The sequence below is a fragment of the Gossypium raimondii genome, chromosome 12 (genome assembly GCF_025698545.1).
Source record: "Gossypium raimondii isolate GPD5lz chromosome 12, ASM2569854v1, whole genome shotgun sequence".
Taxonomy (NCBI): Eukaryota; Viridiplantae; Streptophyta; class Magnoliopsida; order Malvales; family Malvaceae; genus Gossypium; species Gossypium raimondii.
The window spans coordinates 27,453,488-27,525,576 of NC_068576.1; the positions used below are offsets into that span (position 1 = coordinate 27,453,488).

The 72,089-nt window shown below is 34.0% G+C and overlaps 2 protein-coding genes and 1 pseudogene across 2 annotated transcripts; 2 read left to right on the forward strand and 1 right to left on the reverse strand.

The window, feature by feature from the left end:
- Nucleotides 1–26,648: 26,648 nt before the first annotated feature.
- LOC105762088 (uncharacterized) lies at nucleotides 26,649–28,395 on the forward strand. The gene is made up of 7 exons (XM_012580001.1): nucleotides 26,649–26,739; nucleotides 26,872–26,964; nucleotides 27,120–27,232; nucleotides 27,322–27,601; nucleotides 27,740–27,894; nucleotides 28,042–28,095; nucleotides 28,192–28,395. The coding sequence occupies exons 1-7, from the start codon at nucleotides 26,649–26,651 to the stop codon at nucleotides 28,393–28,395; spliced, it is 990 nt and encodes a 329-aa protein (XP_012435455.1).
- A 31,988-nt stretch (nucleotides 28,396–60,383) lies between these two features.
- Nucleotides 60,384–61,522, forward strand: LOC105763618 (protein EXORDIUM-like 4). The gene is made up of 2 exons (XM_012581888.2): nucleotides 60,384–60,921; nucleotides 61,001–61,522. Exons 1-2 carry the CDS (start codon nucleotides 60,384–60,386, stop codon nucleotides 61,426–61,428), a joined length of 966 nt encoding a protein of 321 aa, XP_012437342.1. The 3' UTR covers nucleotides 61,429–61,522.
- A 701-nt stretch (nucleotides 61,523–62,223) lies between these two features.
- LOC105763619 (WAT1-related protein At1g43650-like) lies at nucleotides 62,224–63,806 on the reverse strand (annotated as a pseudogene).
- Nucleotides 63,807–72,089: the final 8,283 nt, after the last annotated feature.

The window sequence follows — 72,089 nt, forward strand, 5'->3', positions numbered from 1 at the left end:
GGGTAAAATGACCGTAATGCACCTATAGGGTAAAATAACCGTAATGCCCCTATAGGGTAAAATAACTGTAATGCCCCTGTAGGGTAAAATGATTGTAATGCCCCTATAGGGTAAAATGACTATTTTGCCCCTTGGGGTAAAGATTGATTTGTCTGTGATGTAAATAAATGATTTGTCCAAGATGTAAATGACTGATTTGTTTGTGATTTAAATGACTGATTTTCCTGTGATTTGTATGACTGATTCCGTGCATGGCATTCTACATACACGACATACTGCATGGGGTAGGGATTCTGTTATGGAAGAAGTACTGTACTGGTGGCTCTGCCACAATCACTGTTACTGGTAGCTTGGCCACATATACTGTTACTGGCAGCTTTGCTACGATGCTATTGATGGCTTTCTGCAGATCATATTACCATTACTGGTGGCTATGTGCCGATCATATTACCATTACTGATGGTTGTCTGCCGATTATATTACTACTACTGATGGCTTTGTGCCGATCATACTACTATTACTGATGGTTGTGTGCCGATCATATTACTACTACTGATGGCTTTGTGCCAATCATATTACTGTACTTATGGCTTGTAGCCATTCTGTTTATAGCTTATAGCTATCCTGTTTATGGCTCTTAACCATTCTGGTTACTGGCAGCTTTGCTGCGATACTGGTTAGTGCCGCAACCGGTGCTACATAAGGAGTGTAGGGATGGGTGGGTTGATTTAATCCCCACAAGAGTGTAGGGTTGGACAGGAGACGGAGTGCAGGGTTGGTATGGGTATTTATGCACTACATACACTGATTCTGATATTGAGATAGGCTTAGTCCCAGATATATGTCATATGTGCCATTTGATATGGGTTTAGGCCCAACTGAAGCTGATGGGGGCTAAGGCCCAATTGCCACTGTTACCGTATTGGGCTAAGGCCCACACCGATACTGTTACTGTTAAGGGCTCAGGCCTAGACTATTTCTGTTTCTTTAATAAGTGGATTAAACACTGATTTTTTGTAAACTCACCCCGTTTTTAACCTTTCAGGTAATCCCTAGCGTTAGACGGTTCGAAGCTGCGAGAGACTCGGAGAGGGCCACACAACTGCACAAGTTTTATTCTGTTTTGCTCATTTACTTAAGCAATTTGGTTTTAATTTGGGCTGTAATAAGGCTTCTTTTAATTTTTGGTCTTTAATTTGGGATTTGATGTGATTGTGATTTATATCTGCTAGAACTAGAACACGATTTTCCAAAACAATAACTGTTTTTAAAACACTACGCTTTTACAACTTAATCTTTAAACATCACGTTTTTGTAAATCAGTTACCTTTAAATTAAGCTTCTGCAACAATAAGGTTTTGAAGGTAATGACTTTTTATTAAATTTCGATTGAAAATAAACAAACGCAAACTAAGGTTTTGTGCAAGTTTTAAATGGTAAGTAGTTGAAATTTCAAGAAGGGTTTTTAATGAAAACATAGTTTTCAAAAAACTCTTCAATGTGACACACCAGATTTGGGCCTAACTTCTAGGCCAGGTTTGGGGTGTTACATTGGTGATACTATAAAAAAAGGAAAATAACGGGAGTAAGTGTAAAGCTTAGTAAGTTTACAAGAAAATAAATAACAACATTTATCATAAATAATTATACTCATAATTTATCATCAAGTATCATGATCTTTACTTTCTTCTTTAGTTACTCTCTTACTTGTTTACTTACTTGCTTACTTAAATAAGTATGATTATAACTTACTCTTCCCTTGTTGAAATTTCTTTCTTAACTAATAACTGAGAGATTCTTAACTCTTATAACTCACCTGAATCTATTTATTATGCTTTTACCTGAACTTTCATGTAACATAGTCTGTTTACTAACCCGTTGAACTACTTGGAATACTAAGGATTCTCGGGTCTCCTGTCTGATAATAACACTCCAAAGCCATGTCCCAGACATGGTCTTACATGGGATGTTTCCTGTACTGCCAATACCATATCCCAGATATGGTCTTACATGGGAGTTCTCATACCGGTACCCATGCCATGTCCTAGACATAGTCTTACGGGGGACTTCTCATCTCGGTGCCAACGCCATGTCCCTGATATGGTCTTACATGGGACCTCTCATAACCTCAATAATGGCAATGCCATGTCCCAGACATGGTCTTACATGGGATCTCATTCCCTTAATGTCATGACATTTGTATCCGATACATTCCTAATGTTTCAACGGGACTTTTTAACTCTGATTCTCTATCATCTCATACTTGAATCAACATTAAATAATTTCATGAAATAAGTACATAATTTTTGGAAAATAACAAAATTAATAATAATTATTGAAATATTGCATTTATTTACCGTAAACTTACCTCGGTACAAAAATACGATCAAATCTAGCAACTTAGTCCTTAACCTTTTTCTTTCCCCGGTCTAACTTCAGATTTCGTTCTTCTTGATCTATAATAGAAAATTTAGCTTATTTAATACTCACATTCATCAAAATAGCCCTTGACTCAAACTTTGGAAAAATTATGATTTTACCCCTAAACTTTTACATATTTACACTTTTGCCCCAAAGCTCGAAAATTAAACTTCATCCCTTATTCTTATGTTTTATGACATGTTGAACATGTTTCCCTTCTATGGCGACATCAAATTCCCACTCTAACATTTACTTATGAACATTAGGTATTTTTACCGAATATGTCGTTTTACTTGTTTTTACTTAAAATCGCTTAGCAAAAGTTGTTTAATATAATCTCGAACTTCATATTCTACCATGAAACATCAAAATAAACACATTTCACCTATGGGTATTTTTCCAAATATGAACCGTAACATGAATCAATGGTAGAATAAGCTAAATCGAGCTACAAGGACTCCAAAAACGTAATAAATATTAAAAACGGGGCTTGGATGCACTTACTATGACCTTAAGAAAGTGAAGAAACCCTAGCTATGGAGACCTTGAAATTTTTGGCCCTTATGGAGAAGATGAGCACATTTTGCCATCTTTTCCCTTTTAATTCTTTTTATTACCAAATGAGTAAAATGCCCTTCATTAAAACTTTAGTTATTTTTATCTACGCATGCCCATTTTTGTCTATGAAAATCTAATGGTCTAATTCCATTTAAGGACATCTACTTCAACTATGCACTTCAATTAAATCCTTTACCATCTAAAACTCATATTTACCCACTTTTGCAATTAGACCATAATATGCAATTCAGACATGCAATCGCTGAAATTTCTTATTGGTATTCTGACACATGCATCCAATCAGTCGGTAAATCATAAAAATTAATCACAATAAAATTTTCTATCTCAAATTCGTGGTTTCACAACCACTATTCTATTTAGTTCCTATTTCAGGATGTTGCACTTCAAAACTGTCCCTGGGCCTCAGCGCCCCATATATCACAACACGAGTAAGTGAGTAGTCACAATTCTATGGCACGCCAACTATATCCAATAGTTTCATTAAGTCATAAGGCCAAAATAACCATAATGTTATCAAGTATTACTTACCGATTATCCGCAAGTATTCATTGCACAATCATATCATTAGCACATTATACACACTGTCACATAGCATGAATAACATAAGCCATAACTTTTCCCTCTTGCATCAACACACAACTGATCCCTGTATAGGAAGCATCAGTATAAACCACGAAATATTTTCCTGGTTCCAATTGAATAAAACACAGGTGCCTTCGTCAGCACTGTGTTAAGCTAATCAAAACTTTTCTACCTTTCATCAGTCCATTTGAACACCACACCCTTTTGAAGTAGTTTCGTTAAGGGTGCAGCAATGAGAGAAAACCCTTCAACAAATCTACGATAGTAACCAGTTATGCCTAATAAACTCTGAGCTTCAATAACACTGGCTTCCATTCTAAAATTGCCTCAATATTCTTTGGGTTCACACGAATCCCTTTTGCCAAAACCACATGACCTAAAAATGCCACTTCCTTAAGCCAAAATTCTCATTTACTCAACTTCGCAAACAACTGCTTATCTCGAATAACCTATAGAACCACCTTTAGGTTCTTGTTGTGATCCTCCTCAGAATGAGAATACACTAAAATGTCGTTTATGAAGACAACCATAAACTGATCCAAGTACGAGTGGAATACTCGATTCATCAAATCCATAAACATAGTAAGGGCATTAGTTAATCCAAATGGCATCACCAAAAACTCATAATGCCCATATCGAGTCCTAAAAGCAGTTTTCAACACATTGGACTCCTTCATTTTTAACTGATAATACCTAGATCCTAAATTAATCTTTAAGAACACCGTTGCACCTCTAAACTGATCAAACAAGTCATCAATTTAAGGCAAATGATACTTATTCTTAATAGTCCACTTATTCAATTGTCTATAGTCAATACACATTTGCATTGTACCATCCTTTTTCTTCACAAACAAAACTGGTGCACCCCATAGGGATACACTCAGTTGAATGAACCCTCTATCCAATAACTCTTGCAACTGAATCTTTAACTCCTTGAGCTCTTTTGGTACCATGCGATAGGGTGCAATGGACACCGGTACAATACCAGGATAAAACTCAATTCTGCACCCGTCAACTCTTTAGAAAACACGTTAGGAAAATCCCTATACGTTCAAATATCCTACACTCTCAACTACTTACTGATTAAATTCATCACATAAGCCAAATAAGCTTCACAACCCTTACCCATAAACTTTTTAGCCTTCATTGTTGAAAATATATTAGACATGAAACCTGATCTTTCACCCACAACAACAATTTCAAAACCATCACTATCTCTCAAGGTAATTCGTTTAGTCTCAAAATCTACCTTAGCCTTCTGCTTAGTTAACCAGTCCATGCCCAAAATAACATCAAACCCGTAAAATAGAAATTCCATAAGATTAATAGGGAAAACATGGTCTTGTATCGTAAGGGGACATCTACGGTAAACTTTATTTACAACAACAATCTCCAAAGGAACTAATTATAGTCATTCCCAAATCAATAGTCTCTACAGGAATCCTTAACTTACAAGTTAATTCACTCAAAATATAAGAATTTGTAGAACCAAAATCAACTAAGGCAAACAATGGGATAAATCGCAAAATGAAAGTAATTGCAAGAACATCAGTCAGATCTTACTCCTCAGGTTCCCTAACAGCATAAACCTGAGCAGGACAACTAGATTCAACCTGTGAGGCAGTAGTGTAAGCAACAATTTTCTGCCTAACCGGTCTCCCATTACCTTTACCATGACCTTGGCCTCTAGCAGGCGTAAAAACAGGTGCCGAACTCTGAGTCTGCGAAACCTATACTCTGTAACACCCATATCCCGTTTCCGTTGCCAGAATAGGATACTGAATGTTACTAGTCAAGCTGTAACAGTTAATACAATTTACATTCAATAATTACAGGTAATATTCAATATAAAAGAAATCATTCGGTTTCGAGTCTTAAATCGAGCTTTCGAAGCTCTGAAAATAGCTTAGAAGCAAATCTGGACTAATTTGAAACAAAATAAAAGTTTTAAGAAAAAGATACAAAAATGTGAAAATAGAGGTCACATAGTCGTAAGGCTAGGCTGTGTAACATTCAAGCAAGGGACACACGGTCGTGTCCCCACCTGTGTAACTCACTGAGTTGCCCCACATGGCCATGCGCTAGGCCGTGTAATTCACTAACTTGGAACACTAAGAAATTTCAAAATGACACACAGCTGTGTCATCAGGCCATGTGTGTCACATGACCGGGTGACAGCCAGTGTTCCAAGTCGTGTGAACCTAAAAATATACCTAAACCAAGCCATTTCAAGGCCAAATCTTGCATAACTAACCATTTCATTTTAGGAACACATTCAATGACTTTAAACATCATTCAAACACACCTAAACATGCCATTTCAAACATCCTAACTTACCTAACCAATGTGCCATCATTGACACCACAATGCATTTCATGACATTACACCTTCAAGTTGCATATACATGTTATAATTTACACATCAAAACATTAATTTCCATTTCATACCATAGTTAATCATAATGTCAATATTTTCATTCTTAATAAACAAGCCTATATTAGTAAAACATGCCTAATTCCATTTGTTTCCCAATCACACAACACAAGCTCAAATAAAACTTGCTCAAAACTAAGAACCAATATCATACATACAAAAGGGTCCTAATACATGACATATATACCAACTAAAATCAAACTCTACCAAAGATTTCCCGGATAGTGTGATTTCTTATGCTGATCCGATCTTCTGAGCCCTTGAAACGTAATCTACAAAATGAAACAAATACGGGTAAGCTTGAATAAAGCTTAGTAAGTTCATTTAATAAATAAGCCTTTCCAACCAAACATAGTAATCAATTTAAAATTAAGAAATGAAATTTCCGTAAATTGTAACTTTTGTCTGAGAAGTAACAATCTGTACAGTATTTCAGTATATTCAGTGAGGAATGCTCATTTGAGCATCTTTTAGTAGAATCAGTAGGTATGGCTCGATAGGGCATATGTTTCAGTAGATTCAATAGGCAATGCTCATCTGAGCTTCATTTAGTATATCGGTGGATATCGCTCGCTGAACTTCATTCGGTATATAATATAACATTCAATAATATCGTATTAAAAGAGAACATAAAGATTATTAGAAGCTTAAATAAATGCACAACTTACAGGATTGATTTGCAATAACAACTCATAATATCTCAATTAGTGATCGATGTCATTTCAATTCATTATTTCCATTTCCAATCATACACATCAATATAATCCAACATTATGCAATTAAGTTCATATAATATATATAAATGTACTAAAATTAAACCCAACGAACTTACAGACTAAACTGCAGCAATGGTAGAATATAAGGGCTACTTGGTAATTTTCTCTTTTCTTCGATTTTTCACTCGTTTAGGATCTAGCATGCAACCCAAAGCTCAATCGAAAGCTTCTCCGTTAAACTATGGTGGTTTTGGCTTTAAAAAAGATGAATTGAGAAGATGATAGTCATTTTGGCCTTTTGTTTTATTCAAATTTACTTAATTACAAAATTACCATTATAGCCTTAAAATTTTAATGAAATTTCTTGTTATTAGCAACCCAAACCGTCCATTATAATTATTAAAGGTTTCATTACCATTTAAATACCTTATCTTTCATTCTAATTAGCATCGATGCCTTTAATTTAATGGAATTCAACATTTGCAAGTTTTACGATTTAGTCATTTTCACTTAATTAACTATCTAAACGATAAAATTTCATAACCAAATTTCAACACGACATTAATTCAATTTTAAATAATTAATATTTACTATCTAAAACATTAGAGTTGTGGCCCGAAACCACCATTTTTAATCATACAAGAAAATAGATTAATTAGTAAATCCTCGTTAATTAGGAATTAATTGCAATTTACCACAATCTAGAGAATTCCTTATCATTTCTATTATTAGGTCATTTAAAGAGGGTCCAATTATACAATTTGTCCTTCAATTATATTAAATTCCAATTAAACAAACTTATTTACAAATTAGCCTTAAACTAATTAGGACTAAAAGAATAAATAATCCAAAAGCTAGTGGAATGATTGACATCCACCACCGCTTGGACTTTTTGATTATGGTCTAATCACCATTTTGGTCCCTTTAGTATTTTAAATCTATAGAGATTAACTTTTACCTCTTTTACAACTTAATCCTTTTACCTCAATTAAGCAATAAATCATCAAAATTATTAGGCCCAACTTCAATTCATATATAATATGACTTTGTAAATATTTAATAAAAATATTTATAACTTTATATTATGGAAACGAGGTCCTAATACCTCATTTTCAATAACCACTTAACTTTTGAACCCAATCACTTATACTAACTTTTAATTCAATTGTTTAAAATCATCAAATCAAAATGTAATATAAAAATTACTATTAGCTCGTATAATTTTAATACCAATTATATGAACTAACTCATTGAATTTGTGGTCCTGAAACCACTATTTTCGACACCACTGAGAAACGGGCTGTTACATACTCTATTTGGGCATTCCCTCAGAAAATGTTCTTTCGAACCACACTTATAACATTCACCTGTCATCTTACGACACTCTCTAAGATGTCTACGATAACAATGGGCATAAAGAGGCCATCCAGACCACCAGTCGAACCACCAGTGCTAGTAACAACATTACTCTGTTGTTTAGAATGACTCAGTCGAGACCTACGTCTCACACCCCTACCAGAGCTGTAATTACCATGCCTCCTCTTGGGCGGATGCCTAGAAGCATCATCGGAAGCTCAACCAAAGTCTCATCCACAGCCTTGGCTTTTTCCACATGCTTATCAAACAACTCTGCATTTTTGGCCACTAAATAAACCTAAATCAGACGATTGAGCCCAAAGTGTAACTTTTTACAATGATCCCTCTCAGTCAAAACCATCTCTAGAGCATATTGACTAAGGCACACAAACTCTGCCTCACAGTCAGCCATAGGTAAACTACCTTGCACAAGATCCAAATATTCCCGCTTACGAGCTTCCATATATTGCTCGCCTATGAACTTCCTCCTAAACACCTTTAATAAATAATCTCAAGTTAAACTATCAGCTATCGTACCTCTCTTAACTGTATTCCACCAATGATGCACCTCCCTATCAAGTAGGGACACGATATAACCCAACTTATCCTCGTCAGAATAGGATATCTACTTGGGGATCCATTCCACTCTTTCCAACCAATACTATGCTACGACTGGATCAGTTCCCTGAACCTCAGAAAACTCTTTACTGCCCAACGCCTGAGGACGTTCAAGCGGTAACCCATGATTTACAGGTGTAAGATTGACAGGTAGAGGAGCAAGGTTAGCACAAGTAATCCACTGAAACGCTCCAATTATCGATTCCATCAAAGGGCCTATGCTTTTGTTAGGTATTTTCACTCTACCCGGAGGCACAAGTGGTACGAAGTATGTACCATCCTCTTGAGCACTAGCTCTTACATTCACACACCTAGGAGGCATATCTAGTATTCTACCATACACAAACACATAAAAAAATAATAAATGGTGTGAGTGGCGGGGAAATGATCCAAGTTTTACTCCTGTAAGAAAGTTTTGGAATTAAAGGTCATGTGTTCCCATTCCTACCCCACATACATTACAATAAAGAGATATCACATGCATTTCAAGTAGCTAAAATAATTTTAATCTTTTGGTTCTTGCAACCCCACTACACACAAAATTCACCTAGGTCTGAGAGATATGGAACCTAAGCTCTGATACCACCAAATGGAACCTAAGCTCTGATACCACCAAATGTAACACCCCATACTCGTCCTAGACGCCAAACCAAATATCGAGATGCCATACCATCGTCTCACTACTAGTTCACCTAAACAACATGTTATTTCTCATGCATATTTTTTTCAATCAATAATAACATAGCATTATCATGAATTATAGCCATACGCTCACTTTTTGGTTGATAAACCATGCCAAGAATTCATAAAATATCATAACATAGGTATTAACCATGCATTAGGACCACTTACCAAATTTTCCCAAAAATGTTATGCAAGTATTGGTATTGCATCTATAGTATCAATAATTCCTTAAAGTAGTATCGATACCACCTGGTAAATCGATACCAAACTAGCATTTTGTTTCTCGTCAAATTTTAAAATGTCAGAAAATATTGATACCTTTCACAAGGTATCAGTAATTACACCCCAAATATCAATACTCAGGCCAGGGTATTGATACCAAATTGGTATTCTAACTTCTCGCACTTTTGAATATACAAAGATATCATTTTAAAAGCCTTAATATCGATACCTTTGCTAAATGTTACAAAAATTCAGCATATAAGAGAACTTAAATCATTCAAACTTAGTCCGTAAACATCATGCTTCATTCACTTGTCATATAAGCATCAAAATGCCTTAACAATAAACCAAACACCATGTCCAAGTTCACAAGCTCCCAAACATACACAATATGCAAATGATCGCAAATACGTCTTAACAAAACTGATACAAATGTCTACCACGTTGCATTTTTATTCCCTAGAACTAGAATAACCAAAACACCTACTACAATGAATAAAGAATGGCTTGGATCAATCTCTCGACGGCCACACCGTCCACACCAAGAATGCAACTACTTTACAAAGGATAAAATGGAGTAGGGGAGCTTAACAAGCTCTGTGAATGCCTTACAAGGATACAATGGAGTGGGGGAGCTTAACAAGCTCTGTGAATACCTAGAAAAACCACTATACAAACAAATCATCGTGTGTCAACCAAACAACACACAACATATTCCCAAATGTCATTAACTAAGTACCATAATTCGCATAATTGGTCATATTCCATGCATACTTTTACACATTATTTATACGAATGTTTAGGCATTTATATATTCTGACATGCATTAACCACATATAATCACAAATAATCACATATAATCACATCTAGTCACAATGTATGATAATTTGGCTCTTGAGTTTATAAAACATAAAGTGGACTTTATCACCACTCGTCGGATACACGGATCTTCAACACTCCACACATAGACTCGTAGAGTCAAACATATCCCATAATTGAAGCATATAGTTAACGCTCTCCAACACACCAAAAATACATATCGTAGTGAATGAAGCTTGGCTCACATTCCCTTATCTCTCTGAAACTATCCCTGGCATGCAAACTATATCCAACGGTTTCATTAAGTCACAAGGCCAAAATATCCATAATGTCATCAAGTATTACTTAGTGATTATCCACACGTATTCACCGCATAATCAAATCAGTAGAACATTATACAACTATCACATGGCATGAAAAACATACCCTTATATTTACCGTTACAACAGGCATCACAACATATTCATATTTCATCACATCATAATTCTCTTTATCACAATTCATAAACATATTTATCACATATTTAGCATAGGTAACAGGATACTAACTCTCGATTTCACGCAGTATTAGTCAACCATAAACTGATTCAAGTACAAATGGAAAACACAGTTCATCAAGTCCATGAACATAGTAGGGGCATTAGTTAAAGTAAACATGATGACCAAAAATTCATAATGCCCATACTGAGTCCTAAAAGTAGTTTTTAAGATGTCAGACACATTCACGTTCAACTGATAATACACTAACCTTAAGTCTACCTTAAAAAACACCGTGGCTCATCGGAACTATTCAAACAAGTAATCAATTTAACGCAAAGGATATTTATTTTCGATGCTCAACTTCTTCAACTGTGTATAGTCTATGCACAACCACAACGTACCATCCTTCTTCTTTACAAACAAAATAGGTGCACCCCACGAAGATACACTCGCTCGAATGAAACCTCAGTCAAACAACTCTTGCAACTGAATCTTTAGCTCCTTAAGCTCTTTTGGTGCCATGCGATAGGTCACAATAGACAATCGTGCGATACCAGAGAAGAGTTCAATACCGAACTCTACTTCGTGATCCAGCGACGAACTAGGTAATTCTTTCGAAAACATGTCAAGAAAATCCATAACAATATGGATATCCTAAACTCTGAATTCCTTGCTAACTGAGTTCATCACATAAGCTAGATAGGCTTCACAACCTTTCCCCATCATCTTCTTACCCTGGATAGTCGATATCACATTACACAAAAATCCAAGCCTCTCACCGACCACGACGATCTTTATCCCATCATTATTCCTCAGAGTAATCTATTTCGAAACAAAATCTACCTTATCCTTATGCTCAGTTAACCAACCCATACCAAGAATTACATTAAAACCATAAAAAGGTAATTTTATAAGGTCTACCGAAAAGACGTGCCTAATAGTACTAGAAAGAACATATGTTTTCTCCCTATTTATTGGTTAATTTTCTCTCTAGTTATCTTTGGCACATATTTTAGCATTTTTCAGCTCAGTAATTTACATTTTATAATTCAATGGATCTTAGCTTAGTTATCCTTAATTTTGTCATTTTTGGTACTAGTGTCGCTGCATGAGTGTTTTCAGATTGCGCCTAGAATTATCGCCGCACCTGATAGCAGTCCGGATAGGAACAAAAATGCGTGAGCTGTCAAGTTTGGTACAACTAACTTGTAGGTATAGAGACAACATGATTCTGATGAAAAGACACCTAGGCTATTTGAAAAGAGAAAAAGATATTCACATAAAAATAAGAACAGAAGGCTTTTTGAGGGGATCATCTTCTTCAACCTGTCCTTTGAAGCTCTCGGCTATGGCGACTTAAGTCTCCTACGAGTGAACCGACGTGAAAGGGATGCAAACCAGCTCTTGATGAGGAGCCTTAGTGTGAACAATAGGGAATAGAGAGATTCAAGTTGAGTTGGCTAGGAATAGTATTCTCCACTTGTTTCTTTTATTTTTCTTTTCTAAACAGCGGTGATTACTTTCTATTTCATGTTAGTATGGAAGTACACATGATTTTTGGGTTAAATGTTATTTTATTCTATCTTGCTTCTGCTGTTTAATCTTTGGGTTTGAATGTTTTTACCACGAAAGTGTTATTGCGGTCACTAACACTGGAAGGTGCAGTGACAATTCAAGCTAACAAGCATGACGATTAAAGTTGCTTGAGGATTAAAGGATTTTAATCCACTTGTTCTTAATAGTGTTCCACTGCCATCATCGGAAGGCATGGCTAACGTACATGTTTAAGTCTTTGATTAAATATAGAAGCTAAGCTTGGTAAGATATTCATTGCAATTTATTGCATCGACAATCACCTAACCTTTTATACCTTGTGCGCACTTAGCAATTTGTTGAATATTCATGTTGGGGATCCCAGTTTGTCATCATCATATTTTATATTGTTTTTTTAAGTTATTGCTTCGACACCTACTCTCACAATTTATCTTGTTTCTATTCATTTATTGCACTGACATTGATAGACAAAAGACAACCATCCTTGTGGGATTGATATAGGACAGACTCATATTTGTCTACTATACTTGCATCGATAATGTACACTTTCACATTATTGCTGTGACGTTAAACAGCCGATCAAGTTTTGGCCCCATTGTCGGGGATGTCGTTTGTTTGATTTTTGTTTTTATTTGTTTTTATTTCACAATATTTAGTTGTTATTGACTTGTTTTCTTTTTGTCCCTATTTTCACATTTTATTTTAGGTGTTGTATGACCCAAAGCTTGAGGCTTTGGCTAAGCTATTTACCTTGCATTTGTATAAATTTTTGTCCCATTTTTAATTATTTTTCTATTTTTGGGATCGTTCTAGCTTAATCTAGCTAGCCTGGGGACTAGTTTATGAAACTATTAGGGTTTTTCCATTATTGATGTACATGAAATTTGATGTTTGATGATAAAAATGGATAGTTGTTGTTAGATAAACAACTTTTTTAAAGAGATTTTAATGAAATTGTCAAATAGGGATTAAATTGAAAATTAGAAAATTATTCATGGTGAAATTATGAAATAAATGAAATATATGGCATGTTAGGGACCTATTTGATATTAAGCTATAGTGGGTTGTGATCGAATTTCATGAATTTCCATTTTTATGAGCTAGGGTCTAAATTGTAAAGAAATTAAAAGTACAAAGGCAAAATGGTAATTTTGCCAAAATATATTTTTGGGATAAATAGAATAAATTATATATAAATTGAGTTAAATCTATCCGTATAGATCAAGACAAACCTCATACGACTTTAGATCGGGGCAAAGAGAAAGTCTCAAATTAATCGCCTCAATATCGATGTATACTCATCGAGGTATGTTCGTGTAATTAAATTGTGTTTACATATTTTAATTGAATTATACATGTTTTGTGAAATGCCATACATATATATATAATGATTGCATATCCAATGACGTACGATGATTATTGAGCCCCGTTTGAACCTTAGGAATACGCAGGATACAAATGACATGTCATCAGAGTTTACATGATTTGGGTGTTGGTTCTAACATCCTACTAATGGCTGGGTCTGGCATGTATTGTGGATACTCCAGAGCTCGTGAGCAGCATCGTGTAGCTACGTTCTGACCCACAACTCTTAAGAGCATATCGATTTACAACTTAAGTGAGCATACATGTACATGATATGATGGATTACAATTATATGATTTACCACACTAGTGTGAGCTATCTCGGGTATCCAACGGTATTCTAAATGGTTCAATGGGAATTACACTGATACAGAATGGTGAAAGTTCGATATGAGCTAATACAGGGACATATGAGAATTACATTGAATTAGTACTACATGGCACATTGAGAATTGAAATGGATAATATATGTATAAGAGATATAATTATATGTTGTGTTCATTCTTGATTAATAATACATGTATATGAGATATAATTATATGTTGTGTTCATTCTTAATTACATAGCCTATGTTATATGATCAAATGGTTAACGTGTTTGGTGTACATGTTTAGGCTTTGGCCAAGTGTAGTTGGATTATGCCATGTTATCTTACCTATTATGTATTGAAATGGTAAGTTATGTTTTATGTTATACGAACTTACTAAGCTTATATGCTTACTCTATGTTATTTTACGTGTCTTATAGTAAATCGAAAGCTCGTTCGAGTTGGAAGCTTGTCGGAGATAAATCACACTATCCATTGGCTTTTTCAATACTTTCAGTGGTTAAATTTTGGTTATAATGGCATGTATAGGTATTTTGGCTAATGTTGGTCATGCGTTTTGGTTGTTGGAATGGCCATTTGGTTTGGTTTGTGATTTGGTACTTTGATGATGTTATGAGCTTAGTTTATGGCATGTAAATATTAGCCTTATAATGGTTGATGTTTCACTTAATATACTTGAATTTGGAAGATGAAATTATGGTTTGATTATGCATATTGTATAAGTCTTGAGATTTGTTGTGAATTGGTGCTTTGTTATGAAAGGCATATATGTCTATTAATGTTAGTGATTGAATGGCATTTTTGGTACCATTTGATAAGTTTTGGTATGTTTTGGTAAGTAAACTAAATGGCATGCATTGATGCAAATGTTCTTATAAGTTAGTTGCTCATTTTGACCAAATAGAGTACATGGTTATACATGTTTTCATGTTTTCATTTGAGGTGCCTAAGGGCATATTGGTTGTATATGATTATACCATATGTATGAAGCTAGAATATGTATGATTTTGGTGCCTGGTTATGGCTAGTATACATGTGCTTTTTTTGGTTGTACGTACATGTCTTGTTCGGTGAGAAAAATGGCTTGTAAAATGGCCTACTTTCGTCAACACGGGTAGAGACTAGAGGTGGTCATGGGCAGGGCCGGGCTGGGCCCAAACAAAATTTTAGGGCCATTTTCTAGGCCCGAGCCCAGCCCGACCCAAAATATGGGCCTAAAAATTTTTCCAAGCCTAGCCCGAAAGAAAATTACTAAGCCCGAGCCCGGCCCATATTAAATATATATATTTAATATATATAATATATAAATATTTGATTAAAAATAATATATATTTAATATATAATTCGGGCCAGGCCGGGCCTTGGCCAAAAAAGTTTTACTCGATACCCGGCCCATTTTCTAAACGGGCCTCATTTTTTGCCCAAACCCATATTTCGGGCCTATATTTTTACCCGAACCCTCTCATTTTTCAGGTGGGTCGTTAGGTCGGGTTGAGTAGCCCAACGCATGATCACCTCTAGTAGAGACACGGGCGTGTGCCTCAGCTGTGTGTGACATACGACCAAGCAACATGGCCACGTGTCACCTGTAGCTTTCAAAGGGTTGCAAGTCAGGCTGTTACACGACCTTACACATGGCCTGGCATATGGGCGTGTGGGGTTACTTCAAAGGGTACACGACCTGGCACACAGGCGTGTGGCTTGGCCGTGTGACCCAAGTCAGTGTGTTAAACGGGCACGGACATGGGCTAGGTGACGGTCGTGTGTCCCTACTTCAAATGCCCACACAGCTTAGCCACACGGCCATGACCCTTACATGTTGAAAATTTTCAATGTTTTCTGATAAATTCTCTGAGTTTTCGATTTAGTCTCAACTTGTTTCTAAAGCGTATTTAGGGCCTTGAGGGCTCGTATAAGGGACAATATGTATGTTTTGAATTTATTTTAATATGTTTATAGATATGATTTGAAAAGTTTGAAATTTATGTTCATTTGATTTGAAAACTCTGGTAATGCTTCGTAACCTTGTTTCAGCAATGGATATGGGTTAGGGGTGTTACATGAATAGTGCAAGACTCAAGGCTAATTGTTCATCCCTTTCCTTGTGTCTTTATTCTTCTCTTAAGTTGCTACTCTCTCCCTTTTCTCTGGAATTTTTCACTAGTTTTCCTAGAGAGAAAACTCCTCTCCAAATCTCCCTCAAAAAATCCTCCACTCTTTCTTTACTCTTTCCTGTTTTATAGGGCAGGTCCCCCCTCTTTCAGCACAAACTTTTCTCCCTCTTTTTTAGGTTGATTTATCTAGTACACGTCCAGCTGGCTGAGAGTGACAAGGACCAAGTGTTGCATCAACAGTTTCCTAGAATTTCCATGGCATTTGTGTTTGCAATCCATCTAACCTTTTTCCATGACAATATTTCACTTCCTTCATTCTCTTCCTCATTTTCTCCATCTTTTTTGCACCTATTGCATACAACAACCGATTCCCTTCTTCGAAACAACAAAAGTAACATGAAATTACATTTAAAGCACAATCCAAGTGTTACTATGCAATGTTCTAAAAATAACCTAAAAATGCTAAATATATCTACTTAAGAACAGGAATTTAATCAAACTTAAAGGTTTGAAATATAACTCTTTTCAAGGGTTATCAGCATCTCATTTCGGTTCATAATTTCACAATAACACAAGCACATATCTTACAAGATAAACATGAGTATAAGAAAGCTTACACTCAGAATTTAGAGTAGAGGTTTAGGCTACCACTAAATTCCCAAATAACACATTGAATTGTGTCCACAAGCAGTTAATCTAAACACTCACCACTACGCTTTTACCGAAATGCCGAAAGCTCAAACTAGGCTTTCCTAGCTTGTAGATGGTCCTAGTAAATCCAGAACTTCAATAAAATAATTCACACACAATACTTTTAAAAGTCAGCTAATAACTTATTACAAACAATAAAAAACATAAGCCTAAGCTATGTTCCCATGTAACTGAAACCTTTAACATAGCAAGCTTCACATTTGAATATCTCGGTCTGTACTCAATCTTTTCACCTAAAACCAATTACGTTCATATTTTAATTCACCTATCACTAATCCCCAACCTTTAAACTACACTAAAATACTCAGTTCATAGTATTGACTTTTTTAACATGTTTATTATTATTTTTCGACAACTCATTAAAACCTAAGAAATCCTTAATGATACTTCAAAACAAGTTTAGAAACCTTTTAATCATATCAAAACCTATTGATTAACACTTTGAAATCACATTTTTACTAAAAAATTCAAAATTCACCATTAACGGCTTTATTTTCAGCTTATGATGAAAACATGCGATTTAACGACTTAAAATTCAGTTTCAAATGTCTAATGACAGTAAAAACTAATAAGAAACTAAATGGTTGTCTTTGATGGAAGAATAAATGAGTTTTTAACACAAATTCAAGAAACCCACAAATGGAGAATATGAAGAAATTAATGATATTTTAAGATGTTTTCTTGAAGATTTATGGAGGTTAATACTTGGAGAATGATGGAAATCAAGAAGACTATGTTCGTGAATCAAAATTGAGTTCTTTGAGTTTGTGAAAGCAAGGAACGACAACATTAAGGAGAAAAGAGAAAACTATCTTGAAAATAAGCTGTAGGTTGGGGGTGTTTAGGTTCAATTTTAAAATTTGGTAAAACTGTAGTATAAATGCTCACAATTTTGACCCTGTTACAAATCAATCCTTTTTTTAAAATTAAATGTCTTTAAAAATCGTTTGCAAAAATTGATTTGATTTTCTAAAAACCATAGTCGAAAACATTACTGATAAACCATGGCACAAAATTTTGAACACTCTAAGGCTAAAATTTCTAAAATATCCCTAAAACTCTTGGGCCCCATTTTGGGGTGTTACATTTGGCGATTAGGTGAAAGCGCGAACGGTGAGTGTTTTGAATCGTTGCTTGTAGACAGGATTCTTAGTGTTAAATGGGAGCTTAGGAGTAGCTAAACCCCTACTCTAACTTTCGAGTGTAAGTTTTCTTATTCCTCTCGTTACTTTCGTGTGATATGTGATTATACAATATGGATTATGTTTTATGTTGTGTTAGTGTAATATGAGATTATGCTTGAGATGGGTATTGTGGAATATTTGTTAATTGTGGGGCATGTTAAACGTGTCAAATGACAGTGATAATGTAATATCCCTAAATCGGGTCTAGTAGTTTCGGGTATTTTTTTAGTTTTCGGGTGTGAAATTAGGAATTTATAGAGTTTCTAGTAATTTTTAATTTAATTTAGTAGGTTAATTTAATCTAGAATCGATTAAACAATAATCTAGAAAATAAAAAATATTTTCAAAAATTAATTTTAAATATTTTAAATAATTATTAGTGAAAATAAACAATCTCGGTTGAAATAGAATTTTAAAATATTTTTATTGGGGATAATTTGAGTAAAATTAAAATATTAATTAAACAGGATTTAATTGTAAAATGAGGGAAAAATTAGAGTAATTATACGAAAAAAAACCTTAAATTTTTGAATTTTGGAGGGAAAGGATTAAATGGTAAAGTAAGGGAAGTGTGGGAGTGGCTATTAGGCAAATTTCCCAATTTTTAATTATTTGGTGGGTGGTTTCTATTTTAAAACTGATGTTCCTAGCCCACTTTCACACATTTTACATCAGATTAGAAAGCTTTAAAATTTGTTTTCTTTGTATGATTTTAAAGATATATCATCAGAGAATAGATCCAACCAATTTCCTTCTCAAAATACTCTATCAATTCACCCGAAATTATTCTCAAAATTAGCAAAAAATATTCTGAAATTTCTCAAGTTTCTTGAATCAAGATTTTCAATCAATGAATTTAGAGCAAATCAAAGGTAATCTTCAATCCTCAACTTGTTTTTATGATGATTAGAAACATTTTACATGATTTGAAAGTCAATTAAATGATTTTTATCAATGTCATCTTCTTCCAAGAACACATGGTTCTTTAATGGCGGATCTTGAATTTTGAGAAGAAATCCACAAACCAATGGATGTTCCAACTCAAAATAGATCTATTAAAAGGTTTTTGATCTTATTTATCAAGATTAAACATGATTTGTGAGGTAATTTAAAGAAATTCAAATTTCATCATCTTCATGAATCGAATTTCCAAAATTTTGTGAAATTGATTTAAAGATGAAATTGATGCTTAGTATAAGTGTATTTGGTTTAGTATTGATGATTGAAAGTGTTTAAAAGGTCTGGAGAGATCGATTTTTTGAGGAATCGAGTTTTTAACTTGATGTTACTAATCTGGTAAGGTATCTTTGTGAGAGGATTTTGATTAGTATAGTTAATTAAAATTCATTTTTATTACAACATTGGAATGGTAGTAATGTCTACTTTATCTCTGTTGAAGCATTGAATCTTGAAGAGGACCGAACTAACCAAAATTGAAGCTTGGATTTGCTTGGTTGATCACTAGTTTGTAGTGGAATAAATTGTGTGGTGAGTGTTTCTAAGGGCAATTTGGTAAATTGACCCTTACTTATGTTTAATTAGTAGCTTAATTGATTATTTCAATTGATTAATTATGGTTGAATGGCTGATTTGTGCAAAATTGATATTATATGTACAAGAGTTGAATTTTTATTGAATAATGGTACGTAAGCATTTAGGTGGTTTTGTGCAATTTAATTAGGTTAATCATATTGATGATTAAAACATGTTTACTGGAGTTTTTGATCATGACATACTGGTATTACAATTGGTAATTGAACATTGGAAAATGGCAAATGAAATACTTGATTTAATTGGATGTTAAATGGCTATGTTACATGTTACACATAAGCATTTTGTCACAATAAATTGAGCACAATAATGACTAATTTATATGCTATGTTTGACTGAATATATTGGCAACATGCATGGTGGATAGTTGGCATGCCATAGGATTTGAGAGTACTCACCTTTATTTGTGACATTATGAGCATATGACTCTAGGTGGACTGAATTGTTTGGAGTAGATAAGTGAGTGTTGAGCATCAGTCTCCACTCATTGGGTTATTTGAGGCCCTATAACAGAACGTGTGCTTCGACCTGCTCAACTCAGTGGATTGTATTTGATATTTGTGGGAGTTCAGAGATCCGTTTATCTAATGTATGATCATCCGACTAAGCCATGAGAAGTGTATGCCAATATATTTATGTGTGATTATTGTTATATCATTCAATATTTGTAAGCCATGAATAATTGATTATTGATATTGATAAAACATATGGAAATTAAAATGACATGTTTCTTTATTGTGGCTGATAATTGGTAATTGATTGGATGTGATTCAAGCATGATTCAGATGTTGATTTACTAGTCGTTTTAATTAACATTAACTGAGCCTTTTAAAGCTCACACCCTCATAATTCGTGTAGATAATCATCGGTCTTGAGGAGCTGAGGAGCCGAGCAAGAGAGTTCCAAGAGATTTAGGCTTGGTAGAGACTGTGTTACACGTTTTAGAGAGTGTAATCAGACATTGTGGAACTCTCAGGAATTAGTTTAATTTTGGTTGTAATTGGACATTGGACATTGGACATTTTATTTTCGATGGTTTTATTAATTTTGAGGCATGTTTGAGTTCAATTGTTGAATGATTTATAGTGTATTGTTGCTTGATAACACGATGTGTGAGGCATGAAATTTGTACTAACAATTGTTTAAATGAAGCTTCCATGGAGTGGATTACTAGTGACTAAGGTACACCACTTGTTTGATTTTTCAGTATTTGTTATGTATGAAATCGATTGCTTAATTCTATATAATTGAGGCTTAATTGATGTCAATAAATTCAATTGAAGGTGTATGTATATGTATGATAATTAATCGCAGTTAAATCAAGTTTAATTGGCCATTAAAATATGAAAAATTGGGTTTTAAAATGAGTTTTTCACAAAAATAGGTGCAGTGGTTTGCATACAAGCATGTGAGGGGTTGATTTTTTCTTGTTAAATTTGTATTCTAATTTGTTTAAGTTACAATTTAGTCCTGAAAATTGATTAGTCTAATTAGAACCTTAGATGATAAGGAAACTTGGTAAAATTTTAGGATTAGACTCGTAATGGGTAAAATTTGATAGGAACACACTTAATTAATAATTCAGAATAGGTCTTGATAGTTTGTATTTGTTACAATTTAGTCCCTAGTCATAAAACTTGAATTAGGTATAGGAAACAAACTCAAATTAAGCTAAAATTTTTTTGGCTTGTATAATTTGACTAAAAGAAGGTCGGTAAACACTTAGATCTAAAATCGGGTTAGTTTTACAATAGGTGGTAAAATGACGAAAATGCCTTTACGTTAAATTACGTATGAAAAGTTTAAAATTGGCTCATAGGTTGCTTCCGCATTAATAAATAACTAATAATTAGATAAGATTGAGGTGTTATAAGGTTGGGGTGTGTCTTGGGTGGTCATTAGCCGGAGAGTCACTTAGGTGGCTAATGTAATGCTTCAAATTCTGGTCAGTCCGTCCCAGTAGGGTTTGGGGTGTCACAGATAATGTTGTGTTAATGATGTAAATGTGTAGTGAAAGTGTGAAGAAAGCAGTAAGAATACATATATGTTATTGTGGATATTTTGGCCTTGTTATCTTTTGAGACCGTTGAATATAGTTGGCATGCCATAAGATTATGTCAACACTCACCCTTTGTGTTGTGATTTGGGGCACTAAGCTCAGACAATTTCAGAGAGATAAAGGAATATGAGCTGAGCTCCATTCACCGAGATATGTTGGTGTGTTGGAGTGTGTTAGCTAAATGTTACGCTTTTGAGATATGTTCGACTCATCGAGTCATTGGTGTGTTGGAGATCTGTGTATTGAATGTGTGGTAATAAAGCCCACTTTTATTTTTCATAGCTCAAGTGTCAATTTATCATTGAATGTAATATTATGAAATATGATGTACTCCTTTTTATTATGTAATTGCAAAGTTAGAAGAGTTGGTAATCGATGCATGAATATTTTAATATGTTACTTTAGTCAAATGTGTACGTAATACCTGTTTTAAATGTTTTCATTTAACGCATCTAATCATGTTTATTTGGTCTTTTCGATCATTCATTGAGCTTGTTGAAGCTTACCCACTCTTTCTAAACATTGCAGATAGGTAGCATTACGATGTGACCGGTGTGAAATTCCAAGAAAGTGATCCAAGTTAGGCTTTAGATTTTCAGCAGGTGAAGCTCATATTATTCTTTGGAGTGTGAGAATAAGGCAATGTGGTAGACATTTTTGGTTGATTACTATTATGTCTTAAGTAGTTGATATGATCTTAGACTCTTAGGAATTGATATTATGTTATTGGGTTAATTTGGCCTGAAATTATTGAAGATGCTTTGAACTTCAATTATGGATATTAATTATTTTGAATGTTGAGGTTATAGAAGCATGTTGAAGTGGTGTAATTTTGTTTGTGTTAAATGCCCTATTTTGTTGTAATTTTTGCTGATTTGTACAAAGGAATCAATATTCCGGGAATATGTATCAATACCTTTATGTTAAAATGAATGTGCAAGAAATAGTAGCTCCTTTTGGTATCGATACCAATTCTCGAGTATTGATACTCGTGGTTAAAAATATAGATACTTTTGCAATGTATTGATAAGATGTTTGGTTCTGAATTTTGTAGAGAAATGGAATGCTGGAAAGGTACCGATTTTCCAAATTGTATCAATACCTATTACGACAAATATCGATACAAGTGAGTAGGTATCGATACCTATGGTAAAATGTTTGTTATGCATGAAATTGGTTGCCTAATTCTATATTATTGAGACTTTATTGATGTCAATAAATTCAATTTAAGGTGTACGTATATGTATGCTAATTAATAATAGTTAAATCGAGTTTAATTGGCCATTAAAATATGCAAAATCGGGTTTTAAAATGAGTTTTTCACAAAAATAGGTGTAGTGGTTTTCACACAGTGTGTGCCTGTCCACACGAGCATGTGAGGGGTTTGATGTTTTGTCTTTTTAAATTGCAATTTAAATTTGTTTAAGTTACAATTTAGTCTAGAAAATTGATTAGTCTAATTAGAGCCTTAAATGATAAGGAAACTTGGTAAAATTTTAGGATTATTCTCGTTATGGGTAAAATTCGATAGGAACGTACTTAATTTATAATTCGAAATAGGTCCTGATAGTTTGTGTTTGTTGCAATTTAGTCTCTAGTAATAGAACTTGAATTAGACATAGTAAACAAACTCAAATTAAGCTAAAATTTTTAGGCTTGCATAATTTGACTAAAAGAAGGTCGGTAAACACTTAGATCTAAAATTGGGTTAGTTTTACCATAGGTGGTAAAATGACAAAAATGCCCTTAGGTTAAATTACCTATAAAAATTTTAAAATTGGCTCATAGTTTACTTTTGCATTAATAAATAACTAATGATTATATAAGATTGAGATGTTCTAAGGTCGGGATGTGTCTTGGGTTGTCGTTAGCTAGAGAGTCACTTAAATGGCTAATGTAATGCTTCAAATTTGGGTCAATCGGTCCCGATCGGGCTTAGAGTGTCAGATTTGGTGGCATCAGAGCTCTAGGTTTAAAACCTTGGTTAGGCTAGGTTGCTTGAATAATAATGATATTGGATTATGATGTTTGCTTGCTTGTGTTGATTAAAAATTTCGTATTTTTGCCTATGCATGATCTTTGTGATATAAATTGTTCTTGGGGTAGGATTGGGAACACAATGCCCTATAGGAACTGTACCTAGTTAAATCTTTGATCTCTTGCTGCTACTCACTCCTGGTACATTTTCTTTACTCTTTCTCTTTAGTATACGGTAGTTGTTAGGCCCTCGTGTCGTGATCGAGGTAGTATGAATGACGATATACCGCCGTGCGATGTTGTTCAGATGGGCTACGTCGAGCACTTCAAGTCTGAGATGGTAGGAGCACTATAGTGTATCGTTAGTGCCAACGCTACTTTGGCTCATTAGGGTTTGCCACTAGAGTGTTTTCGAGCTCTTGGTGGTAAGGAGTTTAGTGGTGTTAAGGGCAGTGATCCGACACGTGTAGGTATTGGTTGGAAGGTGTCGCTCGTACTCTCGATCAGATGGGTTTTTTGATGAGGATAATTGGGGTTGTGCTGTATTGTTGTTGACAAACGAGGCTCACAAATGGTGGATGACTATCGAGAGGGGCACTGTGTCGGATCATCTAACTTGGGACTTCTTCTATGCATTGTTTCAAAGGAAGTTTATGGGCTAACAGTATCTCGAGGCTAAGATATGGGAGCTTATGGATCTTATTCAGGGTACTCTGTCGGTGGATGAGTACGAGGCTGAGTTTGTTCCGTTGAGCTAGTATTCTCCTGAGTTGGTGTCTTTTGAGGTGAATCATTGTAAGAGGTTCAGGTTTGGGTTCAGCCGTGAGATTATGCTCTATCTGGTTGCTCAAAATACCAAGGTCTTCAATGAGTTAGTTGAGAAGGCTCATGTATTGGAGGAGACTTTGGGGGAGGAGCCCAAGGCTGCTTCGTCTGTAGCTGTTAAAAGGTCAATTGAGGTTGCTAGTGGTTCTGGTAGTAAGGGTAAGAAAGGTCATTTTAGTAGATCTGGACGATGTGTTGCTGGTGGCCGTGGTTAGGATAGGCAGACTACAAGAGTTGAGGCTGGTCCTATTGATCATGGGTTTCCTTCATGGCTGATATGTATGCATTGTAGTCGACGTCATCATGGTGAGTGTTGGAGGATGATTGGTGCTTGTCTTGCATATGGTTTTATGGATTACTATGTGAGTGACTACCCAAGGAGAGCCATTATTGGTCGCGATCATCCTGTTGTTGCTGCACCTGCTCTGGCTTGTGGGAGAGGCCGTGGAAAAGGTGATTGTGGTAAAGGTGCTAGTCAACGTGGTGCTGCACGAGGTGGTGATGGTGGTCTAGCTATTATTTATGTAGTGAGGGACCCCAGGATTAGAGAGGCTACTGATGTTATCGTAGGTACATTCACACTACAGTCTTTTCCTCTACTAGCTTTAGTTGATGTGCGACAAGAATGTTTATCTTAAGAGACGTAGCTAGAGATTTGGGGATTTCTTTAGAGACATCTGGATCGAGTACTATTGTTAAGAGCCCTCTAGGTGATAGTGCAGTTTTGGGTCAGGTTTATCCTTGTTCTCCTTTGAGGTACCATTTTAGGGTTTCAACATCATTTTAGGTATGGATTGGTTGTTTGAGCATCGGGCTAAGGTGGATTACGAGGCAAAGTTGGTGACTCTGTGTGGTGCTGGTAGTTCGAAAGTTGTTGTTGTTCGTGAGAAGTTTCAGTTGTTGGCGAATGTGATTTCTTCGCTTGGTCTGGAAAGGTTGCGAAGCTTATCTACCCTATATCCTAAATGCTGATAGTAGGTAGATGACGTTGGATGAGATTCGGGCTATCTGTGGTTTTTCGAATGTGTTTCCTGAAGATTTGTCTGGATTACCATTGAATAGAGAAGTTGAGTTCGGTATTGAGCTCTATCCCGGTACTACTCCGGTGACTGTGGTGCCTTATCGTATGGCACCTAAGGAACTGAAAGAGTTGAAGCTATAGTTGCAAGAGTTGTTGGATCACGGGTTCATTCGTCCGAGTGTGTCTTCGTGGGGAGCATCTGTGTTGCTCGTGAAGAAGAAGGATTGAAAATTGAGGTTGTGCATCGATTATCGCCAGCTGAATAAGTTCACTATCAAGAAAAAGTATCTGCTACCGAGGACTGATAATCTGTTTGACCAGTTTTGGGGAGCTTTATTTTTCTCGAAGATTGATATAGGGTCTGGGTATTATCAATTGAAGGTTAAAGATTTGGATGAGATAAAGATTGCTTTCAGGACTCGGTATGGTAATTACGAGTTTCTTGTCATGTAATTCGAGTTGACGAATGCACCTACTGTATTTATGGACATGATGAATCAAGTATTCCATTCCTACCTGGATTGATTCGTAGTGGTTTTCATAAATGATAAATTGGTGTATTCTCAATCAAAGGATGAGCACGATGAGCACCTGAGAGTAGTTCTGCAAATTGTCTTGGGGAAGAAATTGTATGCGAAGCTAAGCAAGTGTGAGTTTTGGCTTCATGAGGTGGTTTTTCTGGGTCATGTCAATTCAGCTCAGGGTATTCGGGTTGATCCAAAGAAGGTTAAGATAATATTGGGTTGGAAGTTGCCGAGGATTGTTTTTAAGGTTAAAAGTTTCTTGGGGTTAGCTGGTTATTACCGTCACTTTGTCATTGGGTTTTTGAGCATTGCTGCTCTTTTGACGAAGTTGCTTCAAAAAAACACTGCCTTTGAGTGGATTGATGAGAGGCAGAAGTGCTTTGAGAAGTTGAAGCCGATTTTGACTGAAGTGCCTGTGTTGACATAGCCGGTATCCGGTAAATAGTATGTGGCCTACAGTGGTGCCTCTTATACGAGACTAGGTTGTGTACTAATACAGAAGGGTAGTTGCTTATGCGTCGAGGCAGATGAGGCCGCATGAGCGTAACTATCCAACTCACGATTTGGAGTTAGTTGATGTAGTCTTTGTGCTCAAGATTTGGCATCACTACCTGTACAGTTAGAGGTTTGTGATATACACCGATCACAAGATTCTTAAGTATCTCCTAACCCAAAAGGTGTTAAACTTCAGACAGAGGTGCTAGATCGAGTTGTTGAAAGATTATGATTGTGTGATCGAGTACTATCTAGGGAAGGCGAACGTAGTCACAGATGCTTTAAGTCGCAAGTCTCTGGTTCATTTAAGGGCTATGCTTGCATGGTTGTCTGTCTCTGAGGATGAGGGTCTGTTGGCTGAACTTTAGGTGAGTTTGATTCTTTCACAGTAGACTCATGAGCGTTAGCCTTTTGATGAGAGTTTGGCTCGTCGAATTCGTCAAGTTGAGTAAGGTGTTTGGGGGATTTAAATCTCAAATTTAATGGTGTTCTGTGTTTCTGAGGCCACTTGTGTGTTCTGGGAGACGAGGATCTAAGGCACTTGATTATTACCGAGGCTTATAGCAGTCCTTTTGCTATGCATCCCAATGGGAATAAGATATATCAGGATCTTCAGGTTCTGTATTGGTGGTCTGGGTTGTTGCAAAATATTTGGTTTGTTAGAGGGTGAAAGTCGAACATCAGCGTCTATCGGGTTTGCTTTAGCCTAGACAGATTGTGGATTGGAAATGGGAGCAAATTATGATGGACTTCATTTTGGGTTTGCCTTTGACTCCGACAGGTAAGGATTCTTTCTGGGTGATTGTGGAAAGATTTACGAAGTTTGCGTATTTTCTACTGGTCCGTACGACTTTTAGTCTTCATCAGTTAGCTGAGCTCAACATCAAAGAGGTTGTTCGTCTTCATGGAGTTCCTGTTTCAATCATATTATGCCAAGATCCGCAATTTACTTCAAGATTCTGGAAGGCGTTGCATAAGGCTTTGGGTTCGAAGTTTAATTTTAGTTTAGCTTATCATCCGTAGCCCTATGGTCAGTCAGAGAGGGTGATCCAGATTCTTGAGGACGTGCTTCGTAGTCGTGTTATCTACTTCTGAGGTAACTGGGATCGTCACTTGCTGTTAGTTGAGTTTGGATATAATAATAGCTATCAGAAGAGTATTCAGATGGCACCGTTCGAGGCTGTGTATGGTCGGAAGTGTAGGACTCCTATGTGTTGGTCCGATATAGAGGAGAAGATGAACTTGGGTCTGGAGTTGGTTCGAGAGGTTGAAGATAAGGCATGACTTGTTTACGAGCGGTTGAAGGCTATTTTTGATCGACAGAAGTCTTATGCTGACCTGAGACATCGAGGCATCGAATATCAAGTTGGTGATAAGGTATTTCTAAAGGTCTCACCATGAAATTTTTTTTTGAGGTTTGGGCAGAAGGGAAAGCTTAGTCCGAGGTTCATTGGTCATGTTGTCGAGCGGATTGGACTGGTTGTTTATCGTTTGTTGCTATGACCTGAGCTTGAGTGTATTCATGACGTCTTCCATGTCTCCATGTTACAGAAGTACAGATCTTTTCCTTCTTAGGTTGTTCCTATTGAGGAGATCGAGGATCGATCTGATCTTTCGTACAAGGAGAAATTGGTTTTGATCCTAGACCTAGAGGTTAAGGTGCTACGCAATAAGATGGTTCTGTTGGTGAAAGTTTTGTGGCATAACCACAAGACTGAAGAAACCACTTGGGAGTCGGAAGATGTGATGAAACGACAGTATCCATATCTGATTGATTGAAGTAAATTTTGAGGACAAAATTTCTTTTTAGAGGGGGAGAGTTGTAATATCCATAAACCGGGTCTAGGAGTTTCGCGTATATTTTTTGAGTCCCGAGTGTGAAACTAGGAATTAATAGGGTTTCTAGTAATTTTTAATTTAATTTAGGAGATTAATTTAATCTAAAATCGATTAAACAATAATCCGAAAAATAAAAATATTTTTGAAAAATTAATTTTAAAGATTTTAAATAATTATTAGTGAAAATAATCAATTTGGGTTGAAAAGTATTTTAAAATATTTTTTATTAGCGTAATTTGAGTAAAATTTAATTATTAATTAAATAGGATTTAATTGTAAAATGAGGGAAATTTTAGATTATTTATATGGCAAATAAATCTCAAAATTCGTAATTTTGGAGGGAAAGGATTAAATGGTAATGTAAGGGAAATGTTGGAGTGGTCATTAGGCAAATTTCTCAGTTTTAAAAATTTCTAGTGGGTGGTTTCAGTTTTAAAACTAATGTATCTAGCCCACTTTTCACACATTTTACATCATATTAGAGAGCTTTAAAATTCATTTTCTTTGCATGATTTTAAAGACCTATCATTCGAGAATAGATCCAACGAATTTCCTTATTAAAATACTCTCTGAAATCACCCGAAATTATTCACAAAAGTAGCCAAAAATATTTTGAAATTTTCTCAAGTTTCTTGAATCAAGATTTTCAGTCAACGAATTTAGAGCGAATCACTAGTAATCTTCAATCCTCAACTTGTTTTTATGATGATTAGAAACATTTTTACATGATTTGAGAGTCAATTAAAATATTTTTATCAATGTTACCTTTTTCCAAGAACACATGGTTCTTTAATGGTGGGTCTTCAATTTTGAGAGGAAATCCACAAATCAATGGATGTTCCAACTCAAAATAGATCTATTAAAAGGTTTTTTGTCTTATTTATCAAGATCAAACATGATTTGTCAGGTAATTTAAAGAAATCCAAATTTCATCATCTTCATGAACCGATTTTCTGGAATTTTGTGAAATTGATTTAAAGATAAAATTTGTAACACCCTTAATCTGTCTCTGTTGTCAGATTAGGGTTTCAAAGCATTACTATCCATTCAAAAACATTTGAACATTATATCATTCAATAATTCAATCACATCCTAAATCATTCATATTGATGGACATTGTCCTTAAATCGAGCCCTCGAGGCCCTAAGAACAGCTTATAAACAATTCGGGATCAATTTGAAACAAATTAAAAAGATTAGGAAAAAGTTGCAAAATTTGGGAAGCAAGGGTTACACGGCCGTGTGGCAAGGCCGTGTAACCTTTGAACTAGGGACACACAGCCGTGTCCCAGCCTATGTCCTCACCTGTATAACTCTCTGAGTAGGGTCACACGGTCATGTCACACACCCGTGTGTCAGGCCGTGTAACTCTCGAAATTGCCCCACACACCCCTGTGTTAGGCCGTGTAACTCACTGACTTGCAACCTAGGTGTAACACCCCTAACCCACATCCATTTCCTGAATAAGGTTACGAAGCATTACCGTACAAACTGAACGTTATACTTACATTTCAAACATTTACATAAACATGATATAATAAATTCATTCACATACATATCGTCCTTTAATCGAGCCCTCAAGGCCTTAAAAATACAATAGAAACAATTCGGGACCAAACTGGAAACAATTGGAAAATATAAAAAAGTTAGAAAAATTGGATTGTAGGGGTCACATGACCGTGTGGCCAGGCCGTGTGACTCACATGGCTGAGACATAAGCCTGTGTCTCAGGCCATGTAATAGGGACACAGGCCGTGCCCCAGCCCGTGTCCTCACCCTTGTAACTCTCTAAGTTGGGTCACACAACCAAACCACACGCTTGTGTGCCAGGCCATGTAACTCTCGAAATAACCACACGCGCCCATGTGCTAGGCTTGCATGCATTAAAACATACAGGGGACACACGATGATACGAGTCACAAAGGCCTTAGATGTGTATACAAAGGAAAAAGAAAATCAAGATTCACTTTCTTGTTTTCAAGAAAATCTAGAAACCGAATCTTGGTACAATTTTGTTGTTTTGAGCGATTTCAAGAATCAAGAAAATCAAGATTTCAAATCTTGGAAATCTTGGTCCAAGAAACCGAATCTTGCAACTAAGGCGCATTGGATCTCTATTACGAGCATCAACGAACCAATTTCGGTAGGAAACAGACTACAATCCCAAGTTCTTGAAGGCAAGGCCCAACAAGATGTTCCAAGCCTAATCCAGAAAGTTAAATGAGACTTAGTTGAAAATCAGGCCAAATTATCAAAGTGGCCCAATTTGTAAAATTTTAATTCTTTAAATACTTAGTTTTAATTTTAGACTTTATAAATTAATTTCTATGTAAATATTCAGTCCAAGAGGCCCAATTAAAAGCCCTTGGCCGAATTTCCCTTTAAAATCAAATAGTTAGGAGTTTTTTAGTTTTAGTTTTCTAATAGGGTTAGGAAAATAATAGAGGCCTATATATATGTAAGGCTTGGCCGGCCATACATCATCACAATACACTTGATTCATCTTTCTTGCTGTTCTTTCTTCTTTAGTTGTTTCTGCTTGTGTCGATCTATTGATTAACTTGTTTTGATCTTTGTTGTGTTTCCAGCCATTATACTCTTTAAGAATCTGATCGGTACCCTTCTTGGCAGCAAGAAACTTTCCTTAGTCATCCTTTTTAATTGATCTTGCCGTCCTATCATCTTAACTCTAATTCAATTCGTTTTGTTGGACTTTGAATTTAATTTGCTATTTTTGGTGTTATTCTTTTCAGATTCGGCTGTTTGGAGTATCTCTTGAATTTAAATTCTTGTTCATTTCTTCTAAGAATAGCTATTCATAATTGTTTTTGATTCTTGGCTGATCCTTTATTGTTTTGGGTATTTTCGTTTCAGATCTAATTGATTCTAAGCTTAATTTTCTGTTTCGATTTTAGATCCGAGTGTCTAGCATTTTCATAGGAGTTTCCAGTGACTTGACAACTTGATCTTGGTCCGCGCGCAACCCCCTATCATTTGGTATCAGATTTTGGGCATTTTGGGTGTTCTTGGTTGATTTCTAGACTGATCTCCTTTTAAAAACATTAAACAACAGTTTGTACCCAGAAAAATTTTTGGAAAAGAATTCATTTGAGTGGGTAAACGTTGTCCGATTGGTCTGAAATTTTATATGCATATTTGTGGCACTATGATAGATTATTAAAAATATTTCCCGCAAAAAAATCTGTAGAAAACGTCAAAAAAATTGAAAAAGATGAAATCAAGAAAAAAATTAAAAAAAATATTCAACGGGTTGGTTTTAGTGCCGAAACTTTCTAGATAAAATATAAAATATTTAAGGACATTCCAGTTTAAATTTCGTGATTTTTGGAGATCGGGAACACCTCGAACGAAGTTGTCAAGTCACTCCGCAGTTTTTCAGGTTTTTGGGTTTCAGCAATTTTTATTGATTCTTAGCTGTAGGTTTTCATTTGTTTTGCCTTTATTATTCCTTTACACTATCTAACACCTTCTTGTTTCTTGTGTTAGTAGGATTTAAAAGTGTACACAATTCTTCCTCGGTGCGACACAAATCAATTGGGGTCTCGTTATTTTTGGACTCCTAGTGCAAATTAAGATTCTTTGGTAGTTTTGGTTCATACACTTTCTAATTGATTGATATAGACTGAATTCTACCTCATTGAGAATTTGATTTTCCTTTTTGAGTGATTAACGGTGAGGTTTGCTAATTTTCCTTTTTGAGTGTTGAGTGTTTGTTTTGTAGGTTTTTGAAAAAAAGAAAAAAAATGTCTAGAGTTGGTCAAGTTGATGATGACCATAATGATGTCCATGATAAATTTAAAATGATCCAACAACAGTTAGACGAACGGGCTGCCATACTTTGAACATTGAGTGCTACTATCAATGAGATGTGAGCGGAGAAAAGAGCTTAACGAGGACAACTTAACTCAAGTGAAATGGAAGAAATGAGAGTGCCAAGAAGACGAACATCCAATGAATATTCGAGAAGAGATTCATATCATGACTTCTATTCAACGAGGAATTCAAGATGATGCAAAGCAAGTTTCGAGAGTAAAGTTTTCCAAGGGGATCATTGTTCGTATGCAAGTCATTCCGTACATACCCAACGAGAGTTTTTCCGTTCTTATTCATTTGTAACATCTCTATCTTGTAATGAAAGGAAGACACAAAAAGAAATAAAAAAAGAGAGGCAAGAGATGTTGATGCGAGAAAATGAGCGAATATGGAATGAGATTGAGAGACGAAAAAAAGAAACAAAAGAAAAAGACGAGGAAAGGGTAGTGTGGAATGTTTCCACTGACTAAGATATGAAATTTTCTTGTGTTGCTACTTTTCAGGTTCCTGAAATACCGAAAGATAACTTTCAACTTCAATACCTCTCAAATGAAAGACGCGTTCATACAGTCAACATAGGCAAAGATGAAATCACAATACATGATCCCGAAGGTAAGCGAGGTAAGGAAATTTTAGCAACCGAGTCCCATGCAGATTTGAAAATTATTGATAAAATTTTTTGGTGACTTAGTTCTTAAAAGATCCCCTCATTTTGATCCGACTAATTGGTATTCTTTGATTGTGGTTGATAATGTCATTACGAAAGGAAGCGTGAGTTGTTATTCTCTTGATTTGCCAAGTGTAAAATTCGCAAATTTGTGCAAATCTGTTTTGGTGAATAAAAAAGTTTTGAATATATGTTGGTATGTATGCGAAAATCCTCATGGTTTAACTTGATTGGTTTAATGAAATATTTGTTACACTTCGGCATGACTAATCAAAATCAAGTTTTTAAACCCGGAATCTATTTTGGTATATTTTGTTGGAAAATCAAGCATCATCTATTGTGTGCAAATATTTTCTCTTGTTTTGATACTTGGTTTTTGAATAAGGTAATGAAATTTGCCAAATTTGTTTTCAATTTATATTCGTGCCTTAAACAATTTCTGTGGTTGTACATGAAGTTTGAGTTCCATTTGACAAAGATTAACTCAACAATGGAGCTTCGACTACACTATGCCCCCGGTGAGCGAAGGTTTGTATTAAATGAAAAAGGTAAGATTGACCCTTATTCTTCTACGTATAAATATTCGAGGACGAATCTTTTTGAGGAAGGGGGGAATGATACGAGTCACAAAGGCCTTAGATGCGTATACGAAGGAACAAGAAAATCAAGATTCACTTTCTTGTTTTCAAGAAAATCAAGAAACCGAATCTTGGTCCAATTTTGCTGTTTTGAGCGATTTCAAGAATCCAGAAAATCAAGATTTCAAATCTTGGAAATCTTGGTCCAAGAAACCGAATCTTGCAACTAAGGTGCATTGGATCTTCGTTACGAGCATCAACGAACCAATTTCGGTAGGAAATGGACTACAAGCCCAAGTTCTTGAAGGCAAGGCCCAACAAGATGTTCCAAGCCCAATCCAGAAAGTTAAATGAGACTTAGTTGAAAATCAGGCCAAATTATCAAAGTGGCTCAATTTGTAAAATTTTAATTCTTTAAATACTTAGTTTCAATTTTAGACTTTATAAATTAATTGCTATGTAAATATTCAGTCCAAGAGGCCCAATTAAAAGCCCTTGGCCGAATTTCCCTTTAAAATCAAATAATTAGGAGTTTTTTTAGTTTTAGTTTTCTAATAGGGTTAGGAAAATAATAGAGGCCTATATATATGTAAGGCTTGGCCGGCCATACATCATCACAATACACTTGAAATCAGATTTTGATTACTTGCAAATTTTCTTGAGTTTTTCTCCAAGAATTTTCTCTTGAGTTTTCTTTAGAAGTAGTTTTAACAATCTTTTAGATTGTGGGAGCCATATTCAGCCTTCTTCTTGCCATTGTTCTTCATTGGAGGGGAGATTAGAGCCGTTTCAAGGGAGTTGTGAAATCTTTATCGATTTCAAGGCTTCTTAGGACTTTTCTTTATTTCCTTACTGTTTATTTTTTTTAAATCTTTCTACTTGAGCCGATTTATAATCTAACTTGTTTTCATCTTTTTGCTGCGTTTCCAGCCATTACAATCTTCAAGAATAAGATCGATACTCTTCTTGGCAGCAAGAAACATTCATTCGACATTCTCTTCAATTGATCTTGTTGTCCGATCCTCCTCATCTAATTCAATTTGTTTTGTTGGAATTTAAGTTTGATTTTCTGTTTTGGGGTGTTATTTTCAGATTCGGCTTGGGAAGTTCATAAACATTCTTGAGTATCAAAAATCATTCTTGGTTCATAATTTCCTTCTTTTTGCTGCACGAATATTAATTCTATTCCAATTTTCATCTTTTGCGATCTGTTGAGTTAAGTTTTTGTTTTGTGTGCAATTGCCAGATTTTGTTGAATTGGAGTCTTCTTTGAAGTTCATTCACGTGTTCTTGACTTCCTAAATCCCTATTAATACTTGTTTCGATTCTTAGTTTGATTCTTTGCTGTTTTGGGGTTTTTGTTTCAGATCTGGAAATTCAAAGATTTAATCTTTTATTTTTCTGTTTCGTTTCAGATCTGATTGTCTAAAGCCTTTGTAAAATTTTTCTCGTGACTTGGCAACTCGATCTTGGTCCGTGCGCAACCCTCTATCACACGGCCCTGTCGCCTAGCCATGTGTCACACATGGCTTAGTCAGACGCCCGTGTCTCAGGTCGTGTGTACATGAATTTTTGAAAAAACAAGCCATTTCCATCACCAATTCAAGCAACCATCTAAAGGCTTTTATAACACCTATTCAAAGCATCAAAACATGACCAAAACCAACATGAAATGACCATTTCAAAAGTTCAAAACTATTCAACCAATATGCCATACCAGACATCTCAATTGCAAACATACAAACTTACCAAAAAATGCATATGTTGATCACATTTCTACTACCAAACATAACTCAACTTTTTCCAAGTCATACCTCAAATATGATTATTAACACTTCAACATAACTTACCATTTGAGCCATACCTATCATAAATGACACAAACTAAACAACATCAAATGGTACCAAAACAACTTGTACATGCCAAAATAACCTATTATGTACACATTCATCAAACACCATTTTGTAACTTCTTAAATACATTTCAACCTCAAATTCAACTACATAAGTTTATACATGTCACTAGCCTAGGAGATACAAAAACTACCAAAGTCGTTGGATAATATGAGTTAATGATTTGATTCGTCCAAAGTGTTGGCAACAATGATCTACAAAAGAATCCACAAGAACAAATAAGGTTATAGAGCTTAGTAAGAATGTAGCAAATCATTTAATCTGGCAATAAATGGAATACGATTCACATATTATTCAATTCAAAATTTCCGAAATGTAAGGGTACAAAAGTATATCCAAGGGTACGGAAGTACAAATAGGGGCATGTATGTGCAATTTAAGGGTACTGAAGTACAACTAGGGGCAAGGATGTGGAACTCAGGGGTACCGAAGTACAAACAGGGGCACGTATCTGCAATTCAAGGGTACCGAATTACAAACAAGGGCACGTATATGCAATTCAAGGGTACTGAAGTACAAACAGGGTCACGTATGTCCAATTCATCATTATACCTCTAAAAATGTAATAATTAAAGCATCATAATACAAGTACACAAATAGAAATTCATTACGTATTAAAACACTACGAACTTACCAAGATGACAATGACGTAGACATTAAAATAATAATAAAATAATAATTTACTCATCAGATTTGTAGTCTCAAAACCACTGTTCCGATTTCACTAAAAAGGGCTATTACACTAGGGAAATCACCATATGACACATGTCCGTGTCTCAGGCCGTGTGGTTCCAAATTTATCTAAAAACATACCATTCCAAGTCCATACCATGCATGAATTTTCAACCCATTTAATCATACTTCAAGGGAACCTAAACATTGCCAAAACATACACCAAAACCCCATTTCAAGTTCTAATACAACTAACCAATATGCCATTCAAGGCACCTTAAACAAATACAAATATCACCTACCTTAACATGTCCATATGCCTAATTCCATGCATACAATTATAAATCATTTAGGTATTGAAACATACCTCAGTAGCCATTTCCAAATCATACAAATCATACCATAAAAGACCATTAACAAGTCATTACAAATATACCAAATGAACCTTATATACATGCACTTATAAGTGACCAAAATGGCGTACTTAGTAAGAAATTTCAAATTACCAAAACACTATAAAGTTCATAACATAAACATCCACATTACTATTACATAACATCCTATACATGTTAATATTTTTATTTTCAATATATACAAATCTAACTCAAATATGAACTAAAACATGTCACAAGTATCCATTTTCACACCATCATCTACATGCCAAGATATCCATATCAACAAGTACTTTAAAGTAACCAAAATCACATAACTTGGTAAGGCTTCAAACTGTACCAAACCAACAAAGCTTTCCAAAGCTTATACATACCAAGACACCATGAACACATGCATCATAATAATATTATAAAGCACCCTATACATGCCATTATAAACCCTAGCCAAATTACTCAAAAACTACCGAATTTTCCATTGGATAGTGTGATTTATCTTCAATAAACTTCCAACCGGTCGAGCTTCAGATAATCTGTAACGTAAAGGAAAATAACTACACAAGCAATGAATGCTTAGTAAGCTCGTATAAACTTTAAACATAATAGACCATTTTAATAATGAACTTTATAGGATAAGTATAAACTTATACCAATGCCATAAGATTTATAAAACCCATATAACCATCAACTCACAACTAAGTAAGTTCATCAACATCACATACAAATTTTGTAACACCCCTAACTCGTATCCATCGTCAAAATACGGTTACGGAGCATTAATGTATAAACATAACCTAAAAACATTCATTTCCTAATATTACAATAATCATAGCATAATCCATTTATACACATGCATATCGTCCCTTATTCAAGCCGTATGACTCATATGGCTAAGACACACTCTTGTGTCTCAGACTGTGTAACATTCAAAATAGGGACACACGGCCGTGTCCTAGCCCGTGTCCATGCCTGTGCAACTCTCTAAGTTGGGTTACACTACCAAGCTACACGCTCGTGTGCCAGGCTATGTAACATTCGAAATGGCCTCACATGCTCGTGTGCCAGGCCGTGTAACTACCTGACTTGCAACCTTTAAAACCTACAATTAGAAACAAATCTAGACTAAATTGGAAACTTAGAGAATTGTTTTACAATACATAAAAAATTTCAAAACTGTAGGGGTCACACGGTCGTATGCCCAGTCCATGTGAATCACACGGCCAAGAGATACGTCCGTGTCTTAAGCCGTGTGGGCATTCGAAATAGGGACACACGACCGTGTTCCAGCCAATTTCTGTGCTCGTGTAACTCTCTGACTTGGTCACACGGCCAAGCCACTTTCCCATGTGCTAGGCTGTGTACCTTTTGAAATAACCTCACACACCCATGTACCAGGCCGTGTGCTAGGCCGTGTAACAGCCTGACAGAACTGTATTACATCTAAATACCTGTAGTAGTTCATATCAAACTCATATAATCTCATAACAGAACAGTGCCCGTTGAACCATTTAGAATATCGTTGGATACTTGGGTAGCACACACAAGGTGTAATGAACTGTAATCCGTCAATTCCTGTACATGTATGCTCATACGAGCTCTGAATCGATATGCTCCTACGAGATGCAAACGGTAAGCTCATACATGCTGAATATCGATAAGCTCTCTCGAGCTGAATATCAGTAAGCTCTCTCAAGCTAAGAATCGATAACTCTAATGACATGTCATTTGTATCCTACAAATTCTTAAGGTTCAAACGGGACTCGGTAGTCATTGTACGTCGTCGGATATGCGATCGATATTCATATATGACAATAATGCAATTCACATACATAAAATTCAATTAAATCATATAATTACTCAATTTAATTACACGAACTTACCTCGACAAGTATACGTAGACACGGAGGTGATTAATTCGAGATATTTCCTTTGCCCCGGTCTAACTCCGCACGAGGTCTATCTTGATCTATATGGATAAATTTAACTCAATTTAATATTTTTTCACATTCAAATAGTCCAACATATATTTTGCAAAATTACCATTTTGTCCTTGTACTTTTAATTTCTTTGCAATTTAGTCCCTAAGCTCTGAAAATGAAAGTCATGCAATTTTTCCCTTACCCAAGCCTAACTGATTTCTATATATACTAATTGTAGCCCATATTTTTTACAAATTCACAAATTTACCACATACTATTTTCTATTTTTCAACTTAGCCCCTATTCAACAATTTTACTAAAAATCTCTTTACAAATGTTATTTATCTAACAACAACCATTCATTTTCATCATCAAACTTCAAAAATCAAGCATGTACATCAATGGTAAAACCCTAACATTTTAACAATTTTATAAATTAGTCCCCGGGCTAGCTAGATTAAGCTACAACGATCCCCAAAACAAAGAAATCATTTAAAATAGGACAAAAATAATACCTAATTGAAGGAAATAGGTTTGCCGAACTTAGGTCTCCAAAAATGGCTTCTTCTCTTGTGAATGTCTGTTGAAATTTGATAATGGAAGATGATGATAATTTTTTTATTCCTTTTGTTTTATTTAATTTACCTTTAATTACCTTTTTACTAATATAACCTTTATAATCTTTAATAATTATAAAAAATGCCAAGCCATTATAATCCACTAACATACTAATGGTCTAATTACCATATAAGGACCTCCACTTTAAAGTCCTATATCTATTTAAAACCATTAGCTATTAGAACTCAAATTTTGCACTTTACGCGATTTAGTCATTTTTATCAAATTGAACATGTAAACGGTAAAATTTCTTAACGAAATTTTTATATGATATTTCTATCATGTTGTAGTCCATAAAATAATAATAATAAAAATTTTTGACTTTGGATTTGTGGTCCTGAAACCATTGTTTTGATTTCACGAAAAACGGGCTGTTACGTATAGGGGACACATGACCGTGTCGCATGGCCGTGTGTCACACACGGGTGAGACACATGCCCCTGTCTTAGTGTGTGTGGACATGAAATTAGCCAAAATCAAGCCATTTCCATCTCCCCTTTCAAGCTTGTACCTAAACACATTTTGCACATATGACCAAGACATCATAAACATACCAAAACATACATAATATGACCAATTCAAATGACCAAATTTCATTAAACCAATATGCCATATAAGGCACCTCAAAAGCAACCATTCAACTTAAGTACACATATGCATAATTGGTCACCTTGCTACATTTCAAAACATACCTACTTGACTATACGATGTCAATATAACTTACCATTTGAACCATTACTCTCATGCATCTCAAACACATATACCTAAAATTATACGTATTTGACCATAACTCATCCATATATATCTAGCTTAATTCCATACCAAGTTATACCATAATTGACCACATTGAAACTACACCATCACATGCCCAATTGGTCATTTTTCATACAAACACATTTAACTAAATTCCATATTCAAGAATACCATACTTAACCATATGGAAAACGTGCCAAACTTACCACTTTGGTTACAAAACCATGCATCAACTTGACCATATTAACACCAACCATCAAAATACAATAAGTACATTAACCATAATGACACTTATACATACCAAACAACAACTAATCATTTATACACAAATCCACCTATACATGCCATTATTAACTTGGCCAAAACACCAAAAACTACCATAAAATCGTTGGAAAGTGTGATAGATTTCTGACAAGTTTCCAAATTGATCGAGCTTCCGAGAATCTGTAAAGGAAAATAACTACGTAAGCAATGAATGCTTAGTAAGCTCGTATAAACTTTGAACATAACATTCCATTTCAACAATGAACTTTATAGGTTAAATATATGCCTATACCAATGCCTCAAGATTTATCAACTACATAACCATCAACTCACAAATTAGTGAGTCTATCAACATCATATATATTTTTCATTCCTAACATAATAGGATTTTATAGGAAATTTTACACCATTACTAACCTTTTCGTAAAACTATGAATTACTTCCTTTACTTACTTTCCATTCCAATTACTTAGCATAAACTTAAATAACAATATCAATTCACTAATTAGTATATTTATTCATGAAATAGGTAAGTTCATCCATAGCATACATAAATTTCTCACATATAAGTACATCATTCAACTCATAAATCCCTTTTTCATCATATCACATCTCAATTATGAACTTACCATTTCATTACCTTTTCTTACATGTTTCATTTGCATAATATAAGACATAAGCATAAAAATCAACCACATGACAAACCATTTCAATAGAAAATACATATTTTGATTCATACTACCCTTTCATTAACATAAGCATATTTCCATTTGGACACTTACAGTTTCAATGCATAACTTTAAAATTAAACATGATACAATCCAACCAATAGCTTGGCACAAGCCTAAGCATCATCAACAACAAATTTTACTACATCAATTCATAATTCACTTGAATTAACATCAAATAAGTCATTAACATGAATAACCTCACTTGTAATCACCAATTTCATGAACATAGACATACTTTCATTTAACATTTCCTTTTCATTTCTTTTTTTTATAGTTTTCATGACATAAGTCATTTGAATACTTACCGTTCCTTCCCTTTTCATGCCCATTGAACCACTTAGAATAATATTAGATACGTGAGAAAGCTCACACAAAATGTTCTAAACATATGCTCGAAACCATTCCTTTTCATCATTCCTCACTCGAGCCATAAATGGGTCTGTTAACACAAGCTGACGGTCAAAATATAGCTACATGATGTCGCTTACACAAGCTGGCGATTATCCATAAAAAATGTCGATCTCAGCAATCGGTAGGACATTCAAGTCCAGCACCTGAAACATGGTAACATGGGTCTGCTCACACAAGCTAATAGTCAAAATTTAAGCTACACGATGTTGCTCACACAAGCTAATGAGTATCCGCAACAAATGCTGGAACTCAGCCATCGGTAGGATATTCAAGACCAGCACTCGAAACATGAAAACCCTAATGACATGTCATTTGTATCCTATATATTCCTAAGGTTGAAACGGGGCTCGATAGTCGTCGAAACTTCGTTAGATTTCCATCGTTTTTTACATGATAAATTGCATAATAATACATAACATATATATATTGATTCATTTACATTAGAACAACACATTAAGCATTCATTTACATTAGAACAACACATTAAGCATTCATTTTAATCAACATTTAAGTAATTATAGTTCATACAAACTTACCTCGCTAAATTACAAAATTGGCCAAATACATGGGCTATTTGGTAATTTTCTCTTCTCTTCGATTTTCCACTCGTTCTTGGTCTAAATTAATAATTTCATTCAATTCATTAATTTAGATAGTAAAAAAACTCTTTTTATGCAATTTAGTCATTTTCACTTTTTACAAAATTGTCCCTAACATTTTAATTTTATTCAATTTAGTCCCTAAGCATAAAACATGAAAATTAACCATTTTATTGAAAACCCATGCCAACCGAATGTTCATAGCTTCCAATACAACCTATATTTGTAAAAATTTCACATCAAGTCCTTGTATTTTTACTATTTCAACAATTTAATCTCTAATCATTAAATTCATCAAAATCACTTAACTAAATGCTTATAAATAAAAATAATACTTCAAATTCATCATTTAACATCTAAAGTCACAAAGATTCATAAATGAAAACATTCAAAATCTTTAACAGTTTCAAAAACGTATGTACGAGCTAACTGAACCTAGTTACAACAATCTCAAAAACATAAAAATTAAAAGAAACTGGTGAAAAATGGCTTACCCTGCAAAGGGTATAGCCATAGCTGAACCTTGAAGCATGTCTATGGTGTATTCGGTGGTGAACAAACAAAATGAAGAAGAAAACCTTATGTTTTCTTATTTTTTTAACCTTTATTATTTATTTTAATAATAAAATAACTTATAAAACTTATAAAATTAAAACAAATTAAAGCTCAAACCGTCCAGTATCTTAGGAATGGGTAATTAACTATCCAAACATTAAAATTTCTTAATAGATATTTAATAAAACCTTAATAACACTCCGTAAATATTTAGAATAATATTTACTGCTTGGTTTATAGAAACGAGATCCCGATGCCTCATTTTCTAAAACCACTTGACTTTAGGGTCTTACCACTTGAACTTAATTAATTATTCATATAACATAAATTATCATATCAAAAAACTTTTTAAAACCATATTTGACTCATAAATATTAAATAATAATATTTACGAACTTACTCGTCTGATTTGTGGCCTCAAAACCACTATTTCTGACACCACTGAAAAACGGGCTGTTACAAAGTCATTCATAACATAAAAGGATTTTATACTATCACATAATCATCAACCTTTTCATAAGTTTATAAACCATTTCATTTGCTTACTTACCATTCCATTCCAAATGCTTACCATAAGCCTAAACAACATCACAAATTCACAAGTTAGTGTATTTGTCCATGATATGAATGAATTCATCCATAGAATAAGTAGATTTCTCATATATAAATACATCACTTAACAAATTAATCCTTTTATAACAACACATTCCATCCCAATTATAAACTAACCATTTTCTTCCCTTTCTTACCTGTTGAACCATCTAGATTTATATAGGATACTCAGGAAAGCTCACACGAAGTGTGCCTTTACATATAACTGTAACCTTTCCTTTACATCATTACTCACACGAGCTGTGAAATGGGCCTGCTCACACGAGCTATGAAATAGGCCTGCTCACACGAGTTGTGGAGAGTCCACAACAAATGCAGGACCTCAGCCATCGGTAGGACATTCAAGACCAGCACCCAAAACATGAATTCCTTAATGACATGTCATTTGTATCCTAAGAATTCCTAAGGTTCAATCGGGATTTAATAGCCATTTTTGTGTGACTATATTTGATATTTGTGGGAGTTCAAAGATTCATTTATCCGATGTATGATCACCCGATTAAGCCATGAGAAGTATATACCAATATATTTATGTGTGATTATTGTTATATCATTCAATGTTAGTAAGCCATGAATAATTGATTCTTGATTTTGATAAAACATAAGAAAATTAAATTGACATGTTTCTTTATTATGGCTAATAATTGGTGATTGATTGGATGTGATTTAAGCATGATTTGGATGTTAATTTTATAATAGCTCGTTTTTAGTGAAATCAGGACAATAGTTTTAGGACCACAAATCTGACAAGCAAATTATTATTATTTATGATTTTAATGTTTATGAGATGTTAGTAAGGTCGTATTAATGTTTGCATGACTAATTAAGTAAAAAGAACTAAATCGTAAAAGGTTCAAAAGTAGAGTTCTATTAGTTAAAGGTGTCAAATGGCTATGAAACTTTATAGTGAGAGGACTTATATGGTAATTAGACCATTTGTGTGGTTAGGGGATATTCATGGAAAGGTTTGTTTGAAATTTTTAATGCTTTTAGGACCACAAATCTGATGAGTAAATTATTATTTTTTATTAGTTTAATGTTTATGGGATGTTAGTAAGGTCGTATTGATGTTTGCATGATTAATTAAGTAAAAAGGACTAAATTGTAAAAGGTTCAAAAGTAGAGTTCTATTAGTTAAAGGTGTCAAATGGCTATGAAACTTTAAAGTGAGAGGACTTATATGGTAATTAGACCATTTGTGTGGTTAAGGGATATTCATGGAAAGGTTTGTTTGAAATTTTGAATGCTTTTAAAGGTTAAAAGGTAAATGACTAATTAAGGTTAAAATAAATAAAACGAAACATTTTTCCATCTTCATCCATCTTCCACCACTAAAATAAAAGAAAAAAACCATTTTTAGGGTTCATTGAGTCAACCAAGATTTTCCATTGCATGTAAGTGATTTTAAGCTCATTTTTAATGATTTATATGTTTTTGAAGTCGTTTTAGCTTAATCTGGCTAGCCCAGGGATCAATTTGTAAAATTGTTAATGATTTAGGGTTATGTCATGAATGCTATTGTTTGATTCTTGATGTGTAATGAAAGATTATGAGCCCTTGTTGTTAAATAAACTAGTTTTGTAAAGTGATTTTTAATGAAAATGACATTTAGGGACTTATTTGTAAAAATGGTAAAAGCTCATGGTAAATTTATGAAATAATAATTTGTATGGATTGATTTAAGTCCCTAGGGAATTTGGCTAGCTTGAGAAGAGGATTAGAGTGTTTAAATTTTAATTTATGAGCTTAAGGACTAAATTGTAAAAAGTTAAAATGTTAGGGGTAAAATAGTAATTTTGCATAAATATGAAATGTGGACTAAATTGGATGCTAGGGATATTATATGGATTAAATTATTCTATTTAGATCAAGATAGAACACGTACGTATCTAGATCAGGGAAAAGCTAAAGCTTCAGATTAGTCAATTTTGTTCCTACGCCCTAGTCGTCGACGTAAGTTCGTATGTACGGATTATAATAATTATGTTATGCAATTATATGTTATTATGTTTTTATAATGCTATTGAACGATGGATATACAAATTAATGCCATGTCGGTTATTGAGTCCCGGTTGAACCTTAGGAATTAGTAGGATACAAATGACATGTCATTAGGGATTTTGATGTTTTAAATGTTGGTCTTGAATGTCCTACCGATGGCTGAGGTCCTGCATTTATTGCGAATACTCCACAGCTCATGTGAGCAGCATCATGTAGCTTACATTCTGACCCACAACTCATTTGAGCAGGCCCAATTCATAGCTCGTGTGAGCAATGATATAAAGGAAAGGTTACGATTATATGTTTAAGCACACTTCGTGTGAGCTTTCCTGAGTATCTGATGATATTCTAGATGGTTCAATGGGCATGAGAAGGAATTGAAAAGGTAAGTTTACAAATGAAATATTGCATATGTTCATGAATAGGTGAATGAATCAAATGATGCTTGTTCATGTGGAAATGGCTTACCTTATGTTTATTTCAAGTAAGATACGTAATAATGCACTAGTGTATTAATGATGATGCTTAGGCTTGTGCTAAGCTTGTGGTTGGATTACATTATGTTTATACTTAATGTTATATAAACGAAATGGTAAGTTATGTTTCATGTTCTACGAACTTACTAAGCATTATGTACTTACGTAGTTTCTTTTTTACGTTTTATAGATTATCAGAAGCTCGATCGGTTTGGAAGCTCGTCGGAGATCTATCACACTATCCAACATAAATTTTAGTAGTTTTTGATGTTTTGGCTAAGGTTATAATGGCATGTATAGATGGACTTATAATGATGTTTATTTGAATGCTTAGATGAAGTTTTGGTATGTATAAGTTGTTTGGTTGGGTACATTTGATGCCTTGCTAATTTAGGTCAATGTAATTGTGTTGTAGCATGTTTGAATGGCTCAAATGGTAAGTGTTAAGTTTGTTTGATTATGGTTAAGATCATGTTTTGGAAATGTATTGAGCTTGATGTTAATGATTGAAATGTGGTAACATATGCATGTTTAGGTAAGTTGTGGATGAATGCATTAGAGATGCCTTGTATGGAATATTGGTTGATTGATTTTAGACTATTGAATTTGTCATTACATGTAAGTTTTGTTCATGTTTTGATGTCCTGATTATGTGTACAAAAGGCCTTTAGGTGTGTGCATGGTTTGGTGTTTGAAATGGCTTGATTTTGGGAAAATTTATGTCCACATGGCCTGAGACGCGGGCATGTGACTTAGTTGTGTGTGACACACGGCCCAGTGACACGGCTGTGTGTCCCCTGTAAGTTTCTTTTCATGCAAGTCAGTTAGTTACATAGCCTAGCACACAGCCTGGCACATGGGTGTTTGGGCTATTTTGAGAGTTACACGGCCTAACACACGGGCGTGTGACACAACCATGTGACCCTACTCAGAGAATTACTCGGGTGAGGACACAATTGTGTGTCCATATTTTGAAGGTTACACGGTCTGGGACACGGGCGTGTGTCCCAGCCGTGTGAGGCACACGGTCTGGCCACACAACCATGTGACCCTTGTAATCCAATTTTTCTAACTTTTTCTTTAACTTTCCAAATGTTTCCAATTTTTTCCCGAAATGTTTCTAAGGTGTTTCTAGGGCCTGGAGGGATCGATTAAGGGACAATATGTATGTGAATGAATTTATTATAATATGTTTTCAATGAGGTATGAAATGAATGTTTTAATTTTCCATTTGTACGGTAATGCTCCGTAACCCTAGTCTGGTGATGGATACGGGTTAGGGTGTTACATATTTACTAGTCATTTTTATTAACATTCACTGAGCTTTTTAAAGCTCACACGCTCACCATTCGTGTAGATAATAGTCAGGCTTGAGGAGCTCAAGAGCCGAGCAAGAGAGTTCCAAGAGATTTAGGCTTGGTAGAGACTTTATTACACGTTTTAGAGATTGTAATCAGACATTATGGAACTCGCAGGAATTAGTTTAATTTTTGTTGTAATTGGACTTTGGGCATTGGACATTTTATTTTGGTTGATTTTTTTTAATAATTTTGAGGCATGTTTGAGTTCAATTATTGAATGATTTACAGTATGTTGTTGCTTGATAACATGCTGATTGATAGCACGGTGTGTGAGGCATGAAATTTGTACTAATGATTGTTTAAATGAAGCTTCCATGGAGTGGGTTACTAGCCACTAAGGTACACCACTTGTTTGATTTATACCATGTTTGTTATGCATGAAATTAACTGCCTAATTCTATATAATTGAGGCTTAATTGATGTTAATGAATTCAATTGAAGTTGTATGTATATGTATGTTGAATAATTGTAGTTAAATCAGGTTTAATTGGCCATTAAAATATGCAAAATCAGATTTTAAAATGAGTTTTTCGCAAAAATAGGTGTAGTGGTTTTCACACAGGTGTATGCCTGTCCACATAGGCGTGTGAGGGGTTTCAATTTCTGCCTTTTTAAATTGGTATTCTAATTTTTTTAAGTTATAATTTAGTTCTGAAAATTGATTAGTCTAATTAGAGCATTAGATGATAAGAAAACTTGGTAAAATTTTAGGATTAGTCTCATAATGGGTAAATTTCGATAGGAACACACTTAATTTATAATTCAAAATAGGTCCTGATAGTTTGTATTTGTTACAATTTAGTCTCTAGTAATAAAACTTTAATTAGACATAGTAAATGAACTCAAATTAAGTTAATAATCTGCAAATATTGGTGGTTTATCCACAAATGTACTTCGACAGCTTGTCTGCGATTTTGGTGGCTTGACCACGACTGTGTATTGGCAACTTGTCTACGAATTTGGTGGTTTTGTCCACATATGTGCTAGTGTGTTATTGATGAATGAGTTCGTGAGGAACTCTTTTTGGTGTGTAGCGGTGATGGGTAGGATGTTTTGAAAAAAAATTACATAATCATTTTTATCAATAATTTGACATTATCACATGCATAAAAGTTTGCATATTTGATTAACAAGCGTTTGAAAATAATTTTGATATGTTTTAAGTGATATTTGATATTTATCTTGATATAAAACTCACACTGAACTTATTAGCTCACCCCTTAGTTTTCATAAAAATTTCAGATAATATATGTGCGTAGGAATTGGATGCAACATTTGGAGGAGTCTCTTGGATTTAATTTTAACAATATACTGTATAAATTCTTTGGGTTTGTTTTTGGACATTGGACTGTTTTTGGTTATTTATAATTTTGATACAATAACTGCTATGCATGTTTAATCAATGAACTTTTAAACATTTTAGTTTCAATTTTTAGAACTTAAATGGTTTTACATGATTTTAAATAAATTCAAACATAGAGTTTTCTAAGTACTTTTAACTCCACTGCTAATTATTTACATTTAGATTGTTGTAAGTAACGTTTTAAAATTGATATCGCAAATTTCCTACTTAAAACGATTAAAAGCGATAATTCGATTTATTAATAGAATTTTCCCAAAATATCATGTATTACTAAATGTTTTTCGACGATAGTAAATAATTTTGAAATAATTCTAAGTTTTGAGAAGAACGATTTAAACATAATTGTTTTAATTAGAAATGGATTTTCGATAGAATTTGTAACACCTCTTACCCGTGTTCATCGCCGAAACAGGGTAAAAAGTATTATCAAACATAAAATACATATTTTCATACAATCGGAGTTTTTTTATTATAAAATTTTTGACATAATCCCTTTTACAAATGTCTAATCCTTCCTGCAAATTTTCAAAACGCAATCTCAAACCAAATCAATATTTCAACTAATACAGCTATATACTTAAACATAATTAAATCATTCACGACATTCAAAGTAACCTCTAGCATTTAAAAAAAAAACCCTATCAATTAATATACATTAACATCTTAAGCTAAGTAGTAATTAGTATATATATATACATCACATTAACATTAAGTCTTCTATACATGCCATAATTCAGAAACATTGGTTTCAAAATACCAAAAGATGTCGATAGTGTGGATGATCCCTGACTCTGTCCGAATTTCGAGATGATTTATAACACTATAAAATAAGAAAAAATAAAGAGAAGTAAGCATATAGCTTAGTAAGTACGTATGTAATTGATAAACAAATTTAAAACATGTTTCCATAGATAACATAATTTTAATCAACCATAAACTTAATATTTATTCAAATTCTAGCAAACTATTTTTCTGCATCGCAGTGACTCAATTATTTTTACCTGTAGATACGAAACTCCAAATTAAGTTTTGTAAATTTTATCTAAAACTACAATCATATACCATCTTATCATAAAAGTTTCAGAATTTTTGACTTTGCAAATTAGTAAATTTTATTCTTTAAAGTCACCCCTGTTTCACTGCTAAACATCTCTAACCTCTCTTCACTAAAAATGAATTATCTCACTGTACAGAATTCGGATGATATTTTTGTTTGTTTCTTTTAAAAATAGACTCACTAAGGATTCTAGGAATATAAATTATATCTCATAATTTTTGTTTTAAAATTTTTAATGATTTTTTCAAGTCAAAACAGGGGATTTCGAAATCAATCCGACCCTGCCTCACTAAAATTCCAATATCTCAAAATCTACAACTCTTTTGCTTGATCTGCTTCTTTTATATGAAAGTAGACTCATTAAGCTTTAATTTAATATCTCATTCAACAAATAAATAAATTTATACAAATTTTGGTTATTTTTCAAACTAACATCACTTCCACTATTCGAATCTGTTCTGTTTCAATTTCACTCATTTACATAACATTACAACAATTTATTTTGCAAGCACAGTAGGAAACTTCATCACTCTAGTTACTCTTTAGCAAATTTTCACACTTCAATTACATACTCATATTTGTTTATCAATACTCATATCCTGTTGAATACATCGGTATAATAGCAAATATTCGGTGGTTTGCACATAGTACCACCCGTGTAATTATTATCATTCGATACATGTAGTAGCCTTCACATAGTACTACACAGGTGATCAAACTTTTCGATTCACGTAATAGCCTGCACATAGTACTACACATGTGACCAAAGCCTTCCGGTGCACATAGTAACCTGCACATAGTACTACACATGTGACCATTATCTATCGATACACGTAGTAGCCTGCACTTAGTACTACACACGTCTTTATAGACACTTTATTCAAGCTTTCTTATTTCGACAGTCCCACAAAGATTTTTACTTTTCAAGGATTTACAATTTATCCGTACGCAAATCAAAATTTCAATATTTTAGTCGAATCCCATTACAAATTTAATAATTCAATTCAACTACTTCACTTATTACTTGTCAATGATATATCCACAATTCAAGCGATTTTAATCAATTCAACTATAAATTCTAAATTTCTAATTGTTATATAACTATTTCATATTCAATCATTTCTCATATATTATAACAAAATATCAGAAATAGTTATAAACAATGTATTAATTACATATTACTTACCTCGGTGCAAAATATAGGAATTTTGCAATTCAATCCACAATCTTTTCCTTTCCCTTATCGAGGTTTATTCCAAGTCTTTCTTGATCTATAATAGAAAATTTAGCTTGTTTAATATTCAAATTTATCAAAATAATCCTCGATTCAAATTTTGATGAAATTACAATTTTGTCCCTAAACTTTTAAATATTTACATTTTTGCCCCAAAGTTTGGAAATTAAATTTTATTCCTTATTCTTATGTCTTATAACATGCTTAACACTTTTCCCTTCTATGGCAACATCAAATTCTCACTCTAACTCTTACTTATGAACATTAAATATTTTTACCGATTATGTTATTTTGCTCGGTTTCACTTAAAATCGACTAGCAAAAGTTGTTTAACATAAATTCGAGCTTCATATTCTTCCATAAAACATCAAAATACATACATTTCACACATGGGTAATTTTTGAAATTTCAACCCTAGCTCAAAATAACAGTAGAAATAGATAAACCGAGCTACGGGAATCTAAAAAATGCAAAGAACATTAAAAATGAGGCTAAAATGCACTTACAATCAAGCTTGAAAGTGGCCAAAACCCTAGCTATGGATTCCTTCAAGTTTCAGCAGCAAGCAAATATGATAACACCATTTTTTACATCTTTTTCCCATTTTAATTCTATTTATTTACTAAATGACCAAAATGCTCTTACTTAAAAAAAAATCCTATTTCACTTATTTCTTGTCCATTTTTGTCCATCGCTATCTAATGGTCTAATTACCACATAAGGAACCCTAATTTATAATTCCATAACAATTAAATACCTTTAACAAATAAAACTCAACTTTTGCACTTTTTACAATTTAGTTCTTTTGACTAAATTGAGTGCCCAAACGTCAAAAATTTTGAATGAAATTTTCACGAAATCTTTTCGTAAAATTTTAGACCATAAAAATATAGTAAAAATAAATTTTTCCTCTTCGAATTTGTGGTCTCAAAACCACTATTCCGATTAAGCTCTAAATTGGGTTGTTACAACTCTCCCCCTTTAGAGATTTTCGTTCTCGAAAATCTTACCGGAAAAGAGGTTTGGATATTGTTTTCTAATAATTTCCTCCGGTTCCCATGTAGCTTCTTCCATTCCATGTTTTTGCCACCACACTTTCACGAAAGCTATATTTTTATTCCTCAACTGTTTGACTTCCCGAGCCAGAATCTTTATCGGTTCCTCCTCATAAGTCATATCCGATCGAATTTCAAATTTTGTCGGAGAAATTATATGTGAAGGATCAGAACGATATCGTCGTAACATTGACACACGAAATACATTATGTATCCTTTCCAACTCTGCGGACAAAGCTAACCGATAAGCCACGGGTCCAATCCTTTCAATAACTTCATACAGCCCAATAAAACGTGGACTCAATTTACCTTTACGGCCAAATCTCAAAATCTTCTTCCACGAAGATACTTTCAAAAGTACTTTATCGCCCACTTGAAACTCAATTTCTTTTCTCTTTAAATCCGCATATGACTTTTTTCGGTCTGAAGCAGCTCTCAAACAATCACGGATTACTTTCACTTTTTCTTCAGTTTCATTCACCAAGTCAACCCTGTGAATCTGTTTCTCACTGAGCTCAGTCCAATACAAAGGGGTTCTACACTTACGTCCATATAATGCTTCATACGGTGACATTTGTATACTCAACTGATAGTTATTGTTGTAGGCAAATTCAACCAGTGGTAGATATTTCTCCCAACTGCCTTCAAATTCTAAGACACAACATCGGAGCATGTCTTCATGAACTTGAATTACTCTTTCAGATTGTCCGTCAGTTTGCGGATGGAATGCAGTACTAAAGTTTAATTTTATACCCAAGGCTTCTTGCAACTTTTTCCAAAACCTCGAAGTAAACCTCGGATCTCTATCTGAAATAATGGACTTAGGCACCCCGTGGAACCTCACAATTTTAGCAACATATAACTCTGCCAACTTGTCAAGTGAGTAATCAATACGTACCGGTATAAAATGGGCTAATTTCGTCAATTTATCAATGATTACCCAAATAGCATCTTTCTTCCTAGGAGGCAGAGGCAAACCTATCACAAAATCCATCGTGATTCTGTCCCATTTCCACTCAGGAATCATTAATGGTTGAAGTAGACCCAAAGGTACTTGATGTTCAGCTTTTACTTGTTGACAAAGCAAACACTTTGATACAAATTCAAAAATATCCTTTTTCATGCCCGGCCACCAATACAATTTTTTCAAATCATTATACATTTTCGTACTACCTGGTGAACTGATAAACTACCATTGTGTGCCTCATGTAAAATTGTCCGAATCAACTCATCATCTTTCAGTACACATATCCTATCTCGAAACATTAGACATCATCTGATCTAATTCGAAAATCTGAATCACAACCTGATTCACACTGAGATCTCTTGACTTGTAATTCACTATCATTCTTCTGAGCTTCACAAATTTGCTGTAAAAATAACGGTCTAGCTTTGAACTCAGCTAAAATTGAACCATCCTCAGACAAAGCTAAAATCGTATCCATGGTTCTCAAATCAAACAAAGATTTTCTGCTCAAAGCATCAGCGACTACATTTGCCTTTCCTAGGTTGTAATCAATAACTAACTCATAAGCTTTTATTAATTCGAGCCATCTTCGTTGTCGCAAATTCAAACCCTTTTGATTCATCAGATACTTCAAACTTTTATGATCAGTAAAGATTTGACATTTTTCACCATACAAATAATGATGCCAAATTTTTAAAGCAAAAACGATAGCAGTTAATTCCAAGCCATGCGTCAGATAATTCTTCTTATGTGGTTTCAGCTGTCTCGAAGCATAAGCTATTACTCTAGCTTCTTGCATTAGCACACATCCAAGACCATTCAACGATGCATCACTGTAAATTATAAACTCTTTCCCTGTCTCAGGTTGCACCAACATCGGCACCTCAATCAATAACGCCTTCAATTTCTCAAAACTTTGTTGAAATTTATCAGTCCATTCAAATTTGACATTCTTTTGCAATAACTTAGTCATAGGAGAAGCAATCATTGAGAATTCTTTAACAAAACGTCTATAATACCCGGCTAAGCCCAGAAAACTTCTAACCTCGGATACATTCTTTGGCGGCTCCTAATTAACAATTGCTAAAATTTTACTCGGATCAACCCGAATACCATCACTTGAAACTATGTGTCCCAAAAATCCGACTTCATGTAGCCAAAAATCACTTTTACAAAATTTAGCAAATAATTTCTTCTCTCTCAAAATCTGCAATACAGTTCTCAAATGCTCGGCGTGCTCGGATTCATCTCGAGAATAGATTAAAATATCATCTATGAACACCACTACAAACTTATCCAAATACGATCGGAACATTCGGTTCATTAAGTCCATAAAAATAGCCGGAGCATTAGCTAAACCAAAAAGCATCACTAGAAATTCGTAATGTCCATGTCTCGTTCTGAAAGCAGTTTTTGGCACATCTGACTCTTTAACTCTTAATTGATAGTAACCTGATCTCAAATCAATCTTTGAAAACACTGTTGCTCCCTTTAACTGGTCGAACAAGTCATCAATTCTTGGCAACGGATACTAGTTCTTTATAGTCACTCTGTTGAGGTGACAGTAGTCAATACAAAGTCTCATAGAACCATCTTTCTTTTTCACAAATAATATAGGAGCACCTTAGGGAGAAAAAATCGGTCTCACAAATCCCTTATCTGTCAACTCTTGCAACTGAGATTTTAGTTCTTTTAATTCGGTTGAAGCCATTCTATATGGAGCAATAGAGATCGGTGCAGTCCCAAGTAACAAATCAATAGCAAACTCAACTTCTCTAATTGGAGGTAATCCAGGTAATTCCTCTGGAAACACATCCGAAAATTCACAGACTATTGGTACTGATTCAAGCTTCGACTCAGTCATCTCAGTGTTTAACATATAAGCAAGATAAGCTTCATACCCTTTTCTCAAATATTTTTGGGCAGACATGTGCAAAATCACCATAAGCAATTTATTTGATTCATTTGTTTCAACTAGAAGAATTTCACCAGTTTCACATTTCAATTCAAGAATTTTCTGTCTACAGTTCACCTTGACATCATGCAAAGTCAACCAATCCATCCCCAAAATAACATCAAATTTATCAAATGGTAACAACATTAAATTTGCCAGAAAACAATGACCTTGAATCATTAAAGGGCAATTCTTGCGAAACATATCGACTAACACATATTTGCCTAAAGGGTTTGACACTTTAATCACGAATTCAGTAAATTCAACAGGCAAATTCTTATTAGATACTAAATTCACACAAACATAAGAATGAGTAGACCCGGGATCAATCAATGCAATAACATCAGTGTCATAAAGAGGAAATGTACCAGTAATCACATTGGGAGATGATGCATCCTCTCGAGTACGTATAGCATAAGCTCTAGCAGGTGTTCTAGTTTCTGGTCTCACAGCTATATCTTTCATTGCACTTTTACTACTAGCTCTGTTTCTGATATTTCTCGGTGGTCTACCTCTGCTAACAGTATCACCCGATCTAACATTCTGAAATTTTTCTTCTTCAACTTTCTCAGGGCAATCTTTAATGTAGTGTTGTCGAGAACCACCTTGAAACAAGCTCATCTAATTAACCAACACTCACCAGGATGTTGCCTTCCACAATGTTAACACTCAGGTTTATTAGACTTCACACTACCCACACTTGCTATTGAAGTAGCTTGAGATTTCAGATTCGAATATGATCTCCCACGATCTCGGTAAGATTACCCAGCTGAAGCAGTCAGTCGAGAATTCACTTCTTTGAACTTCTTTGACTGAGTTTGGAGTGACTTACTCATTGGTCTTTTTGTTGCATCCCGAGCCTCAATCACAACTTTTCTATTTTCTTTATTCAACTCTTCAGCCTTGCAAGCTCGATCAACCAGTACCACAAATTCTTTCAGTTCCAACATCCCAACAAACATTTTGATATCTTCATTTAACCCGTCTTCAAACCTTTTACACATAATAGCTTCTGTGGGCACACACTCTTGAGCATATTTACTAAGTCTAACAAACTCTCTTTCATATTCTGCCTCAAACATTCGCCCTACTTTAATTCGAGAAATTCCTTACGTTTTTGATCGATGAACCGTTGACTTATGTATTTCTTTCTGAATTCCTCTTGGAAGAAATCCCATGTAACCCTTTCTTTCAGAACCACAGATACTAGTGCTTTCCACCAACGATATGCTAAATCTTTCAGTAAAGATATGGCATATTTTAAACATTCTTCAGGAGTACACGATAATTCATCAAATACCTGGATAAAATTTTCAAGCCAAAATTCTACCTTTTCGGGATCATCATCTATGTTAGCCCTGAAATCTTTCACCCCTTGTTTTCAGATTTTATCAACTGGGGGTTTACTTAGTTTTACTAATTCAACACCTTGTGAAGCTACAGGAATCAGTTGAGGAATAGGAGGGGGTGGAAGAGGTTGAACATTCGGATTTTCTTGAATAAACTCTGTGTACCAATTATTCATCATATGAAGGAAGGCTTCTCGAGACTCATCCTGACTATGTGTTTCAGTTCCATGTCTACTTTCCTCAGGCGCGGTCCCTTGCGAGGGAGCCGGCGCATTGCTTTCTACATCATCCGCTATAGCTCGGTCGGGATCCATTTACTATATAAAACCACAATTTTAAATTGTCAGAATCATCACACTATCATAATATATTTATGGCATGTATAGATAGACTTTCACACATATTTTGTTAGTCCGAGAACCGACTAAACCGTCACTCTGATACAACTAAAATGTAACACCTCTTACCCATGTTTATTGCCGAAACAGGGTAAAAAGTATTATTAAACATAAAATACATATTTTCATTCAATCAGAGTTTTTTTTTATAAAATTTTTGACATAATCCCTTTTACAAATGTCTAATCCCTCCTGCAAATTTTCTAAACGCAATCTCAAACCAATTCAATATTTCAACTAATACAGCTATATACTTAAACATAATTAAATCATTCACGACATTCAAAGTAACCTCGCTAGCATTTTTAAAAAAACAACATATCAATTAATATACATTAACATTTTAAGCCACGTAGTAATTAGTATATATATACATCACATTAACATTAAGTCTTCTATACATGCCATAATTCAGAAATATTGGTTTCAAAATGCCAAAAGATGTAGATAGTGTGGATGATCCTCGACTCTGTCCGAATTCCGAGATGATTTATAACATTATAAAATAAGAAAAAAAGAAGGAGAAGTAAGCATATAGCTTAGTAAGTACGTATGTAATTGATAAACAAAATTAAAACATGTTTCCATAGATAACATAATTTTAATCAACCATAAATTTGATATTTATTCAAATTCTAGTAAACTCTTTTTCTACGTGACAGTGACTAAATCATTTTTATTTGGAGCTACGGAACTCCAAATTAAGTTTTGTAAATTTTCCTGAAACTAGACTCATACACCGTCTTATCATAAAATTTCAGAATTTTTGACTTAGCCAATTAGTACAGTTTATTCTTTAAAGTCACCCCTGTTTCACTGCTAAACATCTCTGACCTCTCTTCACTAAAAATGAATTATCTCACTGTACAGAATTCAAATGATATTTTCGTTTGTTTCTTTTGAAAATAGACTCACTAAGGATTCTAAGAATATAAATTATATTTCATAATTATTTTTTTACAAATTGTAATTATTTTTCCAAGTCAGAACAGGGGATTCCAAAATCAATCCGACCCTTTTGCTTGATCTGCTTCTTTTATATGAAAGTAGACTCATTAAGCTTTAATTTCATATCTCATTCAACCAATAAATAAATTTCTAATATTTTTGGTGATTTTTAAAAATAACATCACTTCCACTGTTCGAATCTATTTTGTTTCAATTTCACTCATTTACATAACATTACAAAATTTATTTTGTAAGCACAGTATGAAACTTCATCACTCCAGTTACTCTTTAGCAAATTTTCACACTTCAATCACATACTTATATTTTTTTATCAATACGCATATCACATTGAGCACGTTGTATAATAGCGAATATTCGGTGGTTTGCACATAGTACCACTCCTGTAATTATTATCATTCGATAAACGTAGTAGCCTTCACATAGTACTACACACGTGATCAAACTTTCTGGTTCACGTAGCAGCCTACACATAGTACTACACACGTGACCAAAGACTTCCGGTACACATAGCAGCCTGGACATAGTACTCCACATGTGACCATTATCTATCGATACACGTAGTAGCCTACACTTAGTACTACACACGTGTTTATAGGCACTTTATTCAAGCCTTTCTTATTCCGATAGTCCCACAAAGATTCTTACTTTTCAAGGATTTACAATTTATCCATACACAAATCACAATTTCAATATTTCAATCCAATCCCATAACAAATTTAATAATTCAATTCAACTACTTCACTTATTACTTGTGAATGATATATCCACAATTCAAGCGATTTTAATCAATTCAACTATAAATTCTAAATTTCTTATTGTTATATAACCATTTCATATTCAACCATTTCTCATATATTATAACAAAATATCAAAAATAGTTATAAACAATGTATTAATTACATATTAGTTACCTCGGTGCAAAATATAAGAACTTTACAATTCAATCCACAATCTTTTCCTTTCCCTTATCGAGGTTGATTCCACTTTCTTGATTTATAATAGCAAATTTAACTTGTTTAATACTCACATTTATCAAAATAATCCTCGACACAACTTTTGATTAAATGACAAATTTGTCCCTAAACTTTTACATATTTACATTTTACCCCAAAGTTCAAAAATTAAATTTTATTCCTTATTCTTATGTTTTATAACATGCTGAACACTTTTCCTTCTATGTCCACATCAAATTCTCACTCTAACTCTTACTTATGAACATTAAATATTTTACCGATTATGTTATTTTGCTCGGTTTCACTTAAAATCGACTAGCAAAAGTTGTTTAACATAAATTATAGCTTTATATTCTTCCATAAAACATCAAAATACATACATTTCACACATGTTTAATTTTTTAAATTTCAACCCTAGCTCAAAATAACAGTAGAAATAGATAAACGGAGCTACGAGAATCTCAAAAATGCAAAGAACATTAAAAACGGGGCTAAAATGCACTTACAATCACGCTTGAAAGTGGCCAAAACCCTAGCTATCGAGTACTTCAAGTTTCAGCAGCAACCAAATATGATAACACCATTTTTTACATCTTTTTCCCATTTTAATTCTATTTATTTACTAAATGACCAAAATGCCCTTTCTTAAAAAAAATTCTATTTCACTTATTTCTTGTCCATTTTTATCCATCACAAACTAATAGAATAATTACCACATAAGGACCCCTAATTTATAATTCCATAACAATTAAATACCTTTAACAAATAAAACTCAACTTTTGCACTTTTTACAATTTAGTCCTTTTGACTAAATTGAGTGCCCAAACGTCAAAATTTTCTAACGAAAGTTTCACGAAATCTTTCCATGAAGTTGTAGACCATAAAAGTATAGTAAAAATAAAATTTTCATTTTTCAGATTTGTGGTCTCAAAACCACTATTCTGACTAAGCCCTAAATCGGGTTGTTACAGAATTAATGTGACTTTCGAAATTTGGCCATAACGTTTAGGCTGAGTTTAGGGATTACAAAGATCTATTTCGTTGTTTGTTTATCTATTATTTTCTAATACACTAGTTATTACCATTCATATGTGTAGCATCTACTCATAAATGAAGAAAGTCACACTTTTGAAAGGTTATTAAATTTGTATTGGATGATAATAGATAAGAAAGAAAAAGGAATGGATTGAATATTTACCCCTTAAATTCTTTTTAACAGAATCAACCTTAAAATTACATTATAACATAATCAATTGAAGATATTTTTAGTAACATGAAATTACTATTTTCAATTTATTAAATTGAGTTTTGTTATTTTTACAGTATTTTGTTGATTTTATTGATTGCGTTGGTGCTCAATTAACTCATCACACTAAATTTAGTTAGGAGTTTCATATTAGCATATATACACAAATGCTGTTGATAGTAAAAAAAATTTTGATAATCCTTATTTCAGAACATTTTTCTGTTGGTAATATTTATACCAACTCTTTTGGTTAAATTCTGCTATTAGTACCTGCACTATATGTAGGTTATGGATTTGGTCCCCGTACTTTAATCTGGTCATTTTCAATATCTACACTTTTAGAATTTCAAAATTTTAGTCTTCACCAAATGGTAGCTATTAAATTCATAATTTAAGTTCTACTATTTTCAAAATTTGAAGTGACAAACATATTATCACATGTGTAATGTCACTTCTTATTTTCACATATTACTAAAAATCTCGATTTAATTATTTTCATTTTATTAAGATAAAAATTTCAAAATTTGAGAAATATTGAAACTGAAAATGATCGAGTTGGGGAATATAAACTAAATCTATAAATTTATGGAGAATATAGGACGAAAGCGGAATTCAACTAAACATATTTAATTGCTACCGTTTGGTCAGGACTAAAATTTCAAAATTTGAAAAGTATAGAGACTAAAATTGACTAATTCAAAAAGTACAAGGACTAAAGTTGATCAAATTAAAGTACAATCACTAAATCCACAACTTAGACAAATTACATGGTCTAATATAGAATTCGGTCAACTTGTTTTGACCTAATTGGTATATCTATAAAAATTCCAAAAATTACTAAATTTAACCGTTCTTAAAATAAATGACCTTAAAAAATGCAATTCTAAAAATGGACGTAGATTAGAAAAGTGAGATAATTTCCCTAAAAATAGCTTATGTTTGTGTGGTATGAATTGCCATTAATTCGACTCTATAATCTCATCCTATTGATTGTACTTCTCAGCAAATATCTTTAATAAGAAGTTATTACTATGGCATTTTTTTTCTCAATTCGCCTTATCTCCCTTAACCTCTTGTTGCTCCTTTGCTTTATTCCATCTATTTGTTATGGAGCTACCTTTGATCCCTTCACTGACAAAACAAAAATCACCTATCATGATGGCCCAATCCTCACTGGAATCGTAAATTTACACCTTATCTGGTATGGAAAGCCTGAAGAAATTCAAAGGGAAGTGATTATGGACTTCCTTGAAACTTTGAACACAGAAGGAGATAAGAAAGTCCAACCTCACCTTTCAAGATGGTGGAATGTGGTTGAAAGCTATCAATTGGCTATGAAGGGAAAACCAACAATAGGAGTTGAGAGCCCTAAAATAAAAGTGAAAGTGGAAAAAGAGGACACCATTGATTATGCATATGGGAAAGTCTTGACAACACAATATGATATTCCACGTCTTATTAAAGATGTCAATCATGGAGATCCAAACCTCCTCCCTCTCATCATAACCGCAAAAGATGTGAGTATGCACGGGCTTTGCGCTGGAAAATGTGCTGACCACGGGATTTTTGGTATGTTTTCACCTATTTTCTCTCTTTTTTTGCTCATACATACGTACTAGTTATAATAAAATTTGTAATGAAATTATAGAGAACAATAAGGGATTCATCGTGATTGGAGACCCTGAAATAGAATGTCCTGGAGCATGTGGATGGCCTTTCCATGAAGTTGATGCAGGGCCAAAGGGACCTATCTTTAAACCACCAAATAAAAATATGGCAGCTGATGCAATGGTAGTTGCATTGGCAAGTGCATTAGTTAATACAATCACCAATCCCCAAAATACGGGCTTTTATGGTGGAATCGAGTTTGATCCAATCGAATCTGCTACGGCTTGTAAAGGCATTTTCGGCCCTGGAGCTACCCCTGGAAACCCTGGCAAGGTCTTTACTGATCGAAAAACTGGCGAGAATTTCAGTGCTCATGGAAATAACGGGCGCAAGTTCTTGCTTCCCGCAATTTGGAACCCTGCAACTTCTACTTGTTGGACTATCACTTCCCGCTATTTTTCTACTTGAAACATCTCTCACCTATCTCAGAATACTACATTTGCAAACTTATGCAAAATTTAACTTTTATAAAAGCAACCCCTACTTTTATATATAATATTGTCCTCTAATAAAATTCAGCACATTTATAAATATTTAGATGTGATTTCTTTCAAAGTTGTTTATTATATTTAGGGACATGCCCAAATCATAAAACGAATATGTATAGCTCATCGGTTCAATTTCATGATCTTTCGGCTTTAGCAAGTTAGGGGACTTCTCATAATTCAAATTTTTTTAAAAAATTTAATACAAAATATAGGTTAAATTATTTTGAGGAATGAAAAATTATTTTAAAATCATTTAGAAACATTTTGTGGGTGATTAGAGGTGTCTAGACTCATTTCCAAATTTTAAAGGGCTTAAAACTCTCAAAACAGTACAGCGACACAAGTCCAAGACTTATGTATTGATACATAGAACTATGTTCGGACACCTAGGCTAAAGGTCTTATGCATAGATCATATATATCGGTACCTGGGCAAAAAAATGTAGTTAGCTACTAACATGCAGTGTACATATAACTTTATATAAGTTTCGAAACTTGGACCCCTGTAATAATAAATACACTTCTAAACATCATGAAATCATACCCATTAGCTTTAAATTAAGGGTAAATTACTCCAACAGTCACTCAACTTTGGGGTAGCTAACAAAATAGTAACTCAGGTTCCAATTTACTCACTCAACATTCAAAAAATAACAAAATAGTCATCACTAACCATTTTCTGTTATATCTATAATGGAGCTATCCTTTTCCATTATTCACTTAACAGAAATGCCATTTTCCATCCCTCTCACATCCCCCTCCCTCTTCCCCACCATCCCTCCCCCTACAAAAAACCCTTTTACTTTTTTGCAGACCTCCCCACCATTGCCCTCTCCCTCTCTTCCTCTTATTCCTTCTTCACCATCATCCCCAAGGAAAATGAACCCCAAGAAGGCAGCAAAAGTGTGGCCACAAAGACCGGACCTTTACACCATATGCACCATGCTTGCATGCTAAATGTTACCACATTTCCAAATAAAGCTTGAAACGAAATTGGTCTCAATTACAAAGCTCCGATTTGCCAAAATGACAATACTAATAGGGGGAGTTGCAGTTTGCTTACTGAGTAGACCACAGAAATGAGCTCGATATCAAAACTCAACATCCAAGTGTTTGGGTTTCTTTCAAAATCAAAGTAACCAATGCAGATTCAATGGACCCAAAGAGGCAATATAAGGAAACCAACATTATCTTTGATGGATACCCTTTCAGATCTGCAACCTTCACATTTAGTAGGGAAAGTATCAATTTGAAGTAGCCAAACCATCGTAGATTATGAAATAGAATATTAAATTACCTAACCAACAATTTTTGCTAAAAGTGACAAACAAGTAGTAGCGATGAAGAGGCCTCCTATGGGCCAATTGTTAGATGTTGTTAACATGGTAGTAGGAGATGAGTGTAAATGCAGTTGAATTGGTGGAGAAAGTATTGGCATAGCAACAATGATCAAAGACAACTAATTATGCATTATATTACAAAAACAAATGGCATAGCAGTAGAGCTAAAACTGAAGATAACAGTAAGCAACAAAGTGAAAGCTGGGATTAAGTTGGCAAAAGCAGAAGCAAGGGTTGGAGAGCTGTATCTTACACAAATGATTACACAGTTCTACATCAAAGTGATCCTGCAAAAAACCCAATTTTTTCACCAATCAAGGAATTATTGAACTATGTTTGGATTTAATTACATACCCAGCAACGCTTAAGTAGAAAATTTTGCACAAAAAAGATAAAGTAATTGGTGGTCGCTTTTTCTTGCATATAAAGAAGTCTCAAGATAGAAATAAATACCATTAATTTTTCATCCATGGATTTAATTGATAGATAGGTGAGAACCTTATGAAGGAAAAAGATGTTGGAAGAAGAATGAGTGAAGCCAGAGCATTTGAGTAGACGACAAGGACAAAGTGGCTCATTCCTTTGGACATGGCAGCTTTGCTGAGGGTGAGAAAAATGATGGTGAAGAAGGAATAGAGAGAAGAGGGGGAGAGGGCAATGGTGGGGAGGCCTACAAAAAAGTAAAGGTGCTTGTGATAGGGGGAGGGATGGTGGGAAAGAGGGAGAGGGATCGGAGAGGGATGGAAAATGGCATTTCTGTTAAGTGAATAATGAAAAAGGATAGCTCTGTTACAGATGTAACGAAAAATTGTTAGTGGTGACTGTTTTGTTATTTTTTGGAAGTTGAATGACTGAATTGAAACCTGGTGACTGTTTTGTCAGCTACCATAAATTTGGGTAACTGTTGGTGTAATTTACCCTTAAATTTATTTATACTATCACCAAGACTGCTTATACATATTTTATGGCCCTATGAATCATATTCAATCATCTAATTCATTAAAATTTTAAATCCAATACTCTAAAGTTTTATAGACATTATTGAATAAAAATTCAAAGTTACAAATTTAGTATAGGATAAAATTTCAACCTATGTACTTAATCGACGCTAGATATGCAAATGTCTAGACTAGAAATATTGTATCAAAAGATAATTAATTAAGCAACAATGTCGCAAGTATATGTGTCAAATTATAATATAGCAAAGTGTTATAATGAAACACTAAGAGAAGTATTTTGAGGATCGTACCCAAGGGAGGTTGAATTAAATTAAAATTCATTTTCCACACTAACAGGGCTAAACCATAAAAAGTTAAAACTATAGTACAAAAAAATCCAAATTAAAATGAAGTAACTGAAATAACATAAATTGAACAAAATTAAAGAAAGAAAATTAACAATTGAAATTAATCCAATTAAACAAGCAAAACATTAACTCAAGTCAGTGTTCCTAACTAACTTCAGAATTCAGTTTTTATGCAATTAGCTATTGATTAACCAGTTATTACCTTTCAACCTCTAACAAATTAACTAATCGACCAATACTTAGTTATCTTTCAACCTCACTTTCTCAACCGGGATAAATTATTATTTAATCGATAAACTTATCTTTCGATCTCATTTATCCTAGATTACTTCCTAGTGTTGTCAATCCTAGAGTTTAACCGTACATAATTTAAGCCAACTAACTCAGAAACAATTCTTAATTCTTTCGTTAATTATTCCCACAATTGATTGTTAATCTCCCTAAGGAAATTAACCACTCATGGATATAGATGTAATTTTCCCAAGTTTCATATTCAACATGCAAAGAAAATAATTAAATAGAAAAAGGGAATAATAAAATTAATTCATTTCGATATCAGTTTAGGCACGAAAGTCGATATTCCTTTCACAATTTCGAAGACAGTCTCGATTGTAGTTGAAAACCAAAAAGAAATTAATATAAGCTACTTAAATAAAAGCTTAGATCTAAATCGAATCTAAGTTAAACAAAGGAAAATTTTTGTTTTGTAACATAAAAATGATTAAATAGAAGTAAAACTAAAACTAAAATAAATCCTAAAACTAATATAAGCAGCTCGGTCGGCGAAGCCTCCTAAACTAAGGCTAAAGACTCATGCCTTAACTAGGTTAATTGACAGCCTTAAAATTGATTAATATGTATTTTGCGGATGAAAACACCCCTGGCTTAAAAGTTTAGTTCATCACTCCGATGTCGCAACACCATAGGTTATGACACTGCCCTTTGAGGGTGACTTATTTGACTTCGAAGTTCAGTGTTGTAACACCACATTCCGATGTCGCGACACCGTCGTAATCCTTTGTGTTCTCAGCATAAAAATAGTGTCTTGCGCACTCGACTGACTTGCTAGTTCATCTTTAGGCCCATATCGTCCCGTTAGGTCATCACATGGCTAAAAATTGTGTAAAAACACTTATTTTACTAAAATTAAACAGAAACTAATAAAAATGAGAAATGTAATAAAATCATATAAAAGTGTATGAAAACAAGCTCGTTAAGTGTCGAAAAGACTCTAATTTACCACAATGAAATGTGGCAAATCAAACTCTCACACACTTAACTTGTTACTTGTCCTCAAGCAACAAAACAAAGACACACAAAAAGACAAAAACAAAACAATGAAATGGTGCTTGATCATGCTTAGTACATGAGATTGATTTGGAACATTGTCAACAACACAATGTGACTAAACGCATAATTCTAGCATGATACATAATTGACTTCCGATTTTCAATATTAAACATGTGTGTTTAGTAGGTTACAAAGTAAACAAATTCTAAAATGTTAAGAATATTATTGGATCTAAATAAATACACAAGTATACATTTATGTTCGAAGAATATAAGTGGTTAGAAATGCCAATCTTCAGTTTAATTTTCATCCATGAGTCATATCACTTAGGTCACATAGGAATTTTTGGCTTGAACATTCTATGGCTTATGTTAGTTCAGATTTGAAGAATTGACTCCACAAAATAGGTTAAGTACGAAAATATTTTGGCACATTATATTGACCCCAATTATATCCCTGGCTCACCACATTATATCCACTTCTCTCGCCTTATGTTTTTCTCCATTTCCTAAGGTACAATATAGTATTCATGAGTACAATCATCTTAGAATTTGTTGTGCATAATTGAGTATTTTCTTCTTCTCTTTGTACTTTTGATCTTTCTTTTTCTTATTTTTTACTCACTTTGTTTTTGTTCATTCGAGACTTCCTTGCTTGGCTTTTAGCCTCCACAAAGCTTTTTTTTCACTTAATATTTTTATTTTTCATTAAAGTATAACTTTGCAAGAATCTTATACTATCTATACTTTATTATTCCTTAGTTTTCACTCTCAATTGTTTTTGTTTTGAAACATCCGTTAAGTATCTACCTAACCCTTAATATTAATGGTCCGATGTCTAAGTTTGTGATGGAACCAAAAGGAAAAAAAATCAAGAGATTATATATGTTAGGATCATGGTTTTATTCGAGGTTTATCAAGAAAATGGAATTAGGCTAAAAATAAGGTACTAGGGAATTTATACATAGGGTTAGCATTTTTGTTCTAGTGGTTACCAAATAATGCTTTAGGTCATTCCTAAGTGTTACAATTCATGGATTCAATTATCTAAAATTTAAATTTCTAACAACCTATAATTCAAACAAACATATATGTTTTTATGTACTTATTTTTCGTTTAGATACTTAACACACTTTCACCTATTTACAAGTGTGACAATGTGAACTAATTAATTTAACATTAAACAACCAAAATTTACAGTTTATATACAAATCCCTATTTACATGCTCCTATCCAATCACTTGTATTTCTACAATCTTGAGCACAAACAAGCACATAAAAATTAAAATTAACTACTAAAACAACTAAAAATAAGCAACAAAAATTTAAAAAATAAAAAAATAAAAAAATTGAAAAATTCTATGTTATCCCTCCGCACTTTATTTGGCATATTGTCCCCAATGTGCACCCAAAAGAGAAGAGAATAGGCTACCCAATTTAAGCGTTGAATTGCCTAGAGAGTAGTTGGGTGGTCATCATCATGTTGGTTTAGCTCCATATTGTAGTGTCACCTAAGTTGGAGGTTCCTACAAAGAATTAACACACTGTTTTTTTTAACTTACAACTAATCAAAACAAAAAATAAAAAAAAAATAATCAAAATTCAAAATTATATAGTCCAAAAATTAAATTAAAGTTAAAATTTAAATCAGAATCGGATGCCAGGCAATTCTCTGCAACGATCAGAGGTTTCCCACAACTCGCAACTATCTTAGTGGCCCGCTTACCTGTAAACTGGGTCGGGCTGTTTTGGCTTGGGCTGCAAAATTTGACCCTTCCTACTGTCGGCTATTCTATTAGAAACTCATATCGAGATTCTAGTCATGGGTCAACTTTTCTCCTTTCTTCCTCTCCTTCCTCAGGATCCTCATTTTTTTCTTTCTCTTCCCCTTCCTCGTACTTAGCTTGCCTGTAGAATTGTATGGGTGGATTTTTTTTATGGTGAAGTGGGCAGTTGCATATCGTGCCTCCATGTGTAACTGATGACCACCTAGGATATCTCTTGTATCCACCTAATCACTTACTCCATATCGGGCAACTCGATTAGCCCTTGGCTTGGCTTGCTTTTCTCTTTACTTTTCTACTTCAGAGATTACAGGACATCAATTTTGTGCTTCCGACATTGGCTAGACTTAATTATTTGTTTTCATTAAAGTTCAACGTATTGGGTGTAGATCACATTGTCGATGAGGCTCTTCATTGGCTTCACAAATTACTTTGTCATGGACATGAGAACCTTCACCTTTTTAGACAATTTCGTCATGACGAGGGGGAAAATATCTCAACCTTCTTGCCATTGATGCAAGTTAGCATTGACTAGTAAATCCACTTGCCCACATAAACTTGTCGACCTTGCAAAATAGAGTAAAGCAACATAACTCGAAAAACATTGACATTACAAACATTAAACGCCAGTGATATTCGAGTACAAATAAACTACATCCACATTTTTGCATCCAGAAAAATGATTACTTGATTAAATGGTAAAGGGATTTTTGTGCTAGATTTGTGTTTCCAAATGCCTCTCCCCTCAGTAAGGTATTCGACAATTCCATCCATTTCAATTTTTCGAAAATAATAAATATCCATGTCATAAAGAGCATCTAAGACAAAGAATGAGACATTATAAAACATAAAAATTTATTAGGCAGAAAAAAGGACCTCTTTTCCTTGAATTCTTACATGTGTATGCTCAACTTTAAATAATTTATTATTTTACCATTCTTTTAACGTTGCATAAAATTCTTAAACTACCGCATTGACCGTCAGTTGTTTTGGGCTCAAGCAAAAATCAGTCAATTGATTAAAACAAACCAAATCCCAAATATCATCACGTAAATCAAATGATGGGTCGAACCCTTATTCTTAGATGAATGTTGTCCCTTGGATCTCCAAGAAGTATTTTTCAACCTCTTGGTTTTAGAAATGGCTGACATCGAAATCCATTGATGCCTCTAGTTGTGTGGTGCGTCTAACTTTCTTAGGGGCCATTCTAACAACAATGTATACCTACAAAATAATTTAAAATCAAATAATGTGATGAAATAAAATAACAAGAGATTAAGAATGTTTCACCATGTTTGGTTGTGTTCCCGTGCAATACCCGATGTTGAATACTTTTAATTTAGGAGTAACTAAAAATGGTGTAATGAATAGAAGTAATGGGGGTAGGAAAGTTTGCTAAAAATCACAAAAATCGAAAGCAAAGACAAAGAGGGGGCGCACAGCTAGTTTTTAGGAAGTTAGAGTGGTTGCTTAGAATATGTTTAGTTAAAGGATTAGGACTAAAAATGGGTTAGGTTTTATATAAGGGTTGTCAAGTCGCGCAGAAATTGAGTCAAAAAATTGCAGATCTGACGTCTGTATGAAGACACCAAACTTCGAATGCTCCAAGATTTTTATTTGTAATTTTGTGTCATGACATGGGGATATGGTGTCACGACACTAACCCTCATTTTCAAAATAATTTATGTTTGAAATGCGGTGTCGTAACACCAGGGTTTGATGTCGCGACACATGTCTGGAATTTTGAATTTAGATGCTTTGAAGTACCGTGTCACGACACTGAGATGTGGTGTCGTGACAGGCCATATTTTTTTTTTACCCTAGGGTATTCAAAGTTTCATGTCGCAAAATTGGGGTTTAGTGTCGTGACACAACCCTCAACTTTTCCAAAACTCATGTGTTTGGGTGTGTCGGTTCCTTCTATTTACTCCTAATTTGAAAATATCATCCCAAGTAGTCACCCTTTTGCTTCCTAAAGTCGTAATCCTATCCTAATTAAAATTACTAAACCTAAATAAAATTTCAAAATACAAAAAAAAATACTTAATGTACACTAATTTACAACACAAATTGAGATTTAAATGATTAACTCAGGTGTGGCTATCGGACTCATCTGGTAGCCCATGAATTACCTTCATCGAATTCGTATTCCGTTGTTGCTCATCGCTATCTATCCAACATATTCTCTTCGATTCAGGGTCTTTCCATTTAACAACCCATTCATTCCACAACATATCAAACCACAACCATACCTACGATCAAAGCTGTTAGCGGTGATTAAAACATTTTATGACAATTCTCCCCTAATTAATTTCTGAATCCCTCATTTTGAGAATCATGGCTACATTTGAACACCTCCATTTTCCTATCAATTTTCAAAATTAATTTGTAATTTTTAAGATCGATGGTTGATCTAGACGTGGCTAAACATGGTCTACCTAACAGAATGAGAATGCCTTGGTCCTCTTCGAAGTCAAGGACAACAAAATCAACGAGTACAATAAAATCCTTCACTTTAACTAATACATCTCCAAGTATACATTTTGGGTATACTAGAGACCTATTGGCTAATTCTAGTGTGATCGATGTATTTTTTAATTCCATTAATTCGAGTTTTAAATAAGTAAACAGGGGCAACAAATTAATGTTGGCCCCTAAATCGCAGAAAGCCTGACTGAAAGATTTGTCCCCTATCTTTATAGGAATTGTAAAACTAATCGGATCTTTCAATTTTTGGGGTATTTTTCAAGCAATTATTGCACTACAAGAGGCATCGATATTAAGTTTTTCATTCCCCATCTCTTTTATTTAACTTTTGCTAGTTCATGACCAAGGAATAAGTTTAGCCTAATGGCTAAAAGCATATTTAGTTTCCCTTAGGTCACATTTTTGAATCCCCACTCCTTTTTTTCCTTTGATTTTTGCATTTAAATTGGTCAACAGCCCCATTATGTCGTCCCCCTTAGTTCCCTTTTTAGATAGATTATTTCCACCATTATTTCTTTCCACCTTTCTTTCTTCTTCCCCTTTTTACTCCCCTTATTCCACCACCTTCCTTCTTGCCCTTAAGTCACTCATTTCCATCTTTCTCTCCCCTATTGACCCTTGCTGTCTAATGCACCTGGACAAACAAAATCATTTTTGTTTTGTTTTCTCATCCATTCTCTCCTTTGAATTTTTCTCTTCTCCTCCTTTAGCCACCACTCTTCCATTTTTTTCCACAAAATCACCATTTTCGGCCACCACCTCAACACCAAACCACTACCCCTTCATCACCATCTCCTCCGTCTCTTCCTTTCCTTGTCTTCGCCTGACCGCTATTGCATCACTACCTCACCACCGCCACACCACCACTGTCGTCTCCCATCTTTTTCTCCATTTCTCCTCCTCTTTTCATGTCCTTGGTCGTAAATGAATTCTATCAACTTTAACATCTATATTTTCAATTAGAAAATAATATTTTCATCCTTTCAGTAATCTATTTATTTATTCATGTTTATTTCGTTTCATTAGTCAATATCATTCCTCCCTAATCAAGCCACCATTGAATCATAGATTTTCCTATCTTGTCGGTATAGTGTAAATGATATTTGATTCATCCAATCTCAATTTTTTCTTTTCCATCTTTATTGGCCAAATCAAACATTATTTTTATAATACATCATCGTGAATATTTTCAATTTGAATCGTTCATATCTGTATCCTTGTTATATGAATATTGAGATCAGTTGGAAGATTGGCTAAGTAAGTTTTATTCTCATTGGATTTTTAATATGAGATCTACATGAGACTTAATATCTAATCTAACATATGATTATTGATTTTGACTTTGAAATAAACACGATTTAAGGCCCAGATCTATATCCTTGGAGTGTTAGAGTTTGAGTCGGTGTCGACGAATATGTTATTCAAGGTGTGGGTTTAATAAAATTAAATTGTATGGTTATTTGTTAAGTATTATCTTGTTATGATTAATATGTATTAACTACTCTGAACTGTGGCTATATTTGAATACACTAAGTATTCATGATGGTTGATAAATCCTTTAATAGGATGATTCTCAAGTAAGTAACTCTGATCTATTTAATCTGTGATGTCATAAATATGTTTCTGTGTTATATTGATGGATAAAATTATATGTTTGTTCTGACACTCATGTTATGTGATTAAATGGCATGTTTTTGATTAAGTAAATTGGATATCATGATGAATCATGAATATTGTTAATTATATTCTGATAAGCATCAAAAGAAAACCCATGCCTACTGCTTATGTTAATAAAATTTGACCGTATGTTAAGCATGCCCATTAAGCTAAATTTGTTTTCGTATGCCATATCACATTGCATGGGGTTGGGACAATAGTGAAAGGAGAAAATTTCTGGTAGTTTAATGATCTACACATTATAGTGGTAAATACAAATATTTTTGCAGTATATCTGTGATTCTAGTGGCTTGTCCATAATTTGTCTGTTATGGTAGTTTGTCTGCAATATTTGTTGGCTTTTTCATAATTTTGGTGTGTTATTGGATGGATGAGTTTTGGGGATTTCTATTATGTTGTGAAGTAGAGTTGGGTAGGAACATTTCTGAAAATTCTGCAATGACTTCTAATAAACTCTACATCGACATCATCATGTATATTGATATCTGTAAAATTGGAACTGCATATATATTTTTTGCTCTAATATGAAATGTATGAATTAATTACTATTTGCTACTTAAGATAAGATTCACACTGATCTTATTTAGCTCACTCGTTAGTTCTCTAACTTTCCAAATAATCCCCAAGGTTAGGATTTGGACACGACTGACAAGGAGTACTCAGATGGTTTTTCTTTTACTTACACAAAAAATTATTATA

Excerpts from the sequence above, each read along its gene's own strand:
- LOC105762088 (XM_012580001.1), top strand. The coding sequence starts at position 26,649 with ATGAGGCCGCATGAGCGTAACTATCCAACTCACGATTTGGAGTTAGTT. Across the intron at positions 26,740-26,871 it reads TTGGCATCACTACCTGTACA|GGAAGGCGAACGTAGTCACA; the intron begins GTTAGAGGTTTG and ends AGTACTATCTAG. Across the intron at positions 27,895-28,041 it reads TTCGAGAGGTTGAAGATAAG|AAGGGAAAGCTTAGTCCGAG; the intron begins GCATGACTTGTT and ends AGGTTTGGGCAG.
- LOC105763618 (XM_012581888.2), top strand. The coding sequence starts at position 60,384 with ATGGCATTTTTTTTCTCAATTCGCCTTATCTCCCTTAACCTCTTGTTG. Across the intron at positions 60,922-61,000 it reads TGCTGACCACGGGATTTTTG|AGAACAATAAGGGATTCATC; the intron begins GTATGTTTTCAC and ends ATGAAATTATAG.